Source organism: Diabrotica virgifera, chromosome 5, assembly GCF_917563875.1.
Source record: "Diabrotica virgifera virgifera chromosome 5, PGI_DIABVI_V3a".
Taxonomy (NCBI): domain Eukaryota; kingdom Metazoa; phylum Arthropoda; class Insecta; order Coleoptera; family Chrysomelidae; genus Diabrotica; species Diabrotica virgifera.
The window spans coordinates 68,599,706-68,671,794 of NC_065447.1; the positions used below are offsets into that span (position 1 = coordinate 68,599,706).

Sequence of the window (72,089 nt, forward strand, 5' to 3'; positions counted from 1 at the left end):
CCTCCCTAGGGAGGAAAAATATTTTCCTCCCTAGGGAGGAAAAGTACAACTTTGCTCCCTACAATCAGGTCCGGAAAAGTATACTTTCGGTAGAGGTAGGTGGAAAAAAATTTTTCCTTAGAGTAAGGAATAGCTATTTCTATAACAAGGGAGGAAAAGGCACTTTACTCCCATGTTATACATATGATTTTTCCACCTTCCTCAAATAACAAGTCATTTTTTCATTTTTACTTAATTTATTTATGTAACTAACCAACAAAATTTATTAGAACTAAAACTAACAAGTAGGTACAATATAACTGTCAACTGTTAAAGTCAAATTATTAATGTAAACATTGTTAAATCAAAATAACAATTTACTGTTTTTTACCTTTCAGCAAAATACAGGTTGTTTTATAAATAATCGTTAAAATGTATAGATACTTACGTAATAGAAAATAGATATTATACAAGGCGTCAATAAGTTATATTTCATGAATGAAATACCATGACGTCACTTTTACTTTTCCTCCCTAGGGAGGAAAAGTACAACTTTGCTCCCTACAATCAGGTCCGGAAAAGTATACTTTCGATAGAGGTAGGTGGAAAATAACATTTCCGTACAGTTATTTTTCGTTTAATAGTTTAGCTGTTTAGGCAACGGCTAAGTATAAGGAAATATCGAACGTTACTTTCAAAAATATTGTCAAAATTATCTAAATTCCTGATCGATTTTCGAAAAAATAGTTTTTTTAACGTGACATACTTTCTTGCCTTCTGCTATTTCTTTATAAATATTTTCACAAGTATCTTTGTGATTTTTGTTTGAATATAAGTAGATTATTTGCATATATATTGTAGAATAGTCTATGTTGCGTGTCCACATAATATATTAACACAGATCAAGTTTGTTTATATTGTTAGTATATTTTTTTTTGTTTAGGTTGCTCCTAGTGTTTTTTAAAGCAAAGAATATTTCTCTACATGAATGTAAAATACATTATCAGTTAAAAATATTTGGAGAATTTACTATTCACTTTCTCAGCACCGCAGACCGTTTAGTTTAAGTCAAAGCTTCCATACCTAATCCAAAATAGTTACAAATTCGAAGGCGTCTTAATTAAATGAGATGAAGAATAATAAGCACCTACCCTATACTGGGTAAGGTGCTTTCGCTATATCTCATACGCCAGTCAATGAACGCAAAAATTGGGTATTACCTCCGACTTCTATCCTCCTTCATGGATTTTAATGAAATTCTGGGAATAGCCTCTACTTGTCTCCTAATTTAAAGTCTACCCTATGTTTATGTGCGCTTATTATTTTTTATGCGTAAAAAAATAATATAATACACTATACACTAAATATAGTATAATATACAAAAAATGTAGGTACCTATAGGAAAATATGTGAAAAAAATGTAGAGAAAAAAGTCGTGTCAGTAACTTGTTCTCATCTACATCATTGTCGTAACTATCGTTCGTTCCTTCCTAATTTTTTTCATAGATTGAAGCACTGTTTTGGCGGCTAACTCCAGCACACCCTCGGCATGTAGCGATACAAAAATGCTCGATCTTTCTGCAGGTACATGGAGGTGCAGCTGCCCCCTTTTTTGTATTTGCAAAAAATTATGTCTAGTTATTCCTGCGTCGCAGGTGATTTATGCATTTTTGAGGGTTGAACATGTCCAATCCCATATATTAGCATTATACAATAGCATTATCCCATCCCCAATCAATTGTTCCAAAATTTTAAAATGCGTTCTATAATTTGATCGTATTTTGTTCAAAAACCATGCATTTTAAACCAGTCCAATTTTTGAACAGGGAAATAACACTATAATAAAATATATTGTAGAAGGAAAACGATGCACTTAACTATGGTGTATGAAGGGTTAAATATACTTCTCATGTTTTCTTAAAATATATTAGTTATCAATATTTTTTGCACCATATCTCGCTTAGTTTGAACGTAATCGACATTTTAAAGGTCTTTTCAAGCACTACAATAGGCATAGTTAGTATTATACCCCTCAAATCGATGATTTCTCTGTTATTTCATGTTGAATAAATATGTACAACGATTTGAGCATGCACCAAAAAAATCTCTTTTCACCCACCATATCTCTTATTGTATTATTACTAGAAGAATTATGAAGAAACAAGTCTCTTTGTTTTTTCATAAACTACAAAAATGGTTAATATAGGTAGGTTCGCAAAAAACCGTCCGATAATGTGTGATTTTTTAATCAAAATGGCAAATTTTCAACCACGAATAACTCAAAAAGTATTGAGTTTAAAAAATATTGAACAGTTTTTACTTAGAATGAGGTTCTCTAACCACTGGTTAATTTGACCAAAAATTTTTCCACCCCCTAGAAGGGGTGAGAACCAACCTCAAGATAAAAGTGGCATAGGGCATAGGGTTTACTTTGTTTCTTGAGCAATTCCCTACTTACTGTGGTAATTCCAAATAAATTGATGCAGTAGGATGGAATTCGGAGCCAAATACCCTGATTGACTGCACTATTATGTTATTCACTACACAAGGTATAATTTGTGGAACAAGTCGACACAATATTCCATTGAATAATTTTGCATTAACGTTTGTACACTACATTCGAATTTTCTCATCCATTGCATATATTTGAATCCAAATGAACCTATTTTCGTCTTATAAAAACTTAATTTCTATATAAAAAGGGCTTAATAGTTATTTATGGTATAAGTGTTAAAAGTACACGTTTAAGGCACGCATGTGAAAGTTTGCAGAATGAGCGATAGCGAGTTCTGCAATTCACATGAGTGCCTTAAAAATGTACTTTTTAACACGCATATCATAGAATATCTTTTCTACAAACGTAATTACAGGACAATATCTACAAAATCTTTTATTTGAACTTGAATGACATTCCATTTTTATATTTTTTTGACATTACATCAAAATTTCCTATACGGTCAATACGAATTGCAGTGCCATAAAATTTTTAAAGCACTAGTGCCTTAAAGTAGCATTTTTAACGCTCGTATGGAGTGCTAAAAATTGCATTTTTAACACGGTTGTAGAAAACAGTTCTCTAGTATTAGGGCAAAAGTCCATTTTTGGCCAAAATGAGTTATCTACACATTTGGTTGTAAATTGTGAAGAAGTTTGTTTTGGTAAAAAAGGATTAAGTCTATCTTAAAATATAAGGTTTTTATTAAGACTGGTTTAACGAACATAAGTTACATCAGACTATTTTTGTTTGAGCAAACGAACATATCTAACTTAAATCCTTTTTACCAAATGCTACTTTGTAGTTTTTTCCGATATAAACGACTTATGAAACTTAAGTCTTCTGTATCAATAGTCCACGCGTAGGTGCCGGTGTAGGTGTTTATGACATAAATCTTACTGATCGTGATAAAACACTCACTTGTTGATTGATAAACGCTAAAAGTTTTCTTCTCCTTCTTCTGTTTCTTTTTATAAGAGAAAGTACTGGACTTACAATTTAACTGTACATAATTGTGCTTCAGGAGCAGCTTTCTGTTATATCTGGCATGAATCAATTGCTCACCGTGGTGCAAATGAGATTGCTTCTTATTTTTCCGAGGAAATAATGAACCTGCCACCTGAACTCACTAAAATAACCTTTTACTCAGATACATGTGCAGGGCAGAATAAAAATTTCCACGTAGCTGCCACGTTCATGTCAGTCATGCAAATGAAAAGCTCAGTAAATGAGATCAACCATAAATTTATGACCTCTGGGCACTCACACATGGAATGCGATGTCGACCATTCCCTTATTGAAAAAAAGATAAAAAATCGGGAATGAAAATTGCTCATCCTCATGATTGGGCAACTCTCATTAGATGCACAAACAAAAAACGTCCATTTAAGGTCATTGAATTAACTCCAAATGACTTCTACGATTTTGCTGCTTTATTAAGGACAACGTTTGTAAAGAAGCAAAAAAATGTTGATGGAGAGTTGTTCAAATTGCAGAAATGTCATTGGCTGCAATACAGAAAAAAATATGCTACAATATTTTATAAGAGTTCTCTGGAAGAGAAAATTTTAAGGAAATTAATTTTACTAGAAGAGGTCGACAAAGTGCAATAGAACTCAAGAAAAAGTATGATGGGTTAATACCTATAGCTCTTGGAAAATAGCAATATCTTCTAGATCTCTTACCGCTCGTACCAGAAGTATACAAAAATTTTTATCAAGAACTGCCAACTACAAGTATGAACGATAAGAACCCAGATTTTTTAGAGGAGTCTGTTTCTGATGACGAATAACTTCATCATAGTTATATTACATTATAAAAACTAAATATTACTGTTATTAAAATGTAAACTTGTGTATTTAATATGATTAAAATATCAGGTTAAAAAACTTAAGTATTTTATTCCCTGATACGAAGGACTTAAGTCAGATCAAGCTTTATTATTTTACAATATTTCATATTAAACTATATTACGTATTGTAAATAGGTAAGCTGTTTTTGACCCATATGTGCTGACATAATATTTAGTTAGGATAAAAATAGATTTACCATGTTTCATCAAATCTTTAAAAATTATTTCTGAAATATTTCATTTACTGACTTAAGTCCTTTTACCATAACACTAGAGAGTTATTTATAATATAAGTGTTAAAAGTACACGTTTAAGGCATGCATGTGAAAGTTTGCAGAATGAGCGAAGCGAGTTCTGCAATTCACATGAGTGCCTTAAAAATGTACTTTTTAACACGCATATTATACAATATTTTTTCTACAAACGTAATTACAGGACAATATCTACAAAAACTTTTACTTGAACTTGACTGACATTTCATTTTTATATTTTTTGACATTACATCAAAATGGCCTATACCGTCAATACGAACTACAGTACCATAAAATTTTTAAAGCACTAGTGCTTTAAAGTAGCATTTTTAACGCTCATATGGAGTGCTAAAAATTGCATTTTTAACACGGTTGTAGAAAAAAACTTTTAAACTTAAAAGTCTACAGTAGCGCGTCATAGGGGTAGACAAGACAAGAATTCTTGTCTTGACAACAACTTCTTGTCTTGTCTTGAGAAAAAATCAAGATATTTTAAAAAATCTTGTCTTGACGTTTTCTTGACATTTTATATCTTGTCTTGACTCAAGAAATTTCAAGATCTTGAAATTTCTTGATTACCCGGTTCGGTGATTCCCCGGCGACTTTTTTATTGCGTTGCGTGCTAACACGGCCACTGAGGGGAGTCCCGATCTAAAATCTAAATAAATGCAAAATATTAGATAAAGAATGGGTTCTGATGTCAGTATCTGAGAAGCTTTAAAACACTTTCTTCAATACTCGAAGGCTCGAAGGGGAAAATATTGCACACTCCCAATGGTGGTAATTAAAGTAAACTTACTTTTAGACACACCGGAAATATTGGGCTCATTAACTTGATAAATAAATTGATAGAGACACTACCGACGTTTAATTAATTTACTTCATTCAAGCTGCGAGAGATAAAATACTGAAACACTATAACAAAACTAATTGGATATACTATATAGTTCTTATTTTGGATCCTCGGTATAAAGTAGCGGCATTTTCCTCTTCATCTTGGAGAAAGCTTCTACAATCGGAGGCAGTACAAAAATTTGAAGAAATATTTAAAGCTTACTATTTTAATAAATTCCTGAATGATTTACATCAGGCAGCTGTTCTCAACCTTTTTGAGTGATGTACCACCTACAGTTATTTTTATTATTTTTGGTACCACCTATATTTTTAAATTGTATTATCAATACTTTAACTACATAAGTACTACTATTTTATTTTTTTTGTGTTTTGTGTACCACCGCCAATAATGATATGTACCACCACATGTATGTATGTATGTATGTAATGATATGTACATGTACCACAGATTGAGAACCTCTGATCTACATAATTTAATACCAGAGCCAGCACCTAGTCTGAAAAAAAAGATAACGAATTTGATTTAGATATTAGGTACTTACCTATTTAAGAACGCTGACAATGATAAACTTACAATCTTGGAAGTATGAAATTGAAAAATACATAAATGAGTCTACTTCAGTACTTTAATTGAGGTCAGAATATACTGGTTTGAGAATATACTTGATTGGTGAAGAAGACACGAAAATATCTACCCGTCATTATTGAAAATGGCCAAGGATTTTCTCGGAACGCCAGCAACATCTGTACCTGCGGAAATGCTATTTTCAAGAGCAGCTTTAACAATAACAAAGCCAAGAAATCTGCTAGGCGTTGACTCCATATGAAGATATTCCGCTAGCCGTTGACTCCTGATCTAGGCGTAATTCATGGCTTATCAATTCCGATTTAAAAATGTGCTAAATTTGTTTTTTTTAATGTCATGGTCTTTATGTCAATCAGCCAGTCACAATATGTGCTAAATTTGTTATTTAAAATAAAATCTAGTTTGCAATTTTATGTTCAACAGGATTATGTAAGTATCATTAATTATTATTTTTAATTTACATTTTTGTAAATCGTTTTAGCAAAAATAGTATATTGTACAACAAGAGAGAAAAAAGACATATTTCTCACAAGCGCAGGCACGAGGCGAGTGCCAACAAATCTAGCGAGAGAGAAATATGTCATTTTTCTCTCGTGTTGTACACTGTCCTTTTTCTATGGATGCGTTTTTGTCAAGAGTTAAAACTTCAAAATTAAATAATTTAGGTGCTTTTAGGTATATTATATGCCTACATTGAAATAATATACATATATACTTATAGGTATTTAATATTTTTAATATATGTACACTTTATTTATTTAAAATTATAATCCACAGTTAAACAGTCTAAAAGGGCCGGTATTTCCAACCTCACTTAAGCCAAAGCTTACTTTAAGCCTTTGCTTAAGCTTAGATGCCTGTATTTCCACTCCAATTTGAGGCTTAAACCTAGGCTTAAAGCAAATAATTTTAAGCTCGCGCAGGAGTTGGTTTAAGCCTTTGCTTAAAATTTGTTTTCTGTTTTTTGAGGTTATTTCTATAGATTATTAATTAGAGAGTTATTTTGAAAACCAACTTTTGAGTAATAATGTTATTATTAGATTATTAAATAATCTATTAATCTATTAATTTATTAATCGTAATAACGATTATTAAAATTCTTACTACTTTTGGAAGGTGTAGGCACATGAAAATTATTTATTTCTACAATGCTTGGTAGGTATATTTATTTTACAAAAATAAACTTACATTCGAATTTGACATTTTAAGGAATATATCCAATCAACAAAATTACAAAGACGGATCTATTGCTTATGCAAAATAACAGTAACAATATAACCAGAGAAAATATCGACAATAAAATAAACTAACAACACATGCACCATGTACACAAAATTAAGTGAAGTAAATGACATTGATACCGATGACAAGATAAAATTAAACGTCAACAGTAGTGGTTTTTACCTCAGAACAGTTAGTTTTGGCATTTTGACGTATTCAGAGGTACCAAACCAATTGACTTTACAGTTGAGCATCAGTTTAGTTAAGGAAATGATGGAAATACGGCACCCGGCTTAAGCTTCTCCTTAACTTTTGACACAGGCTTAGCTAAGCAAAAGCTTAAGTAGCTATTGAAATACCGGCCCTTAAAAGGTAATTTTTGATAAGTTTTGACAAGTTGTTTGACATTTTGTTTGACAAAAATAATAATTGTATTTATGTTGTGCATGTTACCATGGAAATGGCGATCATATGTATGTAAACCAGCGGTGAACCCGTGAGAAAAAATATTTCTCACTGCAATGGCCGACTTTTCTCACTGCCTGAGAAATTGTTCGTTTTGAATGTATGTAAGTAGTGAGAGAAGTTGCACATTTTATAGCATCCATAGAAAAAAGTGTTTATTAAATTAAAATATGTTATGTTAAAGTAATGTTATCTTTTTCACAAATAAATACGTTTTAGAGTTTTCATTATTAGTCAAGATATTTCAAGATTTCTCGTTTTCTTGACAAGAAATCTTGGTATTGATATAAAATTTCTTGTCTTGTCTTGATCAAGACAAGATCTTGAAATTTTCAAGAAGTTGGCGACCCCTAGCACGTCATCAAAACGGAAAACGCGTTTTAAGATTTCGGCTTTAATTTTGAATATTTGGTCGAGATATTTGGTACACATATTCGTAATTTAGTAAACAATGACGTAGAGAGCCCAATTTGAGAAATATGTTAGTATGTGGAAATTACTCTATAATTAAATACAATAAAAAACGAGCCTGTACCGCCATTAAGAAGAACAAAAAAATACACTTTCTTCAAATAAACTTTTTATTCCATGCCCAGATTTTGTGTCATATTGGAGCTACTAAAATTTTTGAAGTTATACTTCTTTAGGCGCGATTGGGAGTGAATTTTTATTATTCTGCGCGCATGCGCACACATACAGTATGGAGTTCGTTGCTAAATGTTTTAAGTTATGTACGCATTAGTCCAAAAAAGGTGTGGAAAGAATATATTTGTGTTTTTAGTAAATCTACTTATTATAATTTTTGTATCTTTGCATTTGTCTACCTCGGGAATAAGATAATAAGTCATATTTGAAGTATTTTTATACTTCACTTAGGTCTATTTGACACAATGTCTGAGAAATCTTGTAGTCCGCACCCGCAAAAACAAAAGGAGTATAGCTCAGTGGTAGAGCGTTCGACTGGAGATCAAGAGGTCCCCGGTTCGAATCCGGGTGTTTTCTATTTATTTTTTATTTTTGGTATTGTTTTAATAAACATTTTTGGAAAGTACTAAGTCAAAATTAGTTTAATCTTTAAATAAAATATAAATAAACTGTTCGAAAGTATATTTATTTCGTTGAAATCATATAATAGAATTATAACTTCTTATGTGCGTACAAAGTACACACACCTTCTTTTTTTTTAACTAACAAGAAATCGAATATACAGTGATGAGCCCGCTAATAACCGGAAAAATAGCGCAAAAGATGGAAAACATAATACATTACAAAACAAAAAGATTTGAAACTAGTGGAGGTGGAAATGATCGTGAAAACGTATAAATTAATATTACATTACATAGTTTCCCACCTTAGACTAGTGTTGCCCAAAATCGGTCTTGGTCTTGCAGTCTTGGTCTTGTTCTTGCGTTTTAGCAAGACCAAGACCAAGACCAAGACCGCCTTATTTTAGCAAGACTAAGACGAAGACTAACCGTGCAAGACTTGAGCAAGAACAAGACCAAGCCTGCGAGACTCTTGCGCTTGCAGTTTGAGTGTCGTTTTATAACAAAAATACAGGTCATAAATTTAATCACATATTTTGGGACCAAAAATAGTTCGATTGAACCTAACTTACCTTAGTACAAATGTGCACATAAAAAAAGTTACAGCCCTTTGAAGTTACAAAATGAAAATCGATTTTTTCCAATATATCGAAAACTATTGGAGATTTTTTATTGAAAATGAACATGTGGCATTCTGAAGGCAGTAGTATCTTAAGAAAAAATTATAGTGAAATTTAGACACCCCATAAAAATTTTATGGGGTTTTGTTTCCTTTAAACCCCCCCAAACTTTTGTGTACGTTTTAATTTGATTATAATTGTAGTACCATTAGTTAAACACAATGCTTTAAAAACTTCTTTGCCCCTTGGTACTTTTTGGAAAAGTCAGTATTTGTCAAAATATTTTGCATATTATTTGTCAAATCCACCACATATTTGTATATGGCCACATATATAATATGTTATGTTCATCTGTGATATGGCTAAGTACGATTATGGAGACTTGATAATAATAGGAAAATTTATTTATGATTTACATATTTAGGTATATTTTAAACCATATTAAAAAAGAAGTCACATCTCGATAAAATGTGCCTTATCGAAAAAATACACAGAAGCAAAAAAGTTTTAAAAACACTGTGTTTAACTAATGGTATCGCAGTAATAGTTTAATTGGAACGTACACAACCATTTGGGAGGTTTAAAGGAACAAAACCCCCATAAAATCTCTACGTAAACATATTAGAAAAGAAGCCGCAACTCGATAGAAACTGCCTTGTCGAAAAAATACTAAGAACCAAAAAAGTTTTAAAAATATTGAATTTAACTAATAGTATCACAATAATAATTTAATTGGAACGTACACAAAATTTTGGGTGGGTTTAAGGGAATAAAACCCCCATAACATTTTTATGGGGTGCACAAATTTCCATATAATTTGTCTTTAAGATATTCCTGCCATAAAAATGCCACATGTCCATTTTCAATAAAAAATCTCTAATAGTTTTCGATATATGTATTGGAAAAAATCGATTTCCATTTTGTAACTTCAAAGGGCTGTAACTTTTTTATATGCATATTTGTACTAAGGTAAGTTAGGTTCATTAGAACTATTTTTGGTCCTAGAATAGGTGATTTAATTTATGACCTGTATTTTTGTTACACCCTGTATATTAGTTCGGGTATATGCTTAGAGACTATGAGATACAAAAAAATATGTAACAAAAATTTGGAAAAATGGATTTATCCGCATTATGAACAATACGATGAACATACATACCGAATTAAAAATATGAACTCTTATTTATTGGATACGTACTCAGAGGTTATAATAAATTATTATACAATGTAAAAATAAAATATTTCATTCTTTCCTAATATCAGACGACGCCTTCGCTCCGAAATTAATTACAACTGAGCAATTGTCTAGATTTTGAGAATAGCAACCTTTCATAAAATAATCTTCTTGTGTTGTGTGTATAACAATATCGCATTGAAACTTTTAAAGAAGTATGTCGTCTATAAGGTGATAAAAATATAATACGAATACCATATTCACTGTTACGGAAAACCACTCAATTGTTTTTCCTTATCCATATCGTAAAGAATAAACGTCCTACTTATAAACTGTTTGCAGGGTGTGCAATTAGATATTAGATCAATCGGCCAAACAAATTTTTTTGCTGAAAAAGCACTAGATAAAATAATGCCTGGCTACCATGTATAGTCCATTCGCGCACGGTAAAATGTTACAAAACCTTTAAATTTCAAAAAAAAAGAGATATTTATTATTATATAAAAAGAGATATTGGCCGATGTGTGATTTTGCCATTGTTTTTTTATTGTTAATGAAGAACTTATGAGAGGATGGGTGATCGGGCTGCATTAAAAACTAAAAAACAATGTTTTTTAAAATGAAATAAACAAATTACTTATCGACAACTGATACATAAAGCTTAAACTTCAGTTTAGGTACTTCGAGATTTCGAAAATAATATTTTTTTCCACCTACCTCTACCGAAAAAGTATAACTACTTTTCCGGACCTGATTGTAGGGAGCAAAGTTGTACTTTTCCTCCCTAGGGAGGAAAAGTAAAAGTAACGTCATGGTATGTCATTCATGAAATACCTATAACTTATTGACGCCCTGTATAATATCTATTTTCTATTACGTAAGTATCTATACATTTTAACATTTATTTATAAAACACTCTGTATTTTGCAAAATGGTAAAAAACAGTAAATTGTTATTTTGATTTAACAATGTTTACATTAATAATTTGACTTATATTTGACAGTTGACAGTTATATTGTACCTACTTGTTAGATTTAGTTCTAATAAATTTTGTTGGTTAGTTACATAAAATAAATTAAGTAAAAAATGAAAAAATGACTTGTTATTTGAGGAAGGTGGAAAAACCATATGTATAACATGGGAGTAAAATGCCTTTTCCTCCCTTGAATGATAAACTTCATTCTCGGGAGGAAAAGTAGCACTTTCCTCCCTTGTTATACAAATGGCTATTACTTGTGTTTTTGAGCCTTGAACATCGTCATTTTTCGATTTTTTCAGTTTTAAATTGTTTATAACTCGGAAACGAATAACTTTAGACAAAAACTACAAAAGACCTTTTTTGTTCCATATGATTCAAAGAACCTAAAATAAGTCTGCCAGGGCTGAAACAATTGATCAGAAAATACGGCATTTCGGTATAGGAAATATTACATGAAAATTAATTAGTAGTTATTATGGTTCAAAATGCAAAAATATACAGGGTGTTCTATTCGAAATACTAAAGTTCATTATATGTTCAAAAAAACGCAAGATCTGGTAACAATGTGTAATTACCACTATAATATCGGCCGCATTAGAAGACCTTTACTCACCAAATTCTATAAAAATTGTTCAAGTCGTTTCCGAGATATTTGAGGCGTTCCATACATAAAACTCACTCTGTATAAATGTTATATAATTAAACTGCGTGTATTAGTTTGTATTAATTCTTGTTAAAAAAAAGTCAATCTTAAAATTTTCAACTAATAGCAAACAAAAATTTTCAACTAATAATAGTGTCAAAGCTATTGCGTACTGTGCTGTAATGTAATTTGTATTTTTTTTATTTTTTATTTGAATAAATGGCAAATTGTAGAACTCTTTTATTCCATTTCATTTCATATACCTAATGTGAGAGTCCATCAATCCCTTTCTAGACAAATAATGTTCTTTAAAATACAGTCAAGTTTATGTCATTTGTTTGTTTTTTGTGTTTTCACCATCTTTTAGCACATGTCAGGTTATTAAATGCAAACGTTTATTAAGAAACAAACTGACTCCCGTGGGACATGGTAGATAGCCCAGTTAGTTACAGTATAGGCAGGGATAGTTTAGATCGTGGGTTCAAACCCACCTAATGTGAGTTGTTTATTAATAAATAGCAATATGCTAGTGGGTAACTGCGAGACTTGCAAGACTCTTGCTGCAAGACCAAGACCAAGACCAAGACTGGAAGTGCAATACCAAGACCAAGACCAAGACCAGGTGTACTGGTGCAAGACCAAGACCAATACTGTCCAAGTCTCGTCTTGGTCTTGCATTTGGGCAACACTACCTTAGACGCCTGTGACAGGAGTATTTTATAAAATTGTACTGTCACAGTGACAGTTGTCATACTACTCTGATACGTCTAAAGGTGGGAAATTATGTAATGTAATGTTAATTTATACGTTTTTAACGATCATTTCTATCTCCACTAGCTTCATCTCTTTTTGTGTCGCAATGTATTATGCTTTCCATGTTTTGCGCTATTTTGCCGGTTATTAGAGCGCTCATCACTGTATATTATTATTATTTTTTAATGGAGTGGACTTTATGTCATTCAACCAGTCACAACATGAGATACTTAGTGTCATGTCTAATGTGTGTGTTGAGTAAGTGTCTTGTTACTTTGCAAAGTCGACGTCATTGTCTTTGCAAAGAGACGCTAATTGTATCCGAACGTCTGCGGTCCCTCCGGTGAGTACCGATCCCACAAGGACAGAAACTATCTTCATTTATTATTTTATAATAAACGAAAAATTCCTGACCCTGGTGAGATTCGAACTCACGATCATTCGGACCTTTCGATCCAAAGGTAGGCGCTCTTACTACTGAGTCACTGAAGCCTACAGGGTTCACTGTATATTATAATTATAACTGATTAGGCAACATAGAGAAATAGTCACTGTCATTTTGACAAACCTGCTTCAGATTTCTAAGTGTAATAGCACGTTCTCTTATCTGTTCTGTTATCTGTATCGATATCTGCTCAGTGCAGTAGTTTATTATTTTAAGAATTCGTTAGTGTCGATCCATAGGGAAGTAATATTTATTTATAATTAATTTATTATATTTTTGTGTAATAGAACTAAGTTGTTGAACTATCTGAAAAATAGATTATTGTTAATTGTGAGTTGTATTTACAGGTATTTTTTTATAAGTATATTTTACGTAAAAATATATCGAAATCTAATGCGAGTTTATCAAGTTTTAGGAGGATTTTTTATTCTAAAAATATTATCAATAATTTAAAAAATAGGAAAAGTTCATCAAATGAAAAATAAAGTGAAACCTTCCAAAAAAAGTCCATTAAAAACCGTGCTAAAATTATACGAAAATCGAAATTAGAGCCACCACAAATTTTAATAATGACACAAATATCCACAAATTAAATAAAAAAGGTGTGAAAATTTGTTTCTCATGAAAATGAAATTCGCAATTAATCTATATTTAGGTACCTACCGAAATTCTGACTACAGTACAAATGCTACTTTTTTCAGATACATAATTATACAGGGTGTCCCGAAAAGAATGGTCATAAAATTATACCACACATTCTGGCGTTAAAAATACTTCGGTTGAACCTAACTTACCTTAGTACAAATGTGCTCATATAAAAAGTTACAGCCCTTTGAAGTTACAAAATGAAAATAGATTTTTTTCCAATATATCGAAAACTATTCGAGATTTTTTATTGAAAATGGAGATGTATCATTCTTATGGCAGGAACTTCTTAAAACAAAATTATAGTAAAATTTGTCCACCCCATAAAATTTTATGAGGGTTTTGTTCCCTTAAACCCCCCAAACTTTTGTGTACCTTCCAATTAATTCATTATTGCGGTACCATTAGTTAAAAACAACGTTTTTAAAACTTTTTTGTCTCCTAGTATTTTTTTGATATGCTAGTTTTTATCGAGATGCTGCTTCTTTTTTAATATAGTTACATAAAAATTTTATGGGCTTTTGTTCCTTTAAACCCCCAAATGATTGTATGCGTTCCAATTAAACTAGTATTGTGGTAACATTAGTTAAACACAGTATTTTTAAAACTTTTTTGCCTTTTAGTCTTTTTTTGATAAGTCACCTTTTATCGAGATGTGGCTTCTTTGTGAAAATATACCTAAAAATGTAAGTTATAAATAAATTTTCAGATTATTAACAGGTGTCTACATAATAATACAGGGTGAGGCAAATAAAAGGCCTATTAGAAATATCTCGAGAACTAAAGGCAACAGAATCATGAAAATTGGAATAAAGGGGTTTTGAAGGATGATCTATTAAATGAAAATATTTTCATCTCTTTGCAACTTCCGGTTATACCGGAAGTTGCTTATAACTTCGTTTTTTTAAATGGGGCACCCTGTATATTTTTACATTTTTTGATTCTCTTCGATGTCTTCTTTCTTAAAATATGAGGTTTTGTAATATTATACAGGGTATTTTAAAAGATAATTACGTTTTTTTTATTAATTTCGTAGCAATATTAACACCCTGTAGAATTGTAGTAGTTTGACATCTAAAACTCTACTTACGTTCAAATGATTTTTAATATACTCTACTATTGTTAAGAATCATTAGTATAGCTAAATTTTTAATTTTAGTATACAGGGTTGGTCGAAACTCGGAATGTGTATTTTCTGAGTTTTCTTAAATGGAACACCCTGTATTTTAGTATTGTAATGAAATGATATTTTGTGCTACTTTTTTATTTCTTAAGCATTCCCTATACCTAACGGCTTTAATTTGTGCTTAATTGTTAATCGCACCAACAATCTTAACTAAGCAGGTATTTCGATAGCTAAACCATTATTGGTAATTTTAAGGACCAGTCTGGATTAATATGTATTTATTTCTGAAAAATTATTTGGGATTGAGTATTTTCACGGCCAACCTAATAAAATTTTACGTATTTTTGTTGCAATTAATGTTTAGCTTGAATCACCAATAACTCACAAATTAAAGCAGTTAGGTATAGGGAATGCTTAAGAAATAAAAAAGTTCTATAAAATATCATTTCACTACAATACAAAAATACAGGGTGTTCCATTTAACCTGGCATTGGTCGCTAGGTAGATTGTTACGCGAGTGTTCGCGCGTGAGATTTTCTCTCACATATCCAAATTTTGCCTTTTTTTACAAAATAAAATTTTTAAAACAGCTTTTAAACTTTTTTTATTAACTAATAATAAGAAAAAAATAATATAACATAATATAGATAATATAATAAAATAAAAAGAAATAATCGGATTTAACAAATATTAATCAATCTCCATATCTTGATAATTTACGGCACAGCACACAAATATAACAAGAATGCTCTGGAAAAATTGATTGATGACAATAATTACAATTTTTTTTACACTATTTCAGGTTTTAAGTGCCAAAATAAAATTAATTTTTATGTACAGTTCGTAACGCGGGTGGTCGCTTGATGAGAGAATGTCTCACTTGAAGCGCGCTGACTCAACAATTGGGTGATATTAGGTCAACTGAGTCACTATCTAAGCGGACGAGTCTATTAGATTGTCGAGGGAGGATAGTTAGGACACTAGAAGGAACTACAGAGCGTATAATTTCCCAGAAAAAAAAATTCTGTGCAATTTTCTGAAACCGTGAGAGAAAATCTCATATAGCGACCACTGGCGGGTTAAGAAAACTCAGAAAATACTCATTCCGAGTTTCGACCAACCCTGTATACTAAAATTAAAAATTTAGCTATACTAATGATTCTTAACAATAGTAGAGTATATTAAAAATCATTTGAACGTAAGTAGAGTTTTAGATGTCAAACTACTACAATTCTACAGGGTGTGAATATTGCTACGAAATTAATAAAAAAACGTAATTATCTTTTAAAACACCCTGTATAATATTACAAAACCTTACATTTTAAGAAAGAAGACATCGAGGAGAATCCAAAAATGTAAAAATATACAGGGTGTCCTGTTTAAAAAAACGAAATTATAAGCAACTTCCGGTATAACCGGAAGTTGCAAAGAGATGAAAATATTTTCATTTAATAGATCATCCTTCAAAACCCCTTTATTCCAATTTTCATGATTCTGTTGCCTTTAGTTCTTGAGATATTTCTAATAGGCCAGTTATCTGCCTCACCCTATATAATACTTACGGATGGGTACGTATTTTTGGCTGCAATGCTATTCAAATGGGGATTCATTTTTTTCAAATCCTGAGAAAACTAATAAGTATTTTTGAAAAATTTAAAATCAGAATGAAAGATTACGTTATTGGCGAGGGCCTAAAGTCCCTGAGAACTTCTATGTTTATTTTAATAAGTTAGAGGGGTGAAAAACTAAGAGAAAATTTAGTGTGATATTTAATTTAAAATATCTCATTCAACATAAACTTTTTATTTATTCTAAGGGACTTTCAAAAATATTTATTGGTTTTTTCAGGATTCGAAAAAAATTAACACAATGTCCGTGGTAATATTTCCAAATCTATCTTTGTCATACAACGCACTCAGTCCAATAGAATATTGTCAGCATACTGTCAGTCAAACAGTGACAATCAGTGACAATTTTAAATATTTGACAAGGCATCGGGAATATTTTGAGTTGTTGTTTAAATAATATTGATATATAGTGTATTTGATAAATAATTGATTTAAGACGTGAACTTAATAAAAAGTTATTTATTGTGTATTATTTGTGGAAGATCCAAGCAGACAGGATAATATATTCTGTGATCCAAGTAATTTGTTGTTAAAGATGTTCAAAATTGTAAGCGTTCCATAATTATTAAAAAATCACTTTTAACACTTTTCCTCTTTTCTCGATTGAGTATTAGTTTTTGTTGTACATATAAATTATTACAATCACTGAATACATAGTTAGTGAAAAAATTATCACATTTATTAACTGAATTAATAATTTGCAATTATAAAAATAACAGTTATCCAAGAACATTCAAAATCCATCTCTTTAAATTAATGATGACATTTTCAAGTAGAATGACATTCTAGTAATGTGTACATATCCATACTAGTGTGAATTTTACTACACGTAATTTGCCGTGTAAAGACAGAAAAAGCAGGGATACCCGTAAAATATTTGCGAATTATGTACTGATGGCCTTAACCATATACAAATATGTGGTGGATTCGACAAATATTCGAAATATCTCGATAAACACTGGCTTATCAAAAAAGTACTAAGAGGCAAACAAGTTTTAGAAATATTGTGTTTAACTAATGTTACCACAATAATAATTTAATTGGAAAGCACACAAAAATATTTGGAGGGATTTTAGGGGAACAAACCCCCCATAAAATTTTTATGGGGTGCACAAATTTCACTTTATTTTTTTTAAGATGTTGCTGCCATAAATATTCCACATGTCCATTTTCAATAAAAAATCTCGTTGGAGTTTTCGATATATGAAAAAAAATCGATTTTAATTTTGTAACTTTAAAGGGCTGTTACTTTTTTTGTGTGCACTATTATTGTATGTAGGTAAGTAAGGTTCAATCAACCTATTTTTGACCCCAGAATCTGTGGTATAATTTATGACTATGACCAATCTTTTCGGGACACCCTGTATATTCATTGTCGACAATATTTTCGAACTCGCTTCAATCTATCGTTCATTTCTTACCACTAAACTAGTTATTTGATATAGAAATTGAATATATTGAAGTAGAACTCGGTTTATTTTATTTTGGTTTATTTTTATAAATATTTATTTACTAACAATAAAATTGTTATCTTTTACTTTCCATTTAGCGCACCTATGAGTATAATGTCATTGTTGCCAAAGTTTCGCAGAACTTTCGAAAAAAGGTATAATACTATCCCCCGAAGTAATATTGATGACGCGCTACTGTGGCCTCTTAACAAAAGGCATTCTAATATTTTTACCAAAAATTATAAATTATATAAAATTAACTTCTAAATGATTTCCTAAATCTTTGAAAATATATAAAATATGGCAACGTATAATGTTGTCTTGTATTATTTTTGTTTACTTTCACTCCAGGTACCAGTTGCCAGTCGATCTTAAGACTTCAAAAGGCGAACAAAACTTGTAACGCTACTTTGTATGTCTTATATTCAGTTTCTATAAATAGTTTATAATACATAAGAAAGACTATTGTGGGTGAATTTTAACAAAATGAATGAAAGTGAACAAAAATCTTTAAATTTACGCCATTCACCTAAAAGTAGTGAAGTGAATCAAGATGACACATCTGAAGGACATGCTACAGGGGAACAGCAATCAAACGAATCCAATCAAGATCTTCTGGGCAGTTTGTGGGAATATTCCAAATCAAAAGAAAATCCAGAAGATAACACACCAATAGCAGGTGAAGGTGTAAAAACAAACACAACTAAGTTTAAAAGTGAGATGAAATCTGAAGTGGAAGAATCAGATTATTACCTGTTATTATCAAACGAATCCAATCAAGATCTTCTGGGCAGTTTGTGCGAATATTCCAAACCAAAAGAAAATCCAGAAGATAACACACCAATAGCAGGTGAATCTGTAAAAACAAACACAACTAAGTATAAAAGTGGGAAGAAATCTGAAGTGGAAGAATCACAACCACTAAACTATGAGTTGGCATCAGATAATTACCAGGAAGGAATTAACGAATTACTAGAACGACATGGATTAACTTCACTATACAATCAAACTCAACTTGTTATCCATCAACCAAAGTACCGTCATCGGCGTCACGAAGCACCAGCAGAAAAAAAGGAATATTCCAAATCAAAAGAAAATTCAGAAGATAACATACCAACTGCAGACGAATCTGTAAAAACAAACACAACTAAGCATCAGAATCAGATGAAAACTGAGTTGGCAGCAGATATGCACCATTTACAACGACTTAGGGAAGCAATAGAACGACATGAATTGTACGACAGACACAATGTACCGGATCCTTTTATCCAACAAAAAGAATACCGTTATCAGCGTCGCGAAGCACCAGCAGAAAAAAAAGAAAATAGTGTTAAAAAAAAGGGAGGTTCTTCTTCGTGTGAAAAATGTTGTATAATATTAACTTGTTGTTGTGAAGTAGGTGATGCTTGTTTAAGTATATTAGAGCTATTTACCATATGTGGTAATTAGCAGTACTTATGGTGATTCTCAGAGGTTTTTTTTGAGTGCGTCAAAAGTGACAGAAAAAAGGTAAGTCCGTGATCACAGTTCTTAGACATTACTACGGTTGCCCAGATCGACTAACCAATGAACATTAAGGGTGCGATTACATGAACTTGTACTGTCATTTGAATCGTAATATGATTTTTTTCGAATCCTGAGAAAACTAATAAGTATTTTAGAAAAATTTAAACGCAGAATGAAAGATTACGTTATTACCGAGGACAGAAACTCCCTTAGAGTAAATGAAAAGTTTCTTTTGAATGAAATATTTACAATTAAAAATCACACTTCTCTTTATTTTTAGCCCTGTAACTTATTAAAATAAACATTATAGAAGTTTTCTGGAACTTTCGGCCCTCGGTAATAATGTAGTCTTTCATTCTGCGTTTAAATTTTTCAAAAATATTTATTAGTTTTCTTAGGATTCGAAAAAAATGAATCCATTTAAACACATTGAGAATTTTGACGTGCGTCAAAATTTTGCATTTTGCTTTTTCCCCTTATGCGGTATGCATCTAAACATTCCCTATATGTATTTGGACCATAGGAGTTTTCTATTGGTTCGTTGCAGCACGCGGTAATATTTTAACCAATAGGCGGCGAGGTCCCAAACGCATATACGGAATGTTTGTCGGTCCCAAATTCATATACGGAATGTTAAAAATATCGTACACCGAAAAAGATAAGTTTTTTTAGAATCTTTTAAACGGAGATTGATTTTAAAATACTTGTTACTGTATTATTTCTGTAAATATATTTTGTTTTATTTCCTATTGCATTGTGTTATTTCTCTTTAATTATTGAATAATACAAAAAAAACGAATAAAGTCCTTTATAAAAGGTATTTATTTAAAATCCCTAAAGGGCTACATCACAGAACTAGTTTTCGATTGGTTGACCTTGACCAATCATTATCAGTGCCTTCCTAAAATGAATATAACCTGATACAATGATGCAAAGGTTTTAAAATTTTGAATACGGTTAAAAAAAGTTGTAGGTTATACTCACGTGACCTTACCATGCTAACCATCAAAATATACTTAATATTACAAATTTTATTTACATATATTACATAATTACAAATATTTTGGTGGTTAGCATGTAAGATCACGTGAGTATAACCTACAACTTTTTTTAACCGTAATCAAAATTTTAAAACCTTTGCACCATTTTATAAGATTATATTCATCTGAATATAATCACACACACTTCCCTAATAGCACACGACGTCCTTTGGACGTCCAAAATAGGTCCATTTTTGGTCCTTACGTCCATGGACTATAAACGGACGTCCTTTGGACGTCCCATGTTGGACGTCCTTCGGAAGGAATAAATATGGACGTCCTTTGGACGTCCGACGTTGGACGTCCTTCGGACGGAATAAATATGGACGTCCTTTGGACGTCCGACGTTGAACGTCCTTTGGACGTCCATACTGGACGAAATACGGACGTTTTATGAACGCTTATATATTATATTGGACACATTATACCAATTAACGGGATCAAATAGCAAAATAATTCAATAAAATATTAACTTAGGCGTTAACTTTACGTTAATGAAATACAGTCAAACCTGTCAGTAACGGCCACTAAAATGAAAGAACTATTGGCCGATATAGAAAGGTGGCCGTTATTGCCAGTTTTTGTAGTCTAGATATACAGTAAAACTTGTGTTACTGGCCACCTGTACTAACGGCCAATTTAAAAATTCCCCAAACCAATTATATCTAGACTAGAAAAACTGGCAATACCGGTCACCTTTCTATATCGGCCAATAGCTTTTTCATTTTTAGTGGCCGTTACTGACAAGTTTTACTGTAATTGGTTTGGGGAATTTTTAAACTGGCCGTTAGTACAGGTGGCCGGTGTTTGCAGGGGGCCGGTAACACAGGTTTTACTGTAGTTTAAATCGAAAAGATTAAATCTTAATTCAAAATTGTATATACAATTATTACAATTATAAACTATAGTTTAATATCCAAAACATGTTTTTGATTTTATGTAATGTAAAGAAAATCTTATTTGTAAATTATTGGTTACAATGTTTAACAATAGGAAATATTCAAGAATAAATAAAATAAAAGTTTAATCCTAACAACACAAAACATTCCAGGAATGTAGGTACTACCGTTCTATTCCCTGAACATCTATCTGATTAAATTATGGGTGGAAAGTTACCACAAGATATTCTATGTACAATGTCTTCCTGGAGGGGTAAAATTTTCCATTATACCCTATTCCACGAACATACGCCTGTTTTGGATTACTTCGACAACGAATATTTTACTGTGCAAAATAAGAAGAACGAAAGTAAATTGAAAATTACATTATTGTTTATTGGAATAATTATTAGCGCCATTTACTTTCGTACTTCTTATGTTGCGCAGTAAAATATTCGTTGTCGAAGTAATCCAAAACAGGCGTATGTTCGTGGAATGGCCCATACAAGATTTTAAGAGAGGCCATTTACTGTTCAATTTGCGTTCATTTTCAAATTTGCCGCGCGAATATCTATGTAGCGTCGCGTGGTCATTGGTCATCACATTTCATATAATTTCATTTTCGTAAGATAACCGATAACCTAAAAATTTAGTAAAAATTTTGATTGGAAAAAAATGCATCGATAAGGGGGTGTGGGAAATGGAAATTAGTGGCTTTTTTGCTGTACTGTGTGCTAGTTTTTGCTCTGGGCTCTGGCTGGATCTCTTGTTTAAACAATTTTGTAAGTATTATAAAATCCGTTTTCAATTTTCTTTATTCTTTACGAAACGAATCATTTATGCATGCATATTATTACCTGTAAATAGTATCTATATCTTTTGATTTTTAATTGTAAAGAATAGAAAAATTACGTTCATTTTAATTTTTTTTAGAATCAGCTGAAAGTGGTCTACAAAAAAAAAACAAGAAGGAAATGTATAGCCTTGTGGCTATGAAAGGCAAAAGAGAGATATAAAAAGTGTATTGGCTAGTTGGAAGAAAGTCCACATTGTCCATGCATAATAAGTTATTACTTTATCAACAAATATCAAGAAGATAGCAGGAAGTCACGAGCAACACGAGCAATTGAACAACTTCATAAGTTCAAGAATATCGAGGAAATCCAGCTCCTCGATACTACTGGGCAAACTAGAAGATTGAAGAGGACAAAGCCTTTTGAACTAGTTTGAGTGATAGGTGATAGTGAAAAACGGAGCATAGTGCTTGTGTGCTGTGCCTGTGTATGTTAGAATAGTGCACGATCTTGTTAGATTAGATCAGCGGTTCTCAACCACCGTGTCGCGACACACTGGTGTGCCGGAAGAACCTATCAGGTGTGTCGCGAGATTTACGAATAAGAAATTTTTATTTATATTTTTTTACTTGTTATAATATACCAATCATGCACTCAACCATTTTTTTTAACTATTAGGTATAGGTATACCACGTTATACCAATGAATAAAGTGCCTATCCGCAATTGTTTCCTCTCTAACTGTTTTTAAAAATTTTAACATTTTTACATTTTGACATTTTTAATAAGCTAAATTCTTTGAATGCAACTATGCAAAGACGAAAGGAAACCATAATATCATCAATTGATAAAATAAGTGCGTTCTCCAAAAAACTTACATTCTGGAACTCGGTTATAGAAAAAAAAAACGATTTGACTGCTTTTCCCGAAACCTCTATAACTTTAATTAATTTGAAATCTGAAGAACAGACTCTACTAAAGGAGATCATGAACGATCACTTATGTAAGTTGCAAGAAGGGGTAACTAAATACTTTCCCCCTGTCTTGAGTGCTAACTGTGAATGGTTGATTGCATTTGACGAGAACAACTTAAGCAAGGCAGAATTAACCTGTTTTCAAGGAACAACTTATTGAAGTGTATTCTGGCACAGTTTTTAAAATCAAAATTTAGAGAAGTAGCTCCGGATGTTTTTTTATTTCAGTTAAGAATGACTACCCAGAATTAGCAAAGAAAGCAGTATCCCTTTTACTGCCGTTTTCGACCTCGTACTTATGTGAATCTGCATTTTCTGCGATGAAAAATATAAAATCTAGCTACCGGTCTCGACTATTTGATGTGGACAGCGAGCTGAGGGTGTGTCTGTCTACAATTCGTCCTCGGATAGAAATACTTTGCAAAAGTCATCAGGGTCAAATTTCTGTTTTGTTTTTTGCTTGTTATGTTCTTACGAAATAAAAAATAATATGCTTAATATATTCATCTGTACTTACCTACCACTAGCAAAAATTTGTACATATAAGGGTGTCGCGAATCTGTAAGGAGTACGTAAGTGCGTCGCTAAGTAAAAAAGGTTGAGAACCGCTGGATTAGATAAGAGACGCTATGGGGTAAGCTCTTCATTTTAAGAAACAGTAGTCATTTAGGTTAAATTAAAATTGCTCCTTGGTCAGTTATGACCAGATTGTTTTTTTATGTTTGGCAAAAAGGACTTAAGTCAGAATTGCACATTGATAATGTTTTGATGATTTCTGGACCAGAAAAAAACTGTTGTAGATGTAAACTGTATGTACAGTAGAATCTACTACAGTACTGTAGAAATCATCAAAACATTATCGATGTGCAATTCTGACTTAAGCCCTTTTTCCCAAACATCAGAGAATTGTAATGTACAATAATTCTCCTATCTGCTTTTTCATGAATTTTGTAGGAGACGAAAAACCATTTTTAGGATCATCTGCTTTCACATGTAAATTTTGACATGTTTTGTAGTAAATAGATAGTTGAATTTACTACAAAACATGTCAAAAAATATATGAAAACAGGAGGTGACTATAAAAAAAGTTTTTAGTCTCTCTTACAAGACTCATGAAAAAACAAATCGGAGGTATGTCACATCTGTGACTATATCCAGGGAATGTCTAAAAAATATACTTTGATGTCCCAAGAACCAAATATAACCTACAGTCCATCTAATTTACTTACTGTTGCACATCATTATCTACGCCAGAGATCTAAGTTGACATAGTTGCCAAAGTATAAAAAGATCCTGAATCCATTTTAAATCAAATCTATCACATAATTATTGTAAACGTGGATTATACAACAAAACAAATTAATATTCAATGTAAATAAGTAAAAACTTAAGAAATAGAGAACAAGAATTAAGTTATAATCTTTTAAGATTTGCAGTGCAAGCGTTTTTGCACTGCATTGTTAATAATTAAAAAACGGCTCCGAACTCTTGGCAAAAAGCCGGTAGGTTTCTTTGTATAAGTATGTCTACAATAACAACTAAAAAAGTTGTCAGATACCACGATGATTATTCCAAGTCGTTATAAAATTAGGTGAAATTTATATTTTTATAGTAGAGGATCTTTTTATAGTAAAGTAAATAATAAAGACAGTAAATATAATAAATAAAACAGATACTTATAGTAAAGAATATAAACAAATATGAAGTGTCATCACCACAACTGTCAAATAAATGTTACCAATTTATTCTAAAATGTCACCTTCGTTCGATTACAGTTACAGTGTGATCCGAACAAATCTGCTTCATAAAAACGCTTTATAATCCATTTATACAAATTAAATGAAACATATTATTGTGTATTTCTTTAGGTTAACATTAATAGAAATCTTCAAATATTATTTCTACGCGTATATAATAAAATATGTCTAGAGTCTGTATTTCCAGTGTACTCAGCAAAGTGATTCTAAAAAAGAACACACCTACCGCCTAAATATGTCGTGTTGGTATCATGCGACCTCACAGACTACGACGCGAATGACGCACAACAGTTAGTAAATTAGACGAAGTATGTAGATATATACAGGGTGTAACAAAAATACAGGTCATAAATTTAATCACATATTCTGGGACCAAAAATAGTTTGATTGGACCTAACTTACCTTAGTACAAATGTGCACACAAGAAAAGTTGCAGCCCTTTGGCTGCAACTATCTTACGAAAAAACTATAGTAAAATTTGGACACCCCATAAAAATTTTATGGGGGTTTTGTTCCTTTAAACCCCCCCAAACTTTTGTGCACGTTTCAATTTAATTATTATTGTAGTACCATTTAAACACAACGTTTTAAAAACTTTTTTGCCTCTTATTGCTTTTTCGAAAAGTCAATTTTTATCGAAATATTTTGAATATTTGTCAAATCCACCACATATTTGTATATGGTTAAGTACGATTATGGAGACTTGGTAATAATATGCAGACTTATTTATGCTTTACATTTTTAGGTATATTTTGAACCATATTAAAAAAGAAGCCAGATCTCGATAAAATGTGCCTTATCGAAAAAATACAAAGAGGCAAAAAAGTTTTAAAAACATTCTGTTTAACTAATGGTACCTCAGTAATAGTTTAATTGGAACGTACACAAACATTTGGGGGGTTTAAAGGAACAAAACCCCCATAAAATTTTTATGTAGACATGTTAAAAAAGAAGTCGCAACTCGATAAAAACTGCCTTATCTGAAAAATACTAAGAAACAAAAATATTGAATTTAACTAATGGTACCTACCACAATAATAAAATTGAATTGGAACGTACACAAAAGTTTGGGAGGATCTAAGGGATCAAAACCCCCATAAAATTTTTATGGGGTGCACAAATTTCACCATAATTTTTGTTTAAGATATTCCTGCCATAATACTGCCACATGTCCATTTTCAATAAAAAATCGCTAATAGTTTTCGATATAATCGAAAAAACCGATTTTCATTTTGTAATTTCAAAGGGCTGTAACTTTTTTTATGTGCATATTTGTACTAAGGTAAGTTAGGTTCATTCGAACTATTTTTGGTCCCAGAATATGTGATTTAATTTATGACCTGTATTTTTGTTACACCCTGTATATACAGGCGATTACGCACCACCTTAAAAATTGGGCATTTTTGATGTCTCGAATTTCCTAAACCTGTTGTTGCATCTAAGTGATTTTTTTATAATATTCTAGCCTAGACCCTAGGCTATAGGTTAAGTACCTCCTTATGCTTGTCATGCACGGGGAGCTATACTGTAATATATATTATATCACATCGCTCTCTATAGTAATGAGTGAGCCTGTACATACGGAACCATTTGTTTCCTGTCTGCAGGCTCACTCATTACTATAGAGAGCGATATGATATAATGTACATATATTACAGCATAGCTCCCTGTGCGTGACAAGCTTAAGGAGGTAACCTATAGCCTAGGCTATAATATTATAAAAAAATCACTTAGATGAAACAACAGGTTTAGGAAATACGAGACATCAAAAATACCCCATATTTAAGGTGGTGCGTTAATTTCTTGGAGAAGTGTATTGTAATTTAATGTAAATAATGTAATATCCAATAATTGTAATTTAATATAAGATGTAATATAAGTTCCTTAAAAAATATATTTTTTATTTCCCACGACATTAGATGGATGTTCGGCAGCAAGACATTGGACCAAACTGGGACGTCCTATGAAGGCCCAATTGACGTCCACCGAACGTCCCTTCGGATGTTAAGTGGACCTCCATTGGACGTTTGGCAACGTGGCATTTGGACCAAAATTGGACGTCCTGTTAATGTCCAATTCACGTCCCCTAGGACGTCCGGTTAAGGTCCAATTTACTTCCGATTAAGGTCCAATTTACGTCCGATTAAGGTCCCATTTACGTCCGATTAAGGTCCAATTTACGTCCTATTAAGGTCCAATTTACGTCCGATTAATGTTCAATTTACGTCCGATTAAGGTCCAATTTACGTCCGATTAAGGTCCCATTTACGTCCGATTAAGGTCCAATTTACGTCCTATTAAGGTCCAATTTACGTCCGGTTAAGGTCCAATTTACGTCCGATTAAGGTCCCATTTACGTCCCATTATGGTCCAATTTACGTCCTATTAAGGTCCAATTTACGTCCGATTAAGGTCCAATTTACGTCCGATTAAGGTCCAATTTATGTCCTATTAAGGTCCAATTTACGTCTGATTAAGGTCCAATTTACGTCCGATTAAGGTCCAATTTACGTCCCCTAGGATGTCCGATCAAGGTCCAAATTACGTCCGATTAAGGTCCAATATACGTCCCCTCGGACCTTAGATGGACGTCCAATGGACGTTCGGTAGCGCGACATTTGGACCAAAATAGGACGTATAAAGGACGTTCCTCGGACGAAAACGGACGTCCAATGGACGTCCCTAAAGTCCGTGAAGGACGTCCAATGGACGTCCATTGGACGTCCTTGTGCTATTAGGGTTATAGGTCTGGATCCCGCGTATGAAAAAAAAGTTGATTAATAGCAAGCTGAAAATTTGTTAATAGCTTAAGGGTGTCTAGTCGGATAAACTTTGATATATGGGAACACTGTAAAAGGGGCAGTTTTAATTGTGGAACAGGTTAAAAATTTGGAACGGTCAGACCACGAAAACGGCACATGTATTTTGTCCGACAGAACAGACTTAAACTCTCCGAACAGAGCTTAAACTCTCATGCAAAAATCAGACTGCTATTTATCACCTGTCATAATTCCTGTCATTTGACATATTCTACATGTTTCACTCATTAAAACGCCCATTTGGTGATAAATAGCACTCTGATTTTTGCATGAGAGTTTAATCTCTGTTCGAAGAGTTTAAGTCTGTTTTGTCGGACAAAATAAATATGCCGTTTTCGTGGTGTGACCGTTCCAAATTTTTAACCTGTTCCACAATTAAAACTGCCCCTGTTCCAGTGTTCCCATATATCAAAGTTTATCGGACTGGACACCCTTAAGCTATTAACAAATTTTCAGCTTGCTATTAATCAACTTTTTTTTCATACGCGGGATCCAGACCTGCAAGTGTGTGTGATTATATTCAGATGAATATAATCTTATAAAATGGTGCAAAGGTTTTAAAATTTTGATTACGGTTAAAAAAAGTTGTAGGTTATACTCACGTGATCTTACATGCTAACCACCAAAATATTTGTAATTATGTAATATATGTAAATAAAATTTGTAATATTAGGTATATTTTGATGGTTAGCATGGTAAGGTCACGTGAGTATAACCTACAACTTTTTTTAACCGTAGTCAAAATTTTAAAACCTTTGCATCATTGTATCAGGTTATATTCATTTTAGGAAGGCACTGATAATGATTGGTCAAGGTCAACCAATCGAAAACTAGTTCTGTGATGTAGCCCTTTAGGGATTTTAAATAAATACCTTTTATAAAGGACTTTATTCGTTTTTGTTGTATTATTCGATAATTAAAGAGAAATAACACAATGCAATAGGAAATAAAACAAAATATATTTACAGAAATAATACACTAACGAGTATTTTAAAATCAATCTCCTTTTAAAAGACTCGAAAAAAACTTATCTTTTTCGGTGTACGATATTTTTAACATTCCGTATATGAATTTGGGACCGACAAACATTCCGTATATGCGTTTGGGACCTCGCCGCCTATTGGTTAAAATATTACCGCGTGCTGCAACGAACCAATAGAAAACTCCTATGGTCCAAATACATATACGAAATGTTTAGATGCAAACGGTATATATTTCTTCGATGTATGGAAAATAGTCAAGATAGTTACGAAATAAAGATATTTAGTGGATTATAATACCTAATTATGGAAAACTGTTAATGCAATATTTACGGAAATCTAGGACTTCAATCTCCATTCTACACTGAAAATTTGTCGATGAATTTCCATTAATACTGGATTAATTATAGAATACATACTCTTAGAGGTCAGCTAGTATTATGTGAATTAGAATTACTTGTATAATTTATTGTAAGAATTTAAATAATAGGTACCTAATAAAGGACATCGCACACATCTTATGGAAAATATAATGTCACTCAAATTCAATAAAATTTATACCAATAAATTCGTTTTAAATTAACGATCAAATCTTATCATTGCGCCAACTCTCTATTTTCAAAAATAAGAGCAGAAATTGATATAAATAAATCTGAAATCAAATGGGTAGGTACATAAGTTAGAGAGAGAAAAAATATTTTAAAATACCCAGATTTTCGGTACTCCATAAATCAGCGGATTAGTTTCACTAATCCGCTTAGGCCCAGCGGGATTTAAGCTGTTATGAATAGCACTCAGAGCAATAATGATTGTAAACTAACATTTTATGGACTCCAAAAATGAGATTTCGATAAACTTTAATTGCAATTTGCGCCGTAATTAATCATAATTAAGAGTTGGCGCAATGATAAGAATTGATCGTTATATTAAAACGAATCTAATCGTATAAATTTTATTGAATTTGAGTGACATTATATTTTCCATAAGATGTGTGCGATGTCCTTTGGCCACACTACAGCCTGTACGGCATTCTAAAATATCATCAACATTATTATTACGGTAATAAATAATGAAACTTTAACGTTTTCTATCTTATAAATATATATTCTTATTTAAACTCCTACAATAGGTACGATGTACAACTTTCATGGATAATTCAAAATAAGTTTTTACGGGAAACAACACTAAAATTACAAAAATACAAAAATATAAAGTAAACTATGATATACCGGGTGGTGAATTGGAAAACAAGCCATAGAAAACTTAATGTAAAATTCTAAACTGTTAAATTCCTGCTTCCCTAATTACTTTACATCAAAAGACATTACAAACTTTTTGTAGAGGAGTGAAATCTGTATTGAAAACAACTGTTAAAATTTTTCTACGAATTAAACATATTCCAAAATTTTGTAAAAATTCGTAAAAATACGTTTTTTAGCTAAAAATTTAATAATGTGTCACAATGAAGATTATTTTCACATTTTTGAACTGTCAATATTTTTATTTTATCATTAAAAGCAATACAGTTGATAAGATACCCTCAGCTGCGGAGAAAGTATTAATAATAAAGATTTTTTATTCAGTCAATGGTGTGACCACTGTCAGTTAAATAGTAACGTGTGGCCTAACTTTTACACACATACCTACTGTAGCAAATGTATTATATTTTTCAAAATTTTGGAATGTGTTTAAATCGTAGAACAATTTTAACTTTTGGTTTTAATACAGACTTCAATTCTCTACAAATATTCTCTCATGACTTTTGATGTAAAATAATTAGGGAAGCAGGAATTCAACAGTTTAGAATTTTAAATTGAGTTTCCTATGGCCCGTTTTACGATTCACCACCCGGTATAAGATAAAATGTGTATTATTTGTCTTATTATTTAATATTAACACAAATACTACACATATATACACAATAACACACATTCAATGATCGAAAATCATTTTAAAAAATGGGATTCTGTACTCTTGTGACGTAAAGTCAAAAATTGAAGTCTCCCCACCACCGTCGATCTGGGTAACCGTAGTGTCCGTGATAATACACATTTATAACATTTATTTTAGTACAACATTTTAGATAAATCTGACAGTTGTCAGAATCGTAGTCAGTTAAACATGAAAAGGGTATTGCAGTATAAACCTTTTATTTGCAATTTGGTATAAAAACAAATCAATTGTGTTTATTGCATTATTTATAAAATGGTATGTTATAAATTGTAAAGATTATAGTCATATAGATAATACCTAAATCTTTTTTGTTCGATTATATCGCCCTCTATCAACAACTAGAATAAATGTTATAAATGAATAATCACGGACGTACCTTTTTTTTGTCACTTCCAACTTAATGCGTTAGAAAAAAATCAAAACATTGTGACGCACTAAAAGATGCCTCTGAGAAAAAGTATACTAAGTTATTTTAGATTGCAATCAAATATACATAAAATTCAGGTTACCTATAAATTTAAAACTATATGTTTTTTATACTCGTACTATATTTTTTTAATTTCCAATGGCCAACCTACCATCTTCTTTATCCATAATTTCCACTCCTCTCTCTCTATTTTCTTAATTTTTTCTGCTGATTTGTTTTTAGTGTTCTCCTTTATTTTGCGCCTATTGTTTCTCGTTACTTTCTAAATTGGAAAAAACGACGATTTTTAAATATTTTTAAAGAAAAAAATATTATAGTCGGTTCGCTACACTTAGACACAACTGGCTAGTGATTTTAGTAGGTTATTTTTTTGTTTTTGGCCAATTTTGCCAAAATTGGTAAAATTACTAACTATTTAGTAATTATTTTTTACCAATTTTACGAAATTGGCAAAATTACTTATATTACTAAAATCACTAGCCAATTGTGTCTGAGTATAGCGAACCGACTATACCTATTAATTTATTTACTAAAGTGGTTTAGAAACTAAGCGGTTCTAACACGTTTACGAAAATTTTTAAATTATGTAAAATAATATAACTTTTACATGCTAAATCTTTGTAAATAAATAAATTATGGCAACATATATACAGTGAGGACGTTTGAGTTGGAATAAATTCATTATCTCGAGAAGGGGTAAACTGGAAGAGAAATTCTGAGACACGTCGATTTTAGTTTTTAAATTATGACTTTTTGGCATATATATCATACTAGTGACGTCATCCATCTGGGCGTGATGACGTAATCGATGATTTTTTTAAATAAGAGTAAGGGTCGCTCCTTTGAAAGGTTATTTAATTCTGCATTCAGTAATACCTATAAACGTTAACTTAATTATTTATACAGGGTGTCCAAAAAATTTTTTTTAAATAAATTAATTGAGACAAAAAGAAGAGTATATGTAATTCATTTATTTCAAAATACATTTGAGTGTTGTCGAAAAACAGAAAGAAATGTTTATTTGACAAATAAACATTGTTTTTCACTTAATCCAATGTTGAAACTGCCCCCCACCTGCCTCTTAGTAATTTGAACGTTGAATTTAAGCGAAAAGCAATGTTTATTTGTGAAATAAACATTATTACCTCTTTTTCTGACTGCAGTAAAATGTATTTTAAATTAAATAAATTGCTTATATTCTTCTTTCTGTGTAAATTAATTTAATAATTTATTTTGTACACCCTGTATAAATAATTAGGTTAGTGTTTATACTACTGAATACAGAATTAAATAACCTTTCAAATAAGCTCTCATGCAACATCTACTCTCATTTAAAAAAATAATCGATTAGTGTTTATACTACTGAATACAGAATTAAATAATATTTCAAATGAGCTATCATGCAACCTCTACTCTCATTTAAAAAAATAATCGATTACGTCATCATGCCCAGATGAATGACGTCACTAATATGGTATATATGCCAAAAAGTCGTAATATAAAAATAAAAATCGACCTGTCCCAGGATTTTTCTCCAAATTCGCCCATTCTCGAGATAATGAATTTATTCCAAGTCAAACGTCCTCACTGTATACAGGCTGGACCAATGAAAACAGTCCACCTCGATATTTGGCAGTATTTATTAGATCTTAAAGAAAAGAAGAAACAGGTCGATTTTTGATCTAAGGGGGACACATTTTTACCGTACCTACATCTATCATTTGTCAACCCCCACCCTTCCAATTCTCCACCCTTTTTTTAAGGAAATAGGGGTCGTGTGCTAGCTCATTTGAAAGGTTATTTAATTCTCTATTCAGTAATATTAACATTTATAGTAATTTATACAATTTTCCCAAGAAAAATTATTTTGAATTAAATTAATTGACACAAAAAGAAGAATGTGTGCAATTTATTTAACTCAAAATATATTCTACTGCTGACAGAAAACAAAAAAAAATTTTTATTTGATAAAAAACCTTTTTTTTGTTGCTTAAATTCAATATTCAACCTACCAAGAAGCAGATGGGTGGCAGCTTGAACATTGAAATTAAGCGAAAAGCAATGTTTATTTACCAAAAAAACATTTTTTTCTGTTTTGTGACAGCAGTATAATGTATTTTGAATAAAACAAATTATATACATTCTTCTTTTTATGTCAATTAATTTAAATAAAATATTTTTTCTTGGACACCCTGTATAAATAATTATGTCAATGTTTATAATACTGAATAGAGAATTGAATAACCTTTCAAATGACCTATCACACGACCCCTATTCCCTATTTAAAAATAAGGGTTGGGGGAACTGGAAAGAAATGGGTTGAAAAATGGCAGATGTATGTACCGTACAAGTGTGTCCTCCTCAGTGCTGGATTTAGGGTATTTTCGGCCCTAGGCCAAATTACCGTGAGCGGCCCTTGATAACTTCATGATTATGTAATTAAAGCATAAAGCACGTTTCATATTAATATACAGGGTGTTAGTAAATAAGTATGAAAAATTTTAAGGGCTAATTCTACATGAACAAGTAATACCAGTTTGCTCTATAAGCATATGTCCGCAAATGCTTAGTTTCGGAGATACGGGGTGTTGAAATTTTTATTTCAAACTGCCAATTTATTTATTGCTCTGAGACCAGTTGAGCTATGAAAATAAAATTTGGTGAATTTTAGGAAGTAGTTATTACAAATTTTTTGACATACAATTTAGAATTTTGTATTCATCATTGGCGCGCCTACGGGCAATTGTCTGAATTATTTTAAAGAAAAAAATAGTACGCCACTGAGATATTTCGAATTAAAAATTATTTTTATATTCCACGTCTAATTTATGATAAAAAACCTTTCTTGCATTTTTTTCATATGATGCACCGTTTTTATGCAGAAAAATAAAACATCTTGGCGCGTATTTTTCATTTTTTAATACATCATCAAGAACTATTCAATATAGTTCAGAGAAATAAGGAAAAAAATAGCCTGTTGGTGACACAACCCCCTCCAGGCCGAAACCAAATTTTTTGAGTAGTGTGGACATCTATAATAATAACCTATATGTTTCCTGCAGCCGATTTTGATGATATACATAGTTATAAACAAATAAAGATCAAAAAACGGTAAATTTTCGCTTTTTTCGTCTATTGCCAAAAGGCTAAGCATTTTAAACAAATTTGGAAGAAAGAAGCTCATAAACCATATCAAAAACTTCAATATGGCGTCAGCTGAATATGTCTATCCTTATTGGTTGCTTAGAAAATTGCAAAATAATTCATAAATTTTGAGTTTTTATAAATATTCATAACTTATGTAAAAATAAACTTAGAATCTTCTTATTACAAGGAATGCTGGAACTTCTGGTGCTTAAATTACAAACTAAATTTTATAACAATTGGTCAAATAGTTTAAAAGTTATTTAATTTGTTTATCCCAAATTAATTTTTTTTGCAACACTATAAGTCAGAAAATGATGAAGTTAAAGTAATACTTTGGATAGTTTATGAAAGAAGAAGATTAATACTAATAACATAATTTAAAAAAATGACATAAAATAATTCTAAGTATCGCAAAATTATTTTGCAAGAACATGTCGATTTTTTGCTTAAAAACAATTAGAATAACTTTTTAACCATTGCCCGTAGAAAAATTATTTTTTCACATTTAGAAATATTGAATTTTTATACAAATTTAAAAAAAGAAAAAATTGTCCTAGGATAATTAGGGACGAAGTTGCCGCCCCCCTTTTTTTAATTCACAGCAGCTTTCTTTATAACAATTACGAAATCAAATCAGTCACATTGGAAAGAACATACTTCAGAGTTTTAATGTACCAAATATAAAAAATATATACTTTCAAACAAATCGTCCACAAAGCTTCAAAATGTGACCCTTAAAATCGGCCGGCCTCGAAACTTGGGAGATCGATGAGAAGGGGGAAGGAACTGTTAGCTGTATCTCTTGGTCTAGCCTATGAATTTCGACGTTACTTTTTTTAATTTGTATGTACTTTTTGCGTACAGTACGAGTATGCATTATTTAAATAAATTAATTGTTATATACACCATCAAATTTGTTTAAACATTTTTTTTTCAATTTTTTTTAATAATATTTGAAGTAATTTTAATCACAAAACATACATATTTATGAATAATATAATAATGCATAGTTTTTTATTAAACTTAGTAATAATTTAAAGTATGAAAAACAAATTATCCCATTCAATTATTTCTAAAAATAGTATTGGTCTATGGAAATCAGAAAATCTCAAATAAACTAGGTTTTATTATTTTAGTAAACCTGCTATTAGATGAATGAAAAACTGAAGTTACAGAACCACCAAACAAGAGATAAACGTAATTGATTGGTGTTGGAAATTAAGCTAAGAACCGTTAGTGCCGATCCGATCAACAGATCTTTATATCAGATATTTTATTAAAATAAACTATCTGCTCTTGCAAAACTGGTTGCACCGAGTACTTGTTAGTACAGAGATATAAATAGTTTATGGACTTCGATGATCAAAACCTCAATCTTTCTCTATTATCTATTTTGGAGTTTCTTTTTTTAATATGTAGGTATGTACTCTTTGCGTACGTTACGGATATGTTTTTTGTTAATAAAGTGGTTATTTAATTAACTATGTAAATTGTGTAAACAATTTTTGGAAATTCTTTTACGATATTTTTAGGATGACTTTGTTGGCAATCATAGGAGTGGATCATATGCACTTGACTTTACAAAATCTTATAATAAATGGGTAACTGATAATTGTTACGTTTTTCATAAAAATACAAGTATTCCTAGATAAACCTCCTTTAATTTTATTTTAATAGTCTTGCTATCATACCAAAATGTATGAAATATCTTAATTTTTGTTTTTTTTTGCAATCTTAAAATTATAACTTTCAATGTTTGTAATAAGATACAATTATTACAATATTGTAGAAAATTTCTGAAAATAATTTTGTTCTTTTTATCCTCTCTCTAATTTTGTTACATTTCATTTTTCGTTTATCTAGTACCATGTTGATCAAGAAATAAAACCTAGTTTATTTGAGATTTTTTATTTTCAATTTAATATTATAAGCCAATTTTAGATTTAGGAATTGAATAGGATTAGTAATATAATAATTACAGGGTGTAACAAAAACACAGGTCATAAATTTAATCGCATATTCTGGGACCAAAAATAGTTCGATTGAACCTAACCTACCTTAGTATAAATATGCACATAAAAAAATTACAGCCCTTTGAAGTTACAAAATGAAAATCGATTTTGTCCAATATATAGCAGAGATTTTTTATTGAAAATAAACATGTGGTATTTTTATGGCAGGAGCATCTTACAAAAAAATATAGTAAAATTTTGACACTCCATAAAAATTTTATGGAGGTTTTGTTACTTTAAACCCCCCCAAACTTTTGTGTTCGTTCCAATTAAATTATTATTGTGGTACTATTAGTTAAACACAATGTTTTTAAAACTTTTTTGCCTCCTAGTACTTTTTCGAAAAGTCAGTTTTTATTGAGATATTTTAAATATTAGTCAAATCCACCACATATTTGTATAATATGGTTAAGTACGATTATGAAGACTTGGTAATCGTATGAAAATTTATTATTTATAATTTACATTTTTAGGCATATTTTGAACCATATTAAAAAAGAAGCCACATCTTGATAAAAGGTGCCTTATCGAAGAAATACTAAGAGACAAAAAAGTTTTAGAAACATTGTGTTTAACTAATGGTACCGCAGTAATAGTTTAATTGGAACGTACACAAACATTTGGGGGGTCTAAAGAACAAACCCCCATAAAATTTTTATGTAAACATATTAAAAAGGAAGCCGCAACTCGATAAAAACTGCCTTATCGAAAAAATACTAAGAGGCAAAAAAGTTTTAAAAACAGTGAGTTTAACTAATGGTACCACAATAATAATTTAATTGGGTTGTACACAAAAGTTTGGGGGGTTTAAGGGAACAAAACCCCCATAAAATTTTTATGAGATGCAAAAATTTCACTATAATTTTTCTTTAAGATGTTCCTGTCATAAGAATGATACATGTCCATTTTCAATAAAAAATCTCTAATAGTTTTCGATATATTGGAAAAAATCGATTTTCATTTTGTAATTTCAAAGGGCTATAACTTTTTTTATACGCACATTTGTATTAAGGTAAGTTAGGTCCAATCGATCTATTTTTGGTCCCAGAATATGTGATTTAATTTATGACCTGTATTTTTGTTACGCCCTGTATAACTAATATGTACGTTTTACAATAAAAGTTACATCAAATATTATTTAAAAAATTGAAAAAAAAATTGTTTAAACAAATTTGATGGTGTATATAACAATTAGTTTATTTAAATAACGCATATTCGTAATGTACGTAAAAAGTACATACAAATTAAAAAAAGAAACAACGAAATAAATAATCGAGAACCAGAGATACAGTTAACAGCTCCTTCCTCCCTCTCATCGCTATCACAAGTTTCAACGCCGGCCGATTTTAAGGGCCACATTTTTAAGCTTTGTGGACGATTTCCTTGAAAGGAAATCTTTTGTATACTTGGTACGTTAAAACTTTGAAGTATGTTCTTTCAAATGCGGCTAATTTTATTTCTTAATTGTTATAAACAAAGCTGCTGTGAATTAAAAAAAGAAGGGGGCTAACTTTGTCCCTAATTGTCGTAGGACAATTGTTTTTCTTTCTAAATGTGTATAAAAATTTAGTCTTTCTAAATATGGAAAAATAATTTTTCTACGGGTAACGGTTAAAAAGTTATTCTAATTGTTTATAAGCAAAAAATCGACATGTTCTTGCAAAATAATTTTACACTATTTATAATTATTTTTTGTCATTTTTTTTTAAATTAAGTTAATAGCATAAATCTTCTTCTTTCACAAACCGTCCGAAGTATTACTGTCACCTTATCGTTTTCTGACTTATAGCGTTGCAAAAAAAATTAATTTGGGATAAACAAATTAAATAACTTTTAAACAATTTGACCAGCTGCTTTGAAATTTGGAATATAATTTAAGCACCAGAAGTCTCAGCATTTTGTGGAATAAGAAAGTTCTAACTTAATTTTTACATAAGTTATGAACATTTATAAAATCTCAAAATTTATGACTTATTTTGCAATTTTCTAAGCAACAAATAAGGACAGACATATGCAGCGAACGCCATATTGAAGTTTTTTATATGATTTATCAGTTTCTTACTCTCAAATTTGTTTAAAATGCTTCATTTTTTAGTAATAGACGAAAAAGGCGAAAATTTAGCGTTTTTTGATCTTCATTTGTTTATAACTATGTACAGCCGGTTCCTAAAAAAACTGATACGACTCTTAGTAAGATTTCATCATGTTGAGCAGTGTATTTGATTGATCTGACATTATATTTATTATGACAGACAAATAATAAAATAAACAAACAACAAACAACTGATTCATGAAAAAACTAATAAATATTTTAGAAAAATTTAAACGCAGGATGAAAGATTACATTATTACCGAGGGCGGAAAGCCCCTTAGAATAAACAAGCAGTTTCTATTGAATGAAATATTTGAAATTAAATATCACACTTTTTTTTTATTTTCAGCCCTGTAACTTATTAAAATAAATATTATAGAAGTTTTCAGGGACTTTCAGCCCTCGGTAATAATGTAGTCTTTCATTCTGAGTTTAAATTTTTCAAAAATATTTATTAGCTTTCTCAGGATTCAAAAAAAAATGAATACAATTAAAATATATTGAGAATTTTGACATGCGTCACAATTTTGCATTAACTCAATGTATAATTCTAAACTGTTGAATTCCAGCTTCCCTAATTATTTGACATCAAAAGACATTAGAAACTATTTGTAGATGATTTAAATCTGTATTGAAAACAACTGTTAAAATTGGTCTACGTAATTAAACATTCCAAAATTTTGTAAAAATGTAATACATTTCAGTTTTCAGCCCAAACTTAGGCCACACACAATGCAATAATGTTCACATTTTTGAACTGTCAATATTTTTATTCTATCATCTATTGTTTAAAAACAATACAGTTTATAAGATACCCTCAGTTGCGGAGAAAGTATTAATAATAAAGATTAATAATAAAGTCTAATAACCGTGGAACAGAATAAGCTATCTGACAAATTTTAAGATTTGGCAGTGACATTGACAGTATGTAAATATTAAGTATTTATCCTTCAAACTACACTGCTCAATTTTCTACAAAATACGCGTCAAGAGTCGTATCAGTTTTTTTTGGAACCAGGTGTATATCATCAAAATCGGCTGCAGGAAACATATAGGTTATTAATATAGATGTCCATACTACTCAAAAAATTTGGTTTCGGCCTGGAGGGGGATGTGTCACGAGAAAATCTTATTTCTCTGGACTAATATAATAATAACAAACTAGAACAATAACAGAAAATATTACTAATAAGATTTCAACTAGGTACAAAGCTGCAATAAATGTTTAAAATGATCTCCTTTGCAGATAACAGAAGAATTTTATATTCATCATTGGCGCGCGTACGGGTAATGGTCTGAATTTTTTGAAGAAAAAAATAGTACGCCACTGAGATATGTCAAACTAAAAATCATTTTTGAGTTGCTCGTTAAATTGGCGACAAAAAATCTTTCTTTCCTTTTTTCATAAGAGGCGCCGTTTTTATACAAAAAAATAAAACATCTTAATCACCAAGTATTTGAGGTAGTTTCCATATACATAGAAACTTAGTTCAAATACTTTGTAAACGTTAAGATGTTTAATTTTTTTTGCATAAAAACGGCGCCCATATGAAAAAAGGCAAGAAAGATTTTTTGTCGTCAATTGAACGAGGAATTCAAAAATGATTTTTAGTTTGACATATCTCAGTGGCGTACTATTTTTTTCTTCAAAAAATTCAGACCATTACCCGTACGCGCGCCAATGATGAATATAAAATTCTTCTGTTACCTGTAAAGGAGATCATTTTAAACATTTCGTGCAGCTTTGCACCTAGTTGAAAAGGTATTAGTAATATTTTCTGTTATTGTTCTAGTTTAGTATCATTATATTGGATAGTTCTTGATGATGTATTAAGAAATAAAAGTAAAAACGGTGCATCATATGAAAAAAAGGCAAGAAAGGTTTTTTATCATAAATTAGACGTGGAATTTAAAAATAATTTCTAATTCAAAATATCTCAGTGACGTACTATTTTTTTCTTAGAATAATTCAGACCATTGCCCGTAGGCACGCCAATGATAAATACAAAATTCTTAATTATATGTCATAAAATTCGTAATAACTATCTCCTAAAACTCACCAAATTTCATTTTCATAGCTCAACTGGTCTTAGAGCAATAAATAAATGGGCAGTTTGAAATAAAAATTTCAACACCCCGTATCTCCGAGACTAAGCATTTGCGGACATATATTTATAGAGCAAACTGGCATTAATTTTTCATGTAGAATTAGCCCTTAAAATTTTTCATACTTATTTACTAACACCCTGTATAAGGTTGCCGCCCGCTGAGGCGCCCTTTTGCTTGCGGCCATAGGCCGCGGCCTACTCGGCTTAGTGGTAAATCCGGCACTGGTCCCCCTTAGATCAAAAATAGACCTATTTCGTCATTTCCTTAAAATCTAATAAATACTGCCAAATATCGAGTTTGACTGTTTTCATTGGCCCTTGTATATTGACCTTGTATAATATATTATACAGGGTGTCCCGAAAAGATTGGTCATAAAATATACCACAGATTCTGGGGTCAAAAATAGGTTGATTGAACCTCACTTACCTATATACAATAGTGCACACAAAAAAGTTACAGCCCTCTGAAGTTACAAAATGAAAATCGATTTTTTTTCATTTATCGAAAACTCTCAGAGATTTTTTATTGAAAATTGACATGAAGCATTTTTACGACAGCAATATCTTAAAAAAAAAATTAAGTAAAATTTGTGCACCCCAAACAAATTTTATGGGGGTTTTGTTCCCTTAAACCCCCCCCAAACTTTTGTGTACGTTCCAATTAAATTATTATTGTGGCACTATTAGTTAAACACATTATTTTTAAAACTTTTTTGCCTCTTAGTACTTTTTCGATAAGCCAGTGTTTATCGAGATATTTTGAATATTTGTCGAATCCACCACATATTTGTATATGGTTAAGGACGGTTAAAGAGACCTGTTAATAATCTGAAAATTTATTTATAATTTACATTTTTAGGTATATTTTGAAAAAGAAGCTACATCTCGATAAAAGGTGACTTATGAACAAAAGACTAAGAGACAAAAGTTTTAAAAACACTGTGTTTAACTAATGGTACCACAATAATAGTTTAATTGGAACGTACACAAACATTAGGGGGGTTTAAAGGAACAAAACCCCCATAAAATTTTTACGTAAATATATTGAAAAGGAATCCGCATCTCAATAAAAACTGGCTTATCGAAAAAATACTAAGAGGCAAAGAAGTTTTAAAAACGTTGTGTTTAACTAATGGTACCACAATAATGAATTAATTGGAACGTACACAAAAGTTTGGGGGGGTTTAAGGGAACAAAATCCCCATACATTTTTTATGGGGTGGACAAATTTCACTATAATTTTGTTTTAAGATGTTCCTGAAATAAGAATTATACATGTCCATTTTCAATAAAAAATCTCTAATAGTTTTCGATATACTGAAAAAAATCGATTTTCATTTTGTAACTTCAAAGGGCTGTAACTTTTTTTGTGAGCACATTTGTACTAAGGTAAGTTAGGTTCAATCGAACTATTTTTGACCCTAGAATGTGTGGTATAATTTATGACCATTCTTTTCGGGACACCCTGTATAATGATGTCTTGTATTATTTTTGTTTACTTTCACCACATAATATTCGCCGGTCCGGAACAAGAATGACGTACATAACTGCAAAAAGCCAAATTTCTCATGCGAGCAAAAACAGTTATTCTTCTACTGCCGTGCTAAAACAGTCACTTTTCCGAACGCATTTTGTTTTCCAAAATTGCACTTTCCCGCACGGCGTGCGGGAAAGTAGAATACCTTCTAATATGACATCATAATATACTATAATACATGCAATAAACTAATATTTAGATATTATTTACTAATTTATTTCAAATGTATCTTATTGTGTTCATGTTTTAATGAAATTAACGCAATAATTCGATTAAATAAAATTATTTTGACATAATATTTAAAAGTCAAATCAGTAGACAATTACAATAGTTTTAAATCGTCGTCATAGAAAAAAATATCGTCGTCGTGGTAACCCATTATATTGAAAGTTTGGTTTTGAGAACCTTGGCAAAGAATTAATTTGTGTATTTTCACTCCTAAATAAAAATTGATATGACTCTGTTTTTTGTGCCTTTTTTCCAAACGTACGGCCCTAGAAAAAATGTTATTCATAACTCATGCGGAAAGTGTCTTCCCCGCACTCGACTGCTTGCCCGAACTCCGCTATCGCGTCGTTCGGGTCAACGGCAGTCTCGTGCGTGAAAGTATCACTTTGCACACTAGTTAGGAAAATAACTATTTCCTAACTAGTGCGAAAAGTGATACTATCCAGCACGAGACTGCCGTTGACCCGAACGACGTGATAGCGGAGTTCGAGCAAGCAGTCGAGTGCGGGGAAGACACTTGTATAGCTTACATGTCAAACGTGTATAGCTTACATGTCAAAGAAAAAAAGTGATATTGTGCCGATGTGTGCTTTTGCCCTGAGGGTGACTTTCACCCCCTCTTTGGGGTGAAAAATATATGTTCAAAATAAGTCCGGAAATGGGTAAACTGACTAATTCTAAGTAACTTTTGTTCTATAGAGCTTTTTCGCCAAGTCAACACTTTTCGAGTTATTTGCTAGTGAATATGTTCATTTTTCAACAAAATAACCACATTTTTAGACGGATTTTCGCAAATAACTCAAAAAGTAAGTATTTTGTCGAAAAAAACGTTCTTAGCAAAAATATAACCTATAAAAAAGTAAAAAAAATGGTGTACGCGTTAGGTCTCTGGATCTCGTAGAACCAGAGTTATAGCCAATGAAAAATAGATTCATATTCACCAAATTTCAAATGAAATATTTCGACGAGAAATATCCAAAAAGTTAAGCACTTTTTGGGGAAAACTCATTATAACTTTTTTAAAGTGTTTATAAAAAGCTTTATTTCTATTTTTACAAAAAGTCTCTAACATTAAATTTAAGCAAGTTACGCTCAAAATAAAGTTGGTCCCTTTTGTTTTTGCAAAAGAAAATCGGGAAGACCACTCCCTAATTAGCAACTTAAATAAAATTAATCGTTACCGCTCCACAAATTATTTTACTTATGTTGTGTTTTTATGATCTGTAAGTTTATCGATTCCAAGTGCTTATTTTTGAAAAAAATTGGTTTCAAAGTAAAATTTTTAAAAATTTAAATTTTAAAAATTTTTTTTTTCGCAATAACTTAAAAATTGTTAGAGATACCAACAATCTCGAAAAACAAAAATAGTCAGATTTGCTTTTTTGAATATCATGTATTTTTTTGTTTTTCTGTTAGACAAAAATTGATTAAGATTTGGTGTTTCTAAATTTGCATATATTCGTGATCAGTGACTCGTTCAACCCTTTTTAACTACAGCCCTTTCAATAATAAGGACTTTGAACCGATGAAACTTACAGATCATATAAACAATATATACGCGAGTCAAGAAACTTGTGAAGTAGTAACGATTAAGTTCATTTAAGATACTAATTAGGGGGTGATTTTCTCGATTTTTTTACCAAAGCCAGAAATTATCATTAACCCGTACGCGTCCACTGCTGGACATAGGTCTCCCTCAGCTCTATCCATTTATCTCTATTTTGTGCGGCTTGCATCCAGTTACCGATAACATGTTTCAAATCATCGGCCCATCTGGTTAGTGGGCGTCCTCTGCTCCGTAGTGCTTCTTCTCGCGGCCTCCACTCGACAATACGTTTTGTCCATCGGTTGTCTGGCAATCTGGCGACGTGCCCTGCCCAATTCCACTTAAGCGACGCGATTTTTCCGACAGCGTCTGTTATTTTTGTTCTACGGCGTATTTCTTCGTTTGGGATTCGGTCTCTCAGGGAGACACCCAACATCTGGCGTTCCATAGCCCTCTGAGTTACGCGAATCTTGTTCACTACCTTTTTTGTTAGTGTTAATGTTTCGGCTCCATAAGTGAGTACAGGCAACACACATTGGTCAAAGATTTTCCTTTTGAGGCATATGGGCAAGTCCGATTTAAATACATAGTTAAGTTTACCAAACGCTGCCCAGGCTAATCCTATGCGACGTGGGAGTTCGCACGTCTGGTTATCTCGTCCCAACCGAATTTCATGTCCCAAGTACTTATAAGATGCCAGAAAGGACTAACTTTATTTTGAGCGTAACTTGTTTAATTTTGATGCTAGAATTTTTTTTTATAAAACAAAAATGAAGCTTTTTTTAAACACTTTAAATATGAGTTTTCCCCGAAATGTGCTTCATTTTTGGTTATTTCACGTTAAATTATTCCATTTGGAATTTGACGTATATGAACTTATTTTTCATTAGCTATAACTCTGCTTCTACTAGGTGTAGAGACGTGATATATACACCATTTTTTTTTAAATTTTTTACAGGCTATATTTTTGCTAAGAATTTTTTTTCGACAAAATACTTACTATTTGAGTTATTTGCGAAAAACCGTCTAAAAGCGTGGTTATTTTGTTGAAAAAATGAATATGTTCACTGCCAAATAACTAGAAAAGTATTGACTTAGTGAAAAAACTCTATAGAACAAAAGTTACTTAAAATTAGCCAGTTTATCCATTTCCTTACTTTCTTTGGACGAAAATTTTTTCACCCCCAAGAGGGGTGAAAACCACCCCCAGGGCAAAAGCGCATATCGGCACAATATCACTTTTTTTCTTTGACTTGTTAGCTATGTGTATGCCAAATTTCATGTCAATCCAAGCGGTTCTTTAAAATTTAGAGGTTTTGCAATATTTTACCGTTAAAGACCGGATTAACATTTGTTTACAAATAACAATATGACAGTTGTGACGTCACACTTCGCCTGTTAGCCTTAAAATCTCTTGTATTTTTCTCTATTTAAACTATATTTATATGCATTATATCAGACGTTTTCTACCATATAGACTATATATACCAAATTTCTATTAACGTATTGATACATGAGCACAAAATTAATAGTAAAACTTGAAATAATCTCTTGCTTTTGTAAATCACACATAAGATCGTCCCACGCGACGTCAGAGTGGACCACGTGACATATAATCATTGTAGTCAACGCTAGCAGCGGATAGAAATAATGCTGATCACACAGAATAATCATAATTTGATGTACCATAGGGCATAAAACATCCACCCTCAGATCTTTTCAGCCAAATCGTGGCTGTTGCAGTCAACAAAATGTCAACCTCAATTTTTTGATAATACATACAGTCGGAAAAATGAAAGAATACCCATGAACGAACATATAAAACACGCTGTATTTTCCTGCGACCGTGTCACAAAGAAAATTGTCCAGCGCAAGTAATAATAATTATTATTACATGTACTTGCGCTGGACAATTTTCTTTGTGACACGGTGGCAGGAAAATACAGCGTGTTATATATGTTCGTTCATGGGTATTCTTTCATTTTTCCGACTGTATGTACAGTTGAGTCCGCGAGTCTTTACTTACCCGTGCGTCATCATTTAAAGCATACGAAATAAGTCGAAAATCTATTTCACGCAACAACTGACAGAAAGTGGCTACTGTTCCGATTACGGGTTTTGTAATAAAATTTGACGTTATCAAATAATATATAGAACGTCAAATGTAAGTTTTGCTTCAAAATTTTTGTGCAGAATTACAGCTACATTTGAAGTAGCTTAATAAATTCTTATATTATTATTGATTTATAAATAAATAAACAATTTATAAAAAAATTCAGTAACATATTTTATTTTTGTCATTTTATTCACTTTGACGGAAATCTAAACACAATCATTTCTTTACTGTGTGAATGACGTTAGCTTTGTATGTTTTAAATATAAATTGGCAAAATATAATTATTTACCTTAAAATTTCAAAGCCCAATATAAAATTAGTTGTGAAAACAACTGTTTGTGTAATATAAAGAAACTTCAAAACGCAAAAATTCGACAAAAACCGCAAAAAATTCAACTGATTGACAGCCACAAAAGTAAACAAAGCAGAAACGTCAAACAAATTGTGCTTAAAATATGAAAACATACCTAATCGTCTTTTTGTGTACCTATCTCTTTTCAATGTACTGAGTCTAGATGGTTCATAAAAATAACATGTGTTGTTACTTAATAACAAACGGCAGCTGGTTTGTCATGAGTTTTATGCGTGGAAGAGAATGATGCTAGATAAAAAGTATGTGTTTTATCTCTTCAGGTATTAATGACGCACGGGTAAAGACTCGCGGACTCAACTGTACATAGGTAGGTAATAGTAACCCCCAACTTGGCGGTACCTATACACTTTTTATAAACACAATTTTCTTAATAATCTGTTTTAATAAGGAAGAAGAATTAAACAAGTGTAAAAAGTAGTAATTTTAGTAAGTGTCTTGCTAAGTCTAGTAAGTTTAGTCAAAATCTTGTTAAAATTATATTTCAAAAATAGTAATACAAAACCATACTTTGTAATAATTACGGCAACACTGGTCCAAACAATTTGATTACATTGTCCTCAAGGATAATGATATTACGCTGTAAAAAATAATGTTCTATTTTAAATGAGAAAAATATCGAAAAACTAACGTCCAATGAATAAAAAATTGCTTTGTACATTAATAGCTAACTCAAGCAGCATAATATAAACTGCTCGTCAAAAGTTAGGGATATAGAAAATTATGCTCAATTTTCATAGTTGATTTTTTCGCGAACAGATTAATGGATTTCGCTAATTTTTTTTATTATTTTAGATTTATCTTTAATATTGACACAGTTATACAAAGGTTTACTCAACCTTTTTTTTCTACTTATACCGGGTGGAACAAAAGAAATGTTTTTCTTATGTTATGTTTGTGACACCCTGTAGGGAGGACGAGATACAAATGAAGAGTACAGGGGAAAAACGAGAAATGTCACGTTTTGTACATATTGAGATAAACACCAATAAAGGTTTAATTCTTATGATACTGTAGCGTGATTAGTGTAATTACTTCTAATTACAATAAAACTAGCGGTTCGTAATTTATATACGACTTTATTTATATAAGTTACAGACGAATTTATCTTATACACTAAACTTATTCACAAAATATGCCCGTATTTATACCCAGTTGTTATTCTGGAACAATCGACTCCCATCTCGAGCTATCGGCTTGTTCCGCCTACGTGACGTACCTTCCAGAATTCTCCGGCGAGGCCTAGCACATCCGATTACGTCATTCTCGAGGTGTTTACTGTTATACGGGGATCGGCCAAGATTTCTCTTCCGCTACACTGCTCCCCTCTTAAGATCTGAGCGTCTCGATCAGCAACTCTAAATGAAGGCCCAGGATGGCGGAATCTACACGACTCTCCAGCTCTGCATACACCCTTCAAGAAGAAATAACAGTCTACTGTCTTTGAAGGGTACGACATCTTCGGGTTCATGCAACACACAGTGATTTGTACACCAGTTCCTCTGAAGACCACTTCAAGCATGCTTCTCACAATCTTCCAATCCAGATTTTCTACTGCATGGCCTATTTTTGGTAAAGCCAAATTTTTGATGTCATAATTACACACGATTTTCTTCAAATTAGTTAGAGCACGCCATATGTTCTCGTAGCTTGGCGTGTCCGTATAAGACTTTCTGGTCACCATATACAGCAAAGATCGAGGACCATCTTCCAATCGCAGTACTCTTCCAATTTTAGGCTGCTGATTTCTTAACTCGTCCAGGCGGCCGAACTTTCTATTGAATACGGACGATATTCCTTTAGTCATCTCGAGGTCTTGGGCAACACAGTGGGCCAGAGAGACGTTTTCTGGAACACCAAACAGATCTTGCTGAACTTCTGTGGTCACGCCGAATCTAGCACTCTTTCTCGCTGCGTAATTTGACATAAATTGATTAAAACTTGGCTGTGCGACATCTTTCATCTCCTGTTGGAGGACTCGTGCTTCTTCTGTTTCATTTGAGCCAGCATATGGTGCAAGACGATTTATGTGAATAACTTTTGGTTTACCGTTTGGCAACTTCTTAATTCTATATATTACGTCATTTATTTTCTTCTTAACTTCATACGGACCTTCCCATTGTCTTTGCAGTTTAGGACACAAGCCTCGACGACGTTGCGGATTATAAAGCCAGACAAGATCACCTACTTCGAAGCTTTCATTCTTGCATCGAGAATCATATTGATCTTTCATTCTGTCACTGGCTATCTGGATGTGTTGTCGGGCAAGTTCATGAATGTTGTTCATTCGTAATTTCAGGCGGTCAACGTAGTCTTCGCCTGCAACATGTTCCTCGGAAGGTCCGCAGCCAAACTCTAGGTCGCAGGGCAACCGAACTTCACGACCCAACATCAGGCAGGTTGGTGTTTGACCTGTAGTTTCATTTACGGCCGAGCGGTAGGCCATCAGGAATAAATGAATGTGTTGGTCCCAATCTCGCTGATGTTCAGATACAACTTTGGACAAGTGTTTACCCATCGTTCGGTTCATCCTCTCGACCATCCCATCTGATTGAGGATGCAGGGGTGTTGTTCTGGTCTTATTGGCACCAATCAATTTACAAACGTTTTGGAAAAGAGCTGACTCAAAGTTTCGCCCTTGGTCGGAGTGGATCTCCAAGGGAACACCAAATCGGCTAAAGAATTCTTTAACAAGTACCTCTGCAACGGTAGCAGTTTCTTGATTCGGTAATGCATAGGCCTCGGTCCATTTCGTAAAATAGTCCATGGCTACCAGAATGTATTTATTTCCAGCATCGGTTTCTGGAAATGGACCTGCAATGTCGATTGCTACTCTTTCCATAGGACTTCCAACATTGTACTGTCTCATGGGTGCTCTCTTTTTACCAACTGGACCATTACCGGATGCACACAGTTCACATTTCTGGCACCATCTTCTTACATCATCTTTACAGTTCACCCAATAGAACCGTTCTCGAACCTTTTGCAGAGTCTTCGTAATACCAAAGTGTCCACCTGATGTACCGTCATGCAACTGACGCAATACTTCTGACACTTTACTTTTAGGTACAATCAACTGAAGCTTAGATTCTGTACCATCATCGTTCTCAAAGGTTCTGTACAGAAGATCATCTTTTAGTATCAGGCAATTCCATTGGCTCCAGTAGGCCTTGACTTCCGGACTACATGCACTAATGTTTTGCCAACTAGGTCTCTCACCTCGACGCATCCAATCCAATACTCTTTTTATACATGGATCGTCTTCTTGGGCTTCTTGTAACTGTTGTGGCTGCCATTGCTCATTAACGACGGTAGTTCGTCTCACATGGCAAAGCTGTTCATCTAGTTTAAGCCGGTGATTACAACTTTCACTGCATGGCCGTATCGAGGAAGCATCTGTATTTGAACCAACTCTTCCAGCCCTCTTCATGCGTCTCTTCGGCATCGTGTCACGAATCACCCTCCGTACCATTTCCACCAAACGTTCATCTTTTCTCTTATCGCCTTTTTCCACGGTTATTACTCGATTGTTTCGTGAAGCTTGGCTAGCTGCTTCGTGTTCCAAGGCAATAGCAAGTGCTTCATCTAAAACTTTCGGTCTTGCTAGTCGTAAAGCTTTCTGTAGTTCATTATCTTTCAGCCCATTGACGAAGGTATCTACTGCAATTTCTTCTAAAACGCTGTCTGGCACCTCTGGATAAGCCAACCGCACCACACGAGCCACATCTGCTTCAAATTCTTGCAGATTCTCACTTGCTCGTTGACTTCTACTTCGCAGTTGTGCTTTGTATACTTGTTGTAGATGGGCATCTCCATAGCGTTTTTCTAGACGAGTGAACAAGGTCTGGTAACAATTTTCTTGACCCTTAGGAATTGATCTTAATATATCTGCAGCATCACCTCGCAAAGCAGCAGTCAAGGAAACAGCCTTTTCTTGTTCGGTCCAATGGTTGGCGGTCGCAATAGCTTCGAATTGTCTAAGGTATATGGACCAAGAGGACTTCCCATCGAATGGTGGTAATTTAAATCTCATATGATGCGATGTTTCGTCTCTCGGTGTTTCATCCTTCACTACAAGATCTAAAGCTACTGCATTAACTGATGGTTGTACTTTTGTATCGGTTATCCTGCTCTCTAGCTGTTTGATCTTTTCTTCTACGGTCTCTACACTTTTCTGCATCTTATCGAATGTTCTAGAAACTTCTTCAAATTTCTCATTGTTCTGTTTACAAACTTCTTCTAGTTTTTCGTTGTTTTGCCTACAGACCTCTTTAATTATTTGAGAAGTCTCATCGAATCTTTTAGCAACATTTTCGAATTTCTCGTCGCTTTTTCTACTAACTTCTTCAAGTTTCTCGTCGCTTCTTCTAGAAGTTTCATCGATCGTTTCAGAAACAGTTTTTAATTTCGATAAGATTACTTGTTCTGCTGACTGGAAGTGGAACGTCTTTGGGTTTTCTCCGTTCTTCGTGAGGACATCCTCGAGTCGTGCTTGTAGGACTATCTTGAGCCCACTGCTGTCCAGATCCCGTTCCTCGAGCTGTTCACGGAGCTGTTTTACTGTAAGTTCTTGTAGCAACATCTTTGGTCGGCACACACGTACTTTCCAAAATGTCTTTTAACAGTCTTTCCGAATACCGAACAATCAACGCACTTTAACTATTCCCGACGAACAAAGTCCAAAAGTATTTTAAAGTCTCTCTGTAATTCACTTATTTATATCGCACTAAGTTAACCGAACACCGACACCAACTGTAGCGTGACTAGTGTAATTACTTCTAATTACAATAAAACTAGCGGTTCGTAATTTATATACGACTTTATTTATATAAGTTACAGACGAATTTATCTTATACACTAAACTTATTCACAAAATATGCCCGTATTTATACCCAGTTGTTATTCTGGAACAATCGACTCCCATCTCGAGCTATCGGCTTGTTCCGCCTACGTGACGTACCTTCCAGAATTCTCCGGCGAGGCCTAGCACATCCGATTACGTCATTCTCGAGGTGTTTACTGTTATACGGGGATCGGCCAAGATTTCTCTTCCGCTACAATACCTAAAAATGACTTAGAAGGTTCCTAGCAGAATTCTATTTAGCAAAGTACCTATTATGCTATAATGTTAATATTATATTAAGCTATATTAACTTATTAATTTAATAATGCACCAAAAAATTATTGCTAACATTCCTTATTTTTGTTCAGTGGCGTCCGCACAATCCTGGTTCTTCGCCTGGATACAAATTCTTAGAAAATTTATATAGACTGATCTTTCTGATTATTGTCATAAATTGATAAGCTAGTCGATAGTACTCATTTTTTGCTACCACATGGCGAGAAAAACCAAAATTCATGAAAAAGTGACATTTCTTGTTTTTCCCCTGTACTCTTCAAATGTTAGTACATATACATCGAAATTTTAGTATAGTCTTATGGTTTGTGAACATTTTGTTTTTTGAATGTCCCTGATATCTTTAGAAATAAAAAATAGAGGGTTTTGTAATTTAACATGCGTTTTAACCGAAACAAAAGTTTGAGACACCTTGTAGGGAGGAAAAGTCACAAAGGTGAGTATACAGTATACCTCAATGTTATGTTGTAGTCTCATATTTTGTGAATATTTTATTTTTTAATATCTGTGATATCTTTAGTAACAAAAAAACTACATGATATTACTCTTTAATACTCTGTGTTTTACCTCGCGATATGCGTCACACATGTTAAACCTAGAAACACATGGGCGGCTGAAATGCAAAGTGGTCTAAGTCATACAAACCTGTTTCTGAGATAATTGATGTTTTTGATTTTTTGCAATATGTAAATGCAAATATGCAAATTTTGTAATGACTGACTTTAGTTAAACAATTATTTTTTAGTTACTTTTGTACAATAATCTTTTATTTTTTAAAGCATATAACGTTGTTTTAGCGTGTTTTTCCTTAACGCTATAGCCAAAAAACTGACTTAGACCACTTTACCTTAAGTAAGTTTTAATACCAATTTTAATTAATTAGATGGGTAAAAGTGGTCTAAGTCAGGACTTAGACCACTTTACCGTAAAACGTGACTTAGATCACTTTGGCTTACATTAGTTGATACTTTTAGCTATCTGGGAAAATGAAAAATAAAAAAACTGGTAATAATAAAAAGTAGCTTACTTTATTACAGTTCAACTTGTATAAAAAGACATGATAGGCCTACATCAGATAAATGTTTTTTTTTAATCAATGTTTTCGTCTTGCTCTGGTTCAGCCACCTCTTCCAGAAGTCCAATGTCCTCAACATCATCACCTGTGATCAAGTTACGGTAGAACTCATGATGAACGGGTGGAATATAGTCCAAGAGGTCTAACATATCCCTTTTCTTCTCTTTAGTCACAGGACGGGGAGCATTGTACAAGTGACTTTGTTCAATCAACCCAACAGGTATTTGGTCATTGTTTCGATTTTTCTTTGTCTTTTGTTTCGACCAAGCGAGAGACACTGATTCAAACTGTACATCTTTCTGTAGAGTTTCCTTGTAGAAAAGGACAAAAGGATCTTCTCTGATAAATTTGATCCACTGGGTTTTCAGCCAGTTGAAGTTTCCTTTATCAACGTTCACTGACCGTTTAGTTACAGCATCAACTAACTCCGTGGTGGAATAGAAGTCCTCTCTGTCCATTTTTGTTAAGTGAAACGGATTCTTACTTCGGCATTTCAGGATGGCCTCATTCCACTCATTTGGGGAATAAATTACCTGTAGCTTTTTCTGCGCATAGGACTCGATTGAAGCAAAGTCCGTGTCATTTGGTAAAAATAAATGGCCACTTACCATGTATTTCAAATCAATTACATCGATAGACGTTTCCATCTGTGTCAACTTTTGCATAGCAAGTGCAAAGTTCCAATTTCTGTTTTGTCCAGTACATGTATCGCTGTACATAACAATATGTTTGCAATCTTTAGCCCTTGATAGCAAGTGCTTGGTTACGCAGGAACTAATCTCTTGGGAACCACGGGAAGCTTGGGTTTCGTCCCATGTGTACATAAACCCTAACCCATTTTTGAGTTCGTGACACCCTAAATTGTACAAATACATGTTTCGCTTATAATAAGCTATACCAGTAGTAAGTCTAGGAAATGGTAAAGCCTTTTCCAGGTCAAATGTGAACGCATAATAGTTTGGATCATCTTTTGATTGCTTTGCGTCTTCGTCCTTTGCTGACTTAGCAGCTTCTGCTTTTCTTAAATGCAGTTCATGCATTGCCTTCAAATGTTGTTTTTCCTGCTCATTTTGTAATACGTTCAATTTAGTTTTAAACACATCGCATTTTCCGCAAGTATCTTTTAGAGGGGAATGAAAATGTAAGTTGAACTCAGAGTTAAATGTGCGACGATACATCGCCTCACTGACAGGATCGCCTTTCCCATTACAGTATTCTAAATACGACTTGTACATAGCAGTGATGGTCAAGTGTGATGGTAAATACTTTCTGTTAGGGTTTTGAGTCCTAGTGTAATGCGATTCGTACGCAGGAAAAGAGAATATATGTTCCCTAACAACATTCATACGATCAACAGCAATTTTGTTGGCTGGAACATGACAGCCACGTTCGTCCAATCCAGGTGCTTTTCCATCTTTTAGCTTCTTCAAGGATCGCGTCAATCGACCGTGGCTGATCTGAAAGGTGTCAACTAAATACTGTCTACAAACATTGATGTTGTTGCCATCCACATTATGAATGTAAAAATGGTTGGACGAGCTCTTGTTTGGGCGGGAACCATCCCTTGGCCGACGACATTTTGGGATTTCTTGCTTAACCAAGCCACACAAATAGGCATTTTGCAATTTGAAAGATCCCAACTTCCAAAAAACTGAAAAAGCATGTTTCCTTGCTTCTTCATCAATGTTATTGTCACATTTCTTTTTGCACAAGCACGGAGTATTTCTAAATAATTTTGCTAGAACTGTTTTACCTTTCTCTGTTTTATAGGACGAACCAGAATTCCTTTGCTTCTTTCTAATTTGTCGCTTGCTTTCTCTTCTTTGACGTTTTCGTGTCCTTTTGGGTGGCTCTTCTTGAACAGCAACTGGAATCATTTCATCATGTCCTTCGCCATCACCATCACCAGCAGAATTTTCAGGGTTTCCAGAGTGTCGAGAGTCATCTGTAACAAAAAACACATATTCGTTTATACAGATTGAACTATAGCTGTACGCTCTAAAAAAAGTACCTATACTACATTCGCTCTCGCGAGATTTTTTTTGACACTGACGTTAGTAATTTCTTTTTTGAAAAGTTCAGTTGTCAGAAGTGACTGGAAATTACTACAAAACCAACGCACCTGCTCATATCCAATATTATTAATAGTAAACAGACATAAAAATAACATAAACCTTACGCCAATCAATAATTATTTATTTAAACCATTATAATGTATTGATAGCAAATGAGAAAATTATTTATTGTACAAAATAAAAATATTTTGTAGAAATAAACTTCACAAAATTTTATGAGATTAGTAGACACTCCCACTATTTCTAATAATTCTTCTTTTTTTAATGAAAGATTAAGTTGATTTGAGTTGATTTTAGCAGTTAATAGTGTGAGGTAGGAATTTTTGTGTTGTATGTTTCCTATTCCGAATGTGTCAAAAAAAATCTCGCGAGAGCGAATGTAGTATAGTAATGTGTAGATCTAGGCCCAGCCCGGTACAAGTTTTGAGGTTAGGTTCATAATTATTTATTTTCTTACCTGAACTAAATTCATCAGAAGGTTGGAAGTCATCTGATCCTGAGTACTGAAGAACGCTAGGCTCACTAGGTGTATCATCGTCTTCCATCACCGTGAACTTTATAAACACAACAATAATTGGCAAAAGAAAGCAACTGTTTCAAGCCTCAGCTGGTATGACAAGTGAATGAACAAATCGATTTCAGGCAAACTGGTCTAAGTCTGACTTAGACCACTCTGCCGGCCGAATATACAACTGACATCAGTCAGGCACAGTAAGCTTCTGCGCTCTAGCGGATTTTTAGGCGAACTACGACTTGGGTCTCTTTGCCATAAAATGAAATCAGCTGCTGGCAATCCAAATATGACCATAACTCAAAATGACAAAAAAAGTGACTTAGACCACTTTGCCTTTCAGCCGCCCACATATTAAAGAGTAATACCGTCTAGTTTTTTTATTATTAAAGATATCGGAGAAATTAAAAAATAAAATATTCAGAACATATGAGACTACAACACAATATAGAGGTTATACTCACCTTTGCCTTTTCCTCCATACAAGGTGTCTCAAACTTTTGTTTTGGTTAAAACACATGTTAAAATACAAAACCGTCTATTTTTTTTGTTTCTAGAGTTATCAGGGAAAATCAAACAATAACGTATTCACAAAACATAAGACTACAATACGATTCTAAAGTATACTCACATTTCCACCTCGTTCTCCCTATACGGTGTCTCAAACTTAACATAAGAAAAACATTTCTTTTCTTCCACCCGGCATAAGTACCTACAAAAAAATAAGTCTGAGTAAACCTTTGCACAACTGTGTAACTACTAAAGAAAAATTTAAAATAATAAAAAATAGCGGAATCCGTGTGTTCGCGAAAAAATCAACTATGAAAACAGAATAATTTTCTATATCCTTAACTTTTGACGAGCAGTTTATATTATGTTGATACATTTAATTCATGGTGCTCATACATTTACAGGATACGGGTATATAAAAATAAATAATTGTTACCTTATGCCTAGTTGCCCAAGTAGCAATTTTACGACCTGCAACCAATTTTGTCCTAATGGGACGTTAAATTTAAGGACAAAATTGGTTCACAATAAGCCTTAACCAAGGACAACGTCTGTTTTTCCTATGGACCAACGTTGCTGCTAATAAGTAACATAATCTGATGACCAACCGACATCGGGAATAACGACGTCAATTATTAGGATAAGGTTTGACGTTAAGCTGACGTCGGTCTTAACCTATCTCTAGTATAAGTGCAATTAAGTGGCATACATCAACGACTACTCAACATCGGGAATTACAACGTATTTTTAGGATAGATGCCAACGTTCAGAGGACCTTGGTGTTTTATCGAGTATGGTAGACGTAGTTTTCGGGAAGAAGACACCGACAATCCAACGTTGAGAATACCAACGTTAATTATTAGGTTAAGGTTTAACGTTAAGCTGACGTCGGGTATAACCTCTATACAACAATGTAATTTACTGGAAGACATTTAACGACTGCTCAACGTCGGGGATTACAGAGTATTTATTAGTATCGAACCCAACGTTCAGAAGACGGGTGTTTTCTCAGTAGGTATATGGTAGATTCCTGCATGTACTTGCGGGAAGGTGAGAACGACAATACAACGTAGGTAATAACAACGTTATACTTAAGTAAAGTTGTATACGTTAACCTGACGTCAAAGTTTGTTTTATAAGATACCTGTAATTTACTAAAAAACGTCGACAACTATCCAACGTCGTAGAGTAAATTTTCCAGATTAAGGCGTGTTCACGACGACGACCGGTCGTCGGGAGTCTGTAGTCAAGACCAGGTTGTTTGCGCTTACTTTAGGACGTATTAGGTATACCAATAGGTAAATTCGAGGTGTGCAAGGTAAAAATAGGTTATACTAAAGGTCGGCAGGGGGTGTCCTTGTCCAAATCAGTTAAAATGCAGTGCAATTTAGGTCGCGAGTCAAATCCGCCATTAATGAAAGATCGCCATGGTTCAGCCATTTTTTGAAACATAATGTTTGGCAATTTTTTTGCTAGATTTTAATGAATGTTTGATTTTAATTAACGAATTTTGTTTATATATAAATCAAGGATAATTTTGTATGGGTCTAGACATAATAATATAGTCCAGAAAGCCACTGCGCATCCGCTAGGAAAAATATTCTAATTCGGATTTTTTGCACAATCTTACTCAAAAAGGACCCCTTTTAACAAATTTGCATGTAGCCAGGACCAAAAGTTGGTCAAAAATTTTTTAAACGTTTTTTTTTTGTTTTTTTCCTAAAATTATTTTTTTTTGCATGGAACAAAATTTTTTTAGTTTTTTTGGATCATTCCAAACAGAAAAGGTCTTTAGTGACTTTTCTCTAAAGTTGATAGTTTTTGACATAGAGGCGATTAAAAATTGAAAAATTGCGAAATCGGCCATTTTTAACCCTCAAAAACTATGTGAAAAACTAAAAATTTGACTGTTGCCAAGATAGATGGATATTCTTTAAACATCGATTGATGAAATCCCGTAGAGTTTTTTGCAATACAATATGAAAAAACCCCTTTGTTTTTTAATTGCCAATCAAGCGTGCGCGACACTATTTTCCACCGTTACATGTGTATGCAGTATGGTGCAAATGAAAGGAATAAATTCGTTATTTCGTAAACCGGCGACTTTAAGGAAAAATCCCGAAACAGGGCGATTTTTATTTTTAAGTTGTGATATTGTGACATATATGGTATACTAGTGACGTTATCCATCTGGGGTGATGACGACGTAATCGATGATTTTTTTAAATGAGAATAGGGGTCGTGTGCTAGCTCATTTGAAATGTTCTTCAATTCTCTATTCAGTAATATAAACACTTACATAATTATTTGTACAGGGTGTCCAATAATTTAATTTTTTTTTTAATTTGCCAAATGATTTAATTTAATAAAAAATTTTTGGACACCCCGTATAAATAATTATGTACATGTTTATATTACTGAATAGAGAATTGAAGAAACTTTCAAATGAGCCAGCACACGACCCGTATTCTCATTTAAAAAAATCATCGATTACCTCATCACGCCCAGATGGATGAGGTCACTAGTATACTATATATGCCACAATATCATAACTTAAAAATAAAAACCGACCTGTTATAGGAATTTTTCTCAAAGTCACCGGTTTACAAAATAACGAATTTATTCCTTTCATTTGCACCATAATGTATACACATATATTATGCAACGGTGGAAAATAGTGTCGCTCATGCTTTATTGGCGATTAAAAAAAAAGGGGTTCTTGATACTATATTGCAAAAAACTCTTCGGGATTTCATCAATCGATGTTCAAAGAATATCTACCTACCTTGGCAACCTTCAAATTTTCAGTTTTTCACATAGTTTTTGAGGGTTAAAAATGGCCGATTTCGCAATTTTTCAATTTTTAATCGCTTATATGTCAAAATCTATCAACTTTAGAGAAAAGTCACTAAAGACCTTTTCTGTTTGGAATGATACAAAAAAACTAAAAAAATTTTGTTCCACGCAAAAAAAAATAATTGTAGGAAAAAACAAAAAGGAAACGTTTAAAAAATTTTTGACCAACTTTTGGTCCTGGCAACATGCAAATTTGTTAAAAGGGGTCCTTTTTGAGTAAGATTGTGCAAAAAATCCGAATTAGAATATTTTTCCTAGCGGATGCGCAGTGGCTTTCTGGACTAATATGTTTTTTTAATTACGATGGTTATTTCTATTTTTACCGTTTTGTTCGATTTAAGGCCCATTTATACATATCAGGGCCGTGTCCGTTCCGTGTTAAGACAGGGCCCGGTCTAAAAAAAAAACAATATGTACTCTTATGAGCATGTTTATACATTGGCGTTTCCCGGACAGGGCCCGTCCGGGCCCGGACTGAAATTAATCCCAGCCGATATTTTTGCTGTCGGCACTGGCGATGCACGAAAATGACACGGATCGCAGGGACTTGTATAAACACGATTTTATTGTTTTGTGAACGCGACTGCTGGAAAACAGACAAGCAATAGATATTGTGAGGTGAGATCTTCTATCCAAGCCGAAATATTTTCAACTATCTTTTACAGAGAGATATGTAATAACATTTTCCTCTCTTATTCGGCCCGGTACGCACACTGCCACAACCCGGTTGTATGTGAATATCGCAATAAAAATACCCGGACTCGGCACTGACCCGGAACAGACACGGCCCGGGTATGTATAAATGGGCCTTAAACCTGTAAATTTCTGAGGCGCTTCCAGTTTTTAGCAATTTTTGTACCTAGTTTAACAGTACACTTCCTTGCGTTTGTAAATTTTCGACCGCATTATGCAATGAGGCAGATGATTAATAAAATAATTATACAAGTCACTTAGGTTATATTCTGAATAGAGTAGGAACCTACTTAAATAAGTATCAACAGGCCGTCATGCATTTTAGTTTCTGATGATTTAATATCCTCCAAGATTATTAACCTATTTGGTAAAAATGAAGTGTGTCGGCCGTACTTCTGTGGTAGAGAATTTTATACTATTACTTTACAAGACCAAAGTCCTAAAAACTAACGTAATTTGACGATAAAATATCTCGAGCTGAGAAGTCGAGAGGGGGACGTCGAGGCAACCCGTATTTCTATTCCCCACTTAGGTGCAAATAGCGGTTTTCTGACCTCGTCGCAACGTCGCGTATTAACGTTGGGGCATTTAATCCAACGTTAAGACGTCGTAATATTACGTCCAATTGCTTCTTGGGTGATAGCACTCTTCGTATTTTAAGCTAAAAGAATCAGATAATATACTTAGACCAGGGCATTTCGCACAAAATCGGTTTATAAATATAGCACCTACACTTGCTTATGGTGGCGTTTTCGTATTCAGCAACCCCAAAGACCGCCTATATAGTAATCTATTTTTGCATGCATCAGTGGGCACAGTGGGCATCAGATACTCCAGGGGTCTGTTCTGACGGCGTATTCGTGTTCAGTAACCCCTAAAAGTACCTTCAGTACCCAGGCGCAGATGTTTCCTCGGACCACAATCCCTTGATAGCGCGTGTAAGCATTAAACTTAAGAAACCTTCACAAAGGGTAAAACCAGATTACATAGATACCAGCCGCTTACAGAACTCAAAAATCAAAGAAGAATTAAAGCAACAGATAAACGGTAACCTAAGAATGTTGTCTACAAAGGAACCAAACACGCAAGTAGAAAACAAGTGGCAAGACTTAAAAGAAGCCCTAATAAAACCCGCTCAGAATATCCTTAGCAGAGGAAATACGACAAAAAGACAAGAATGGATGACAGAGAAAATTTTAAGTCTCATGGAGGAACGAAGACAGTTTAAGGGAAAATGCAAACAAAAATACAACGAGATACACAAGCAAATTAGAGATGAAATAAGGTCAGCGAAAGAAAACTTTTACAAAAGAAAATGTGAAGAAATTGAAGAACTGCAATTAAAACATGACACGTTTAACCTACATAAAAAGGTAAGAAAAGCTTACAACCTGGAAGAATTATATAGAAGAACTCTTTGCCGATGAAAGAGAGGATCATGATATTGGTAACATACAAGGTGAGGAAGGACCAAAAATCTCTAAAGAAGAAATACTATATGCTATAAAAACAATGAAAAATGGCAAATCACCGGGTCCAGATGGACTTCCATCGGAACTTCTTAAGCTTGTGGAAGATGAAACAGTAAATGTTTTGGTTGACCTCTTTAACTGCATTTATAAAACAGGAGAAATACCTAAGGAATGGCTTCTGTCAACTTTTGTAACTATTTCAAAGAAAACAAACGCAAAACTGTGCACCGACCATCGCACAATAAGCTTAATGGGACACACACTAAAAGTATTTCTTAAAGTGATACATATAAGAATTCACAAAAAACTAGACGCTGACATCAGTGATACTCAGTTCGGGTTTCGAAACGGGCTTGGAACAAGGGAAGCACTATTTGCACTTAATATCATGTGCCAAAGATGCCTGGATGTTAACCAGGATATATATATGTGCTTTATTGACTACAACAAGGCGTTCGATAAAGTTCGCCACGAACACCTGATGAGACTGTTGGTAGAGAAAAACTTGGATAAAAGGGACGTCAGAATTATCTTCAATATTTACTATAACCAGAAGGCGAATATTAGAGTAGAACGGGCAACAACCGAGGAACTCGAGATCAAAAAAGGCGTAAGGCAGGGATGCATACTTTCACCAACCTTGTTTAACTTATATTCAGAAGATATTATAAACAGAGCCCTTGCTGACCAAGATATAGGGGTTAAAATAAATGGCACTTTAATAAACAATTTGAGATACGCTGATGACACAGTATTAATAGCAGACACCCCGGAAGATCTCCAAACACTGATAAACAGAATAGTAGAGTGCAGCGAAAAGTTCGGTTTATCACTTAACATCAAAAAAAACAAAAATAATGATGGTGTCGAAATCTCCACAAAATTTTTCTGACATAACCGTATATACATGATCAAAGAATTGAGCGTGTTGGAAAATATAATTACCTGGGAACTGTTATTAATGAAAACAACGACAACTCTGAAGAAATCAAGATCAGAATAGAAAAAGCTAGAGCTACTTTTACCAAAATGAAAACAGTTTTATGCGGAAGAGAGCTAAGTTTAAATCTTAAAATTCGCCTCATGAGATGTTACGTGCTGTCAGTTCTTTTCTATGGAATGGAAGCTTGGACACTGAAAAAGATCGATACAAGGAAAATAGAAGCATTCGAGATGTGGATGTACCGCAGGATACTGAGAATATCGTGGACAGAGAGAGTGACAAACATGGAAGTGTTGCGAAGGATGCAGAAAGAAAAAGAACTTGCGCTTACTATTAAAAAGCGCAAACTGCAATACTTGGGACATATAATGAGGGGACAAAAGTACCAGCTAATACAATTAATTATTCAGGGAAAAATAATAGGTAAAAGATCCATTGGCAGAAGAAAACATTCATGGTTGAAGAATTTAAGAGATTGGTACAAGTGCAGCAGCTGCCAATTATTTAGATCTACGGTATCAAAAATACGCATAGCCTTGATGATAGCCAAACTTCGGAACGAGGACGGCACCTGAAGAAGAAGAACCCCTAAAACGCCAAATGCGATCTGTTTGCATGAATTTAATGCTGAAATCTCTGGAAACTCCAGAAGATGTCATGAACCTAGACATTAAGTGCTCCGGGTGTTCTTCTGATGGCATATTTCAGCCACCCCAAAAACACCCTAAGAAATCTGTTTGCATCAATTTACTATCAAAAATCCTCGAAACTCCAGAAGATGACGTACTAGCGGTGACATTGGGTACCAGGTACTCCGGGGGTAGGTTCTGATGACATATTCGTGTTCAGCGACTCCAAAAACCTTTAAGAAATAGATTTGCATCAATTTAGTGCCGATAGCACTCGAACCTCCTGATGACGTACCTTAGCAGTGACCCTGAGGACCAGGTACTCCGGAGGTCGGTTCCCAGATAACACAAAGACATCTTAAAGAAATCTAAAGGATAACTTACTAAAGATGTTTTAGACATCTTAAAGATGTCTGGTATTTCCGGAAAGATATCTTTACGACGTCTTAAAGATGTACGGATGTTACAAATCCTTACATCTTAAAGATGTCTTTTTTGTCTATTATTAAGGTGTTTAGGATAGGTTTCTTTTTAATTTTTTATGAAATATTTTAAATGAACTTTTAATAAAAATAATTAGGTTCTAAAAATACGTTTATTGCTATTCAAATTTTACATATAGGACTTTTATTTGCCTTTTTGTCCTAGCCAACTGTACACTTTAAAGCTTGCTCATTGCTAAAAATAATTTTCTAACTCTTGATACAAAATCATAGGTTTTTCATCCTCCTACTTTAACGAGCTCCGATACCTAAAAAATATATTTTTAAGAGCATATTGTTAAGGTAAGCTGTTGAATTAGGAGACATGCATTTTGATATCAAAGTTAATTTTTTACTTTAATAATATAACAATCTAAATTTAAACCTACTGCATTATTGAAATCTGTGGAGTCTTCTAAATATCCCTCAAATTAAACCATATCTTCATCACAAGATATGGGAAATACCACTAAAGTCACTGATGTGAAAAAGCTTTTGTTTGGAGTTTGTCTTTTAGCTACCAGCTCTTGTCTCTTGTCAATTGTTTTACTAACCTAACCTAACTTTAAAATTCGTAATTATAACCTCAGTGGCGACGCGTGAGTTTTTCTAAAGTGTTACCAAAACCAGATGTAAAAAAATCTTATTTAAAAAAAATATTTTGAACCGCCCAAATATAAGTTTTTGTTTGCAATCCTGTGGGATAAAATTAAACAAATCACTATTCCCAAATTATATGTATGTAATTATGTATATGTAACAGGTATAACAATAAATAATAAACAAACTAAACATATTTTTCCGCAAATCGCCAGGAAATTTTGACATTCCTGTCAAAATTTCTTGAAGAAAAAGTCAGGACTTCCTTACTGTAAGGAAATGTCATTTCCTTACTGTAAGGAAATGATATTTCCGTACAGTTGTTAGTGTTCTACATAAATGATAGAAAACACATTGCTATTAAAACCTTGTAAATTACCTTAATCATTAAATTTTCTTTATCTGGAGCTTCCTGGATAAATTTTTCAATTTCTTCCTTCGTTAAAATCTTAGATTTCTTTGCCCTATAACCTTGAGCTTGCCGTTTCAATAAAGAACGAAGTTTTGAGTATGTAGATATATCTACATTGTGTTTAAGTGCAAGGGTTGACTTCAGCATTGAATAATTGGCCCATAATGTTGAAGATTTCATCTTTAAACAAAGGTCTAGGAAGTATGCCATTACAACATTTTCTGAGAAAGAACTCGTATTTTTACTCATGCGATAATCCATAAAACGTCTGTATGCATTTTCGTACTTTTCTCTTGATTTCTTTGGCAATAATTCTAATGAAGCAGTATTCACTGCCTCAACCAGCTCTGGAGGAGTCCCAGGAATGGAAATTTCATCACTTATCATTTTACTTTCGAGAACACCAGCAATTAAATTTATAAGCGTCAAGTTTGACAATTCAACCTCAATATGTTTCCATAGTAACCCAAGTAATTTTATTAGGAATTTCAAAGCACCATTTATTTGGGAATAAAATTATCGCGTTTTTTTTAAATCAATCAATATCTGTCGAATTTTAAACGATTTGCGGAAAAATAGTATGTTTACCTCGTAGGAAAAGCCACATTCCTGGACTCTGTGTTGCTAAGTCTCGGCTTGCGCCTCGACTTAGCAATCTTCACAGTCGTCCAGGAATGTTAAGCTTTTCCTACCCGGTAAACAATGTACTAATTCTACCATAAAATTAATATAAAAAAATGAACAAGTAGGAAAAAGAACAGATTTTGAAAACTATTGTTTATATTTTAATTCTTCCATTTTCAATAATATCATTTTTTCTTTAAAATAATATATAAAAAAATATACAAGTAGAATGACTTTTCAAGTAGTTGATCAATTACGCAATACGTAGCAACACTCTTCCATGTTTAAATGCACGCACACTGTAATTAGTCCATTCTTTGACGGTTTTTGCGGTAACTTTTAAAGAACCGCTTAGATTGACTTGAAATTTGGCATACATATAGATAATATGTCAAAGAAAAAAAGTGATATTGTGCCGATGTGTGCTTTTGCTTTGGGGGTGGGTACCACCCCTTTTCGGGGGTGGAAATATTTAACCTCAAAATAACCTCGGAAATTGATAGATATTTCAATTCTGAGTAAAAAATCTTATATACGACTTTTTCGGTAAATTGATATTTAGCAAGTTATTCACGATCGAAATTGATGATTTCCTACATGAAAAATGCATGTTTTTGAGTGGATTTTCAAAAATATCTCTAAAATTATGAATTTTTACGAAAAAGTCATTATAATCAAAAACAAACCTATTAAATTAATGAATTGAGTGGTATTCTTTAAATTATTATAGCAATAACACAACCTAAGCTACAGCCTACTTAAAATCGGGTTTTTTTCGAATTAACTTGAATCAAACATTTTATCATTAAATAACGCAAGAAATAGAGATTTTTAGAAAAAAATTATGGAGACATATTTTAAATATTTTACTCATACCTTTAAAAGGTGTTATGATAAAAGTGATTTGGATAAAAAATGGCTGCGTTATTACAAAAACAAAACGATTATGTCGTTGAAAAATCAAAAGAATAATTACTCAAATTGGTGAATTTTCCACAAAAATAAAAATTAACATTATTCCATGTACAAGTAGGTTTATTTATAGCCTGACTACGGGTCGTGAGATTTTAACCAGTTTAAAGTGCTTAGGTTTGAAAAAATTTCAATTTAGTATAACATTATTTTTTGATATTTTATAAATGTTTTCCATTTTTCCAAAATTACTTAAAAACTAAAAGAAATCTGAAAAATTTATATTAATACTAAAATGTAGTATTTTTTATACTAAAACTTATTCAGTTTTTTCAATGTCTCTATGGTAAACACTGAGTGAGATATTTATATTTTAAGTTTGCACGTAAGTGTGAGAAGCAGTTTTCTAAGCTCTTTGAATCGCATGCTTTAAAAATCAAAGATCTCCAGAGAGTCTATCTTCTGAATACTTTTAGCACTTACAATTCCCCAAGCACAAAATAAGCTTTGGAACAATGAAATATCTTGAAAATTACAGAAGTTGTCGTTAAAAAACCATATTGAAACTTATGTCGAATACTTTTTAAGCGTTGATATAAGTATTTTTTTTTTTTTTTTCATAAAAAAGGGAAGATATATTTTCTGTCATAAATTAAATAAGTAACTCAAAAATGCTTTTTAATTTGAAATATCTCAGTGGCGTACTATTTTTTTTAATTCAGACTAGTACCCGTATGCGCGCCAATGGTGAATATAAAATTCTTAATAGTAAGTCTGTCAACAAATGCGTAATAAGCCTTAAAACCCACCAAATTTCATTTGCATATCTCAACCGATTTTAGAGCAATCAATAAATCTTCACTTTGTAAGAGAAATCTCAACACCCCGTATCTTGGAACTTCATTAGCTACGACTCTGCTTCTACTAGGTCTCCAAACTTCATACATACACAGATTTTTTTCAGTTTTTCATAATCTATATCTCTGCTCGGAATATTTTTTCGATAAAATACTTACTTTCTGAGTTATTTGCGAAAAACCGTCTAACAACGTGGTTCTTTTGTTGAAAAATGAACATATTCACTCGCAAATAACTCGAAAAGTATTGACTTAGTGAAAAAACTTTATAGAACAAAAGTTGCTTATAATTAGTCAGTTTATCCATTTCCGAACTTATTTTGGACCTATATTTTTTCACCCCCGAGAAGGGGTGAAACTTACCCCCAGGGCAAAAGTACACATCGGTACTATATCACTTTTTTTCCTTAACTTATTAGATATGTGAATTCCAAATTTCATGTCAACCCAAGCGGTTGTTTAAAATTCACAGGTTGTGCAATATTTTACTGTGAGTGAATGATCTAATAAAATCTATTTGTAGGGGTAATTTATAAGGGTTGAAAATATTAAATACTTAATAAACTAAATTGCAAACATAAAATAAAGTTTAGATCACTACAAAATACATCATTACCTAATTTAAAGTTACGAAATATTTTTATACAAATTCTTATTTAGAGGGCAGTTTTTAAGGGTTTAAAAATAGTTGTAAACTATAAAATACATTTCAATATGAGAAACAGTCAAATTCCTATATTTAACATACTATTTAACGTACCTACATATAATTTAGATTTAAATAACGCTTATATCGGCTGTTTTTAATTTTTTGTAAAAATGGGTAGTTTTCACCCCTTAAAAATAAAAAGCACACATTGTAGTCATATCACTTTTGAAGAGAAGGACTATTATTTGCAAAATTTCTTCTAAATCGGAGCGGTTCTTTAGAATTTAGAGGTCTTGCAATATTTTACCGTTAACGAACGTACTAAATCTGTAATAGGTACTAAACCAACGTTACCAATCTTCAAAATGGTGACACTACTGATATGCACAGCGTGCCCGCGCGCCCTCTCTAGACCCGTCGCTCCTTCAAAATTTTCAGAGCTAGTCCCGATCGATAGCGAGGGCTTCTCCTGCGTACCGTTTACCAGTGCCAGTATTGGTAACAGCATAATAATATATTATGATAACGTGCCATGGATTCACATATCTCGCCAATATTTTCGTGCGTCTAGTTGGCTATTTACTGAATTAGGTACTATTAACAAGTATTTCTGTTGGTAAAAAATATAAATGGAATTATTTCGTAGTAGTCATAAAATATTTATTTGTAAGATTTGTAACTGTTACCAATGGTAACAGTGATTACATGGACGCTTCGCCACTGATAACCTATTTTTAAGAAAAAATGTCTTAAAGATGATGTTTAAAAGACATCTTAAATTTGGCGTTTTAAAGATATCTTAAATTTTGCGTTTTAAAGATATCTTTTAAAAGTCTCAAGACATTAAGACCATATTTGGTTGTAAATAAGATATCTTAAAGATGACCTGTGCTGTATGGGTTTTGATGGCGTACTTGTGTTCAGCGACCACAATAACCCGCGAGTAACAAAATATGGCCCTTAATATGCTTATTTTGACATGCTTATGTACTTCTGGATGCATTTTAGGCACTTTAAAATGCAAATATTCATTTCCACCCATTTTTCTATATATATATATATATATATATATATATATATATATATATATATATATATATATATATATATATATACATATGTTACAGTGAAAGCTGAATATTAGTCAAGGTGTACCGTCGCTAGTGATTGTCGACCTTCACTGAAATGACCAGTGAATGTTGATAGTAGAAAATATATATCAGCTTTCACTAGGGAAGGTGAACCTTCACGGAATCAGCCTAGGGAATGTTGAACATCTGGCGGATGTGCACGGCGGGCGAACGACCTTGACCTGTCGTCAATTTAGTTTACATTTTTAATACTTTTATGAAGTTTAACTTGTTTGAACGTATTTAATACCGCATAGTATAATAATTAGTAATTTTACATTTAAGCCTGCAAGTATCTTTTTATTTGCAGATCCCAGTTTAATACTTGTCCAGTAAACATTATAAAAGAAGATGAAATTCCAATGGAAAAGACACTTACTTTACGAACAGTTGCTACTACTCAGTCAACCGGAAGTGGGCAAGGATTTTTTAAGTGCAGTTGTAACAAGAAGTGCCAAACAAAGAAGTGTTACTGCATAAAAAACAATGTTTTATGCAATTCCAAATGCCATAAAGCATTATCATGTTGCAACAAATAATTTTATTATTGTTGACTATAGTATTTTCGTCTCTATTATAGTCTTTAAATTGTAGACTATAGTTTCACGTTTTATTTTGTTCTTATTTGTTCATCTTTCAAATTCTAAATTTACTTTTGTTATAAAAGTATACGTGATTTAAGATTAGTCTTTTATTTCTCTCTAACTTTCCCTAGACTGTTGTAGAGGAGGTTGTCATTCACTATAGGAATTGTCAACCTTCACTAGTGGATGTTGATCTTGTTTGTACGTCTGTGTAACTTTCCCTAGACTGCTGTAGGGGAGGTTGACGTTCACTAAGAATGGTCAACCTTCACTAGTGAAAGTTGATCTTGTTATTTCAGAATTCAACTTTCACTAAGATGCCCAGCGAGAGTCGACCGTGACTAGTAAAGGTTAACCTTCCCTGAAACGTCAACTTTCACTGTAACATATATATATATATGATAGAATTGATCCAAAAGATGGCATAACCCAGACATCCAAAGTGAAAGTTATCCTTCAACACCAAATTGTTCTATATGGTCCACATAATGTTCAGAAAAAAGTCACACCATTTTGAGCGTCGGGTTTGGGGGGGAGGGGGGAGAGGGGAGAGGGGAGAAATCGGTAAATTCGTAGTTTTTGAAGTTATACTTATTTAGGCGCGATTGAGAGAAAATGTTTCATAAATCTGCGCGCATGCGCACACAGACAGTATGACGTTTAGTTGCTAATTTTTCAAATTATGTATCAGCGCAAATAAGCCATTAAAATAATATATTAGTGTTTTTTAGTAAATGTATTATTTATTATAATTTTGTGTCTTTGGATTTGTCTTTCTTGGGCGTAAAATAATAAAACAACCATTTTTATATTTCACTTGTCACCGTGATATGTAATTATGTATATCTGAAACGTCAGTAACATGCGACTTGATGGCCTGATTGGTAGAGCATTGGACCAGAGATCGAGAAATCGCGAGATTGCGGGTTCAAATTCCGGACGATTCATACTTTTTTCTTTTTTGAAGTTATACTTCTTTACCGGCGATATGAGGGTGAATTTTTATATGTTAAAACCTATGATACCGGCGCATGCGCATTATAACTTTGTTCTGATTGGATGTTCAAATGACATGTCAAAAATTATTCAATATGGCGGCTGTGGCACAGCTGTGCGTAGTTTGATTATTTATGGTTGTTGCGTTTTGAAATTTGTGGGAGAAGAAACAAAGTTAGTTAATAGTTATACTGCCTTTTTAAATAGTTTTCATATACCTATATTTTTGGACTTTTGGACTATTTTGGACAAGGAAAACTCATTCTAATTTGGTAAGTAGTTTTTAATATAATCATATTGTAATTATACATTTGGATTAGGTTGGAATACATACATTTATTTTCTCAAGAATGGAGATTTTAGAGAGAAATCCCAAATTAGGTCCGATTTTTATTTTTAAATTATGATTTTTGGCGTAGATCTATTTATCTAGTAGGTATGTAATGCTTTGATTTACATACTTAATTTGATTACCAACAAAAGTTCTACCAATCTTCATCTAATATATTGTTTTCTTACTGTTTTGTTATATTTTAATATTTTCTTCCACAACATTTAAACTACATAATTTAATTATATTCAAAACAACTGTCAAACAGTAAAACGTTCAGTTACCCTATTTTTCCACATGACAGATAATGTGGAATTGAACGAGTGAGTCTAGGCTTCGATTACGAATCAAAGCGCCTCGAAATTCACGGGTTCGATTCCCGATGCAAGTTTTTATTTTTTTATTTTTTTATGCATTTTATGATTGTAAGTATATTTGTTATATAATTATTTTTTTCAGAAAATGCGTATTTAAAGTTTTTGCCAACAATTATTTTTGTTCAGAATTAATTTTTTCTTTGTGGCATTTTTCAATGTGTTTGTGTGCGTTTTGTTCTTTTATTTTTTTAAATTTTTGGTATTGTCTTAAAAATCACATAATATGTAGTAGAAGTATAACTTCTTACGTGCGTACAAAGTACACACACATTCTTTTTTTTTAATATCTGGCATTGATAAGTTTTGTTTAATTTTTGGTAATTATTGTTAATTTTTTGTATTGTAACTGTTAAGTATATTTATTTCGTTGAAATTATATAATAGAAGTATAACTTCTTACTTGCGTACAAAGTACACACGCATTCTTTTTTTTTAAGTTTTTCGTCAATATTTCTAAAACTGTACGGTTTAGCATGAATAACCCTCTATACAAAAATATTCTACATTAAATTTTAAATAAAAAAGGTCCTATGCATAAACCTTCTAAAATGAACGGTTCCAAAGTTACGAAGGTAGTATAATATAATTGGTCCAAAAAAAAGGCCTAACTCAGACATCCCAAATAAAAGTTTTCCTCCTACACCAAATTGTTCTATATGGTCCACATACGGTTCAATAAAAAGTCACACCACTTTCAGCGTTCTGTTTGGGGGGGGGGAGATGGGGGAGATGGGGGAGAAGTCGATAAATTAGTAGTTTTTTTAGTCAATATTTCTAAAACTATACTTTAGCGTAAACAATCATCATCATCATTGGCTCGACAGCCCTTTCTGGGTCTTGACCTGTTCCAGGATTCTTCTCCACTCTGATCTGTTTCGTGCTTTTTTTCTCCAGTTTTTTATTTTTAAGGTTTTTATATCATTTTCTATTTGTTCTAAATATCTCAGCTTCGGTCTTCCTCTTGTTCTTTTTCCTACTGGCATCTGTTTGAATATTTTGTTTGGTATTTCGCCTTCTTCCATTCTTTCTACATGTCCCATCCAACGCAGCCGTCCTATTTTAATGAATGTTATGATATCTGGATCCTGGTATATTTCGTATAGTTCAAAGTTGTACCTTCTTCGCCAAATTCCATTTTCTTTTGTGCCCTTATATATGTGTCGCAAGATTTTTCTTTCAAAGGGGGCTAGCAATGTTTCCTCTCTTTTAGTGAGTGTCCAGGTTTCTGAGCCGTATGTGAGTACCGGTCTTATTAGGGTTTTGTATATTTGGCATTTTGTTTTCCTTGCGACGTTGTCTGATCTTAGTTGCCGAATTAAGCCATGATAACTTTTATTGGCAATAAATATTCGCCTCTTCACTTCCTCTGCTACGTTATTATCAGATGTGACTAGGGATCCCAAGTATGTAAAGTTTTTTACCCCCTCAATGTTGTATTCTCCTATTGTTATATTTTGTGGCTGCCTTATTTCTGTGTTTTTACTTACCTGCATACCTGCATATATTTTGTTTTGTTCTGGTTGATTTTCAGGCCACTATTTTGTGCAGCTCGTTCTATTTGATTGAATGCCTCTATCATTTCTTTTCTTGATCTTGCGATTATGTCAACATCATCTGCAAATTTGCACGCTTTTATTAATTATTGTTCCTCGAGTATTGACTGTTGTGTCCCTCATTATTTTCTCGAGTACAATGTTGAACAAGATGCATGATAGAGCGTCTCCCTGGCGTAGTCCCT

The 72,089-nt window shown here is 32.7% G+C and overlaps 1 long non-coding RNA gene and 1 other non-coding gene across 2 annotated transcripts; both read left to right on the forward strand.

The window, feature by feature from the left end:
• The first annotated feature begins 8,633 nt into the window (after positions 1-8,633).
• Trnas-gga (transfer RNA serine (anticodon GGA)) lies at positions 8,634-8,705 on the forward strand. Its single transcript has one exon. It is a non-coding gene; the product is annotated as a tRNA-Ser (tRNA).
• Positions 8,706-22,032: 13,327 nt separating this feature from the next.
• LOC126884226 (uncharacterized) lies at positions 22,033-27,368 on the forward strand. Its single transcript, XR_007697881.1, has 3 exons — positions 22,033-22,419; positions 22,571-22,960; positions 24,029-27,368. It is a non-coding gene; the product is annotated as an uncharacterized LOC126884226 (long non-coding RNA).
• Positions 27,369-72,089: the final 44,721 nt, after the last annotated feature.